The 72,089-nt window shown below is 43.4% G+C and overlaps 1 protein-coding gene across 2 annotated transcripts; it reads left to right on the forward strand.

Moving 5' to 3' along the window:
• The first annotated feature begins 2,820 nt into the window (after window positions 1–2,820).
• LOC148039925 (UDP glycosyltransferase 9-like) lies at window positions 2,821–34,296 on the forward strand. 2 transcript variants are annotated; one of them, XM_087695274.1, is made up of 2 exons: window positions 2,821–3,466; window positions 33,056–34,296. In XM_087695274.1, the coding sequence occupies exons 1-2, from the start codon at window positions 2,944–2,946 to the stop codon at window positions 33,976–33,978; spliced, it is 1,446 nt and encodes a 481-aa protein (XP_087551400.1). In that variant the 5' UTR covers window positions 2,821–2,943; the 3' UTR covers window positions 33,979–34,296. The 2 variants fall into 2 exon arrangements, with proteins under 2 accessions (XP_087551400.1, XP_087551403.1); XM_087695277.1 differs by having other exon boundaries at window positions 33,065–34,296.
• The last annotated feature ends 37,793 nt before the right edge of the window (window positions 34,297–72,089 follow it).

The following is a 72,089-nucleotide window of genomic DNA, read 5'->3' on the forward strand; positions in this document are numbered from 1 at the left end:
TTTCTTAGATTCTGTTCGCTGTGCCGTGTAATTTTTACACCCTAAAGGTACTAAGCCAAGGTAGATTTTAGAGAATGGATTGGTAAGAGGTATATCATATGAAGAAGATACATCACTATAGTTTTGATCACATTAGTTCCATCAAAACATGAATATCACTCATATGTTTATAGTCACATTCACTATAGTTTGCAAGAATTTCATGTATAATGTAGTTATCCAGTTCATTATAGCTTGATAGTATTTTTGTAAATATATCTGTGTGAAATCGAATGTCTATGGTCATTTAGAAAAATTTGGTTTCACATGTATATTTTCACATTTGATAAAGAGAGATTATAACAAAGGACAACTCGCATGACAACTCACAATTGAGTAATAATTACTCGGGGAAGTTACTATATGTAAAATAATTATGCATCATTGTACACTATAGAAGTATTGTTCTCATTGAAATTATACATTGACTTATGTTTTTAATGGAATCCTTCAACCTATCAAAGGGATCAAGCAATTGTGATGCTAGGGGTTGAACTCCCTTTAAGTATTATTGTGTGGGTGGGTGTGTGTGTGTGTGTGTGTGTGTGTGTGTGTAGAGAGAGAGAGAGAGAGTAGATTTAGGTATTTGAGGTGGCTCAAACCCCTTTCATAAAGGAATAGAAGAAAAATATTCTCAATATACAAGTTTTGGACTCCACAATGTGGATAAAAGTCTATTATTCATATTTATTAGTGCATGAGGCTCATTAAGGATCTTACATTCTCTAAAGTATACATTTGTATATCGAATAACTTTCAAGGGCTATAGTAACTATCTTCTAGGTTAATTTTAAAGATGAAAGTCTATACTATCTTTTTAAAGATTAAATGTTATAGTTATTACGAGGTTATGTTTAAATTTCAAAGAACTAAGCATTATGTTGCTATGATTTGATGGTTCCAAAAGGTTAGAAAATAAAAACAACAAAAATAGAAAACATGCACATGATTTGGTTGACTTGTGTGAAATCTTTTTGCACATTGAATGCTACGTAGCAAGGCATAGCTTTCAAGTAGATAGGAGTTCCAAAAGATCATTGAATGATCAAGAGGAATTATTGTTTATCTAGAGACATGATCCTTCGCTACTTGAATAGACACATAGTAAATACCCAAAGTCACGGGGGATTCACTAGTAGTAATAAGGAGACGTCACTTGCGTGCAAGAAAAATATGAAAATACTCCTTATCTACCCCCTATTTATGCGACCTTACCTTATAAAATGTACATTCCTTCCCTTAAATAACCCCCCTCCCTTACACTCATGTGGTACCATACGGTAAACCCTAGTGGATCCCCCGGGACCCAAAGTAAAGACTCATTGTGCATGTGAGGAATGCATCCTCAATAATAAGAGCTTAAATGTTATGAGACAAATGATTTATATGTGAATGTAATAGTAGAGAAATATATCAATGGACCATAAGAATTAGTAAGCAACAAATTTAAACAGTCTTAAGCATGTTTTAACCATTACAAATTGTGCAAACCATAAAAATGTATCGTAGTAATACTAAATATTCCCTACAAAATCCCCCATAAGAGTTCAATTGCACCAAGGCTATTGCGAGTGCAATATGAGTGTTCTAGAGGTTCTTGCTAGAGGGCCTTGCCATAACATGGTTCAACCACAATCTTAAGATGGATCTACAATTGGATTTTGTGATAGATGTTATACATTTGCATTTAATTTGAGAAACATAGTACCACCATTTGTTACAAGTGGAGGCATCCTTTACACATCCAATCACTGACCTTAATCCTACAGGCACATTGATAGCACATCATTTTTCTGATATGAAGAGGGGTGGTTTGAATATGTCCCAAAGCTTGCTCATGCATTTTGATATGACTTGAGATCTTCCAAATATGCATTGTGTTATTCATGAGAAAAATGCAAAGAGAGAGAGAGAGAGAGAGAGAGTTGGGGGGAAAGCAAGTTGTGTTGTTTATATAATACAAACAAGAAGTCATTTAGGGTTTAGGGTTCATAGGGAAGGCGTTTAGAGAGAGAGGAGATAGATAGAGGGAGGAAGGTAGGGGGGGTTGCATATCCTTGCTTTATAGGTGCCCTAATAATTGCTTACCTAAGTCCTAGCATGAAGTGGTAGTCTCTTTAAAAATAACAAGATAGTTATTCAAAGTGCTTCAATTTGATGGACATCCACCCATCTAGGGGTCTTCAACCCATCCTACAAATGTCTAAATAATATGGAACTTTTCACTGGACTAGCAACTTGGAAAATTGCCAATCTATATGGATGCATACGGATTTGGGTTAAATGTCTACGTATGGGCAATAACAAGGAATGTGCATCCAAAACCGAAAGCAATTTGGAGCATATAATATCATATAACTAGAAAATGGTACATTACGTGTAGTTGCATTAGATGTGTGTGTCATGTTATTTACTTCATATCACAGTATCGCATAAAGTAGTACAAACGTCAGTATAAGACATAAGCTTAGCGCTTTCAATCGTAAATGTGCAGTGGCTTTGGTTATATGTTTATATCTATAGTCAGCATAATTTTATGATGATTGTCAATAGATTGGCAAGGTTGAAATTTGCTATGCTAGTGGTAATGGCAAGGCCCAAAAGAAAGTGTTCCATGAAAGGTAGGTTGCGTGGCAAATCCTAACGCTTACTCGGTCTTCTAATGAAAAGATGGGCCCGGAGAGCGGAGTTATCGCGTCACTATTTCTCCGTCAACGAAAATGAACAAGACTCAATATCCATCTGTCCTTCCTAAAAATACGTCTGGAGCGTCCATAGAGACACGAGACCTACCGTCTACGAGCTTCCTGAAGGCTGACCTCTCTCTCTCTCTCTCTCTCTCTCTCTCTCTCTCTCTCGCTCGCTCGCGGACTGTGGTCTGCCAGAACGCTAATCCCAGTGAGCATGGCGGATGATCATGAAAGCAAGCCATTTCACGTCTTGATGGTGGCGATGCCGGTACAGGGGCACATAAATCCCATGTTGAATTTGGCCTCTCGCCTGCTTACGCAGCACGCTGCGTGCACCATCACCTTTGTCACCGCGGAGTCCGCCATGGGCGCTGTGGTAAGGGACAGCAGCCTGGCTTGCAAGACCCGCGTCCTCTTTCGCTCCATCCCAGACGCTGCCGGGGTCCCTGCACCGCATCCTGGCATGTCTCTGTGGGACATCACCAAGATCATCTCCGGCCTGAGCCGTCACGCAGCGCTAATCGAGCGCATGGTCCTCGACAGCTGCCGCGCCCAGCGGCTACCTCCAACGTCCAGATGTGTTCCCAAGATCTCATTCGTCGTCGCTGATTCCAGTCTCTATTGGATGCGCAGCCTCAGCCGCAAGCTTGGCCTCCCTTGTGCCATCCTCTGGATCGGCAGCGCTGCCACACTCAGCATTGGCTTTCTCGCTAAAGCAGGAAAGGTCCATCCTTGGTGTGAGTTCTCTCTCTCTCTCTCTCTCTCTCTCTCTCTCTCTCAAATTATGTGATGCAAATGTTTGCAGGTCAATCTCTTAAGAGTGCTTGCCATCGTATTGTAAAGTTATCTCGATCTCTTATAAGAGTTTAATTTTCTCTTACCACATAAACCTCCTCACGTGTTCGCATCACAAAACTACGTAGAACAAGCATAGCCCCATCAAAACCTCTAAATGCCTCTAGAGCCAAGTGGATTGTATCCCAAAGTGTTTTAAGCGTGTGGGTATGTACATGTGTGGATGGGTACATGGATACATCCCTTCTAGATATCTTTCAAATTTCATGTTTTCTCAAAAATAAGAAGAAATGAGAAGTAGCCTAGTCAAAATCATCAATGAGTCCAATAATTAACATGCACTGTCAAAATAGTTACATGCACAATAGTTACATGGTGTGCATGTTGTCCGATTGTTACATGATGTGCATGTTGTCCAATTGTTAGTGCACATCTTACATGATGTGCATCTCACAATGTGATTTGCTAACCATCTATATAGTACTTCACAAGTGACTAAGAGGAAAGTTAAGCAAACACTAGTGGGGGTCACTTGTGAATTACTAACCAATATTTATACTACACCTAAAAAGTGACAAGGAGCCATGTTCAACCAACACTAATGGGGATAGCAAAGTATCTATGTGTTGGCTATAATAAAAGCAAGTTCTTAAGAATGTATGCTAGATTTTGGAGATTGGTTGCTTACTTTTGTTGACAACATATACCGATCATTTATTTGTTACATCTTTACTTCCCCTAGTAAACCTATGTTCCTCACAAGCCCTTTAGTAGATGTTGTGAGGGTTTTGACAAAATCTACTTCCCCCCATTCTCAACATAAGTGGGAGTTGAGTTACTTCATTCTCACTACCATTAGTCCCCCTCAATACACCATAGCTCCAAGCTATCCTTGTTGCACAATTTGAGCATCTACATGCATGCTCATTGTAGAGCTAAACTAAGAAGAGCCAATTCTCCCTTCCCTTATTTCATTCTCCATAACTCAAACATGAAATCAAGGGGAGTATATGGGGTGGAGAACTCAATGAGAACGAGCACATAATAATTAGTTATTTTGATGCAAACACCAATGAACACAATATTAGTAAGTTTGGAAATCTCCCAATTCTCATTTTTTGAATACTAAAAAGGTGGCACTCGAATAACATGCCCATAAGTTTCTCAAAATCATATGATGTGGCATATTATTAAAAGAGCTTAGTGTTCAATTTATGACAAATCCAAAGATTTGACCATGTGTCCCAAACTTATGGGAAATTCCCATATTCCCCAATATGGTGTTAATGTGGACATGTCTTGAATGGTCAATAGTGTTTATTAAAGTGCCATTTGCCATTTGTTGTTCAATGCTATTTTGAGGTGTATTGCCACCCATCTCTTCAACTTTAGCATCAAAGGCACAAAAAAGGCAACATTTTTTCCCTCTTACTACCATTACCAAATTCACATCGCTTTAGTGTCATCATGTTAGGTGCTATGTCAACCAGGATGTCAACCATCAACTAAATGCAACATAGTGATTGCTATTATTATGTGTGCAATTTGAGATAGAAAGCCTTTGGTTGAGAATGCACATGATTGTGACTAGATCATAGACTTTATCACAATGGAACATGAACATTCACCATACACTTGGTTTATACTTTGAAATTCTTTAACTTTGAGGACTAAGCAATATATGGGGTAAACTCTTATGCTTCCTCAATCATCAGTTTCAACCATAGCACATTTGTTTTTTGGTGTGTGTCTCATCTCATGGTAAATACAAAACCTCAAGGTGAATTTGAGTTTAAATTGTCGTATTTACAACATTTTAGTGAATGCCTTATATGCTACGTTTTAATGTCTAAAGTAGAATATGACTTGCTAGATATTGTAAACATGTTTTTGAGCATATAACTTTTAGAGTAAATTTTTAATCAGTAAATTAAATGCATAAATGTATGAACACTTACCTTTTATGAAATGATTGTAAATAAGATGCCTACATAGAAATTAAGGAGAGTTTCTCTTTGATAAAAAAACTAATCATTTCTAAGTACCATGAGCACTTTAACTACGCATGTTGTGGTTACAACTCTTAGATGTTGACTTAGTAGTAGCAAGAAGGTAGATATTTGTGGATCTCATGTATGCATGCATTCTTTTCATTATAACACAATTTGTTTTGGTGTGAACTAAGCCTCCTACTATGGAATACCATATTGGGGAATATAGGAGTTTCCCATAAGTTTGGGACACGTGGCCAAATATTTGGATTTTCTATAACTTGAGCACGATAACTCCAAATCGAGTGCTCTATAGCTCAATAGATTCTATTTTTCAAGCGCTTTCTAATGATAGGTCACATCATATGGTTTTGAGAAACTTATGGGTATGTTATCCGGGTGCCAACTTTTTAGTATTCAAAAAATGGGAATTGGGAGATTCCCAAACTCACTAATATTGTGTTATGGATACTATAGCTATCCATATTATGTTTTTTGCTCCTAAGTATTGAGTTCATGCCAACAAGAAGTTAGATAGGTGTGGATATAATCATGTGAAAAAGTCCATGTGTTAGATCCCAACTCTTTAGGCACTTCCATATGATATAGAAATGTGTGTGTGTGTGTGTGTGTGTGTGTGTGTGTGTGTGTGTGTGTGTGCGGTCACTTACTAGGTAGTTGGTAGATTGAATGCATAATAACTCACACATCTTATGATCAATTCCTAATTTTGATCATAATCTATTAAACAATATAGAAAGAAGACTTTTGTGGTTAGAGAGAGAGAGAGAGAGAGGGAGAGAGGTATTTAATCAGTTAGATGCATGTTGACCTAGAGATTTTGAACTCAATACCCACATGAATGGTCATTCGTTAGTAGGAATATTAGAAATGAAATTTGAGAGAGAGAGAGAGAGAGAGAGAGAGAGAGAGAGAGTCAATTCCTACAGTTGGATCAATGTTAGGATTTGATGTGCACCTTCGATCTTTACTAGACATGGATTTCCCAAGCTTATCCACCCCTAGAAGTGGACAAATTTGGCAATGCCAATATATGGATGATTCCCTTGTATTTTTTGGGTCCCAAAATTTTTCTTCAAGGTTTGAAACTTTACATGTGTGGAAATCAAATATAACAAGTGGATAACATAGAGAAAACTTAGAGTCTATATCATTCATGGGCCATTAGATCATGAAGGAATAAAGAAAAGGACAAATGCATGAAGTGTTATCCATAATTATCCACCTTAAGTCGTTATATAAATGCAAAAAAAGTAATACCAAAAAAGTCAAGTTGTACTTGCATAAGGCATTAAGGCACTACATTGACCAAGGAAAAAATAAATGACTTCTATGTTGTCCTAATAGTGATTCAACTCTCTTGTCCTTTATGCTTTTCCAAGGCTCAAAGTTTGTCTATCTTTGTGATATTGAAGCCAATAGAATCATGGCAATTGAGATGCCTTGTTTGGTGGAGGAGACCTTTTCACCATGAACCATTCACGCACTCCATCTACATCTCATAACCCATTTGGTGGATAAGATGTCTATACGTAGCATAGTGCATGCTTAATGGATATTCTTAAGTATTTTATGAGGACCTTGAAGGATTTTATGAGACAACATCCAAGGTCAAAAGGTAGCATGTGTGAAGATTGGTTGGTGTAGAAATCAATTGTCCACATCTCTAAATGTCTTGTCCAAGTGGATTCCTCCCTCCCATGAATGTGGTGCTTTGAGAGAGTTGATGAAAAACATGGATGATTGGTGTGGGTCTAATCCAAGATATCTATGAGCTCAATTATCAAACCTTCTTTGTATATGTCATGGACATTAAGTGCACTCTTGGATTATAACTATCCTTATATGTGATAAGCCAAATTATGTTATTGTGTGAGAACATGTCTCTTCAAAATTGTTGTGACTCCACAAAGATTGGGGGTACAATGACCATTAAATGAGTGAGGATGGGCTTAGGGTAAAAGGGCCATTAGAGTGACATCAAAATTTATTGTCATTGGAAATGCAATGAGACCACCATGTCCACAAACATGTGAGACGATTCTACTTTTTCATACATAGAGATGCTCAAAAACTCCTATTGGCTTGAATCATGGTCATTTGCAAGGAGAGACTTCCTAAAATTTTTGGGTGACATTTAGGGACTAAAAGAGGATAGAAACATAGATTGAAATACATTAAAAAAGTAGATTTTAGTTTTCAAATTTCCAACCAATTAAATTTGTGGAAGTTGAGAGAGTGCAAGTTTTTTAGGGGGGTTACCTATACCGTCATTGGGGGTTGTAAACTTAGTGGGCCCCTTACCCTACTCTCACTCTAGTGTTTTAGGCATGGGCAAGAACGAACCTAAAAGAGTAGAGGCTTTGACTCCAAGTTGGATTAACTTGATCTCCAGTGGAGCTACTTGTCTTTGCTATACATGTGGGGTGTCAAAAATTACTTGAGGTTCACCTTGTCATATTCGACAGGTGATCGACGTGCACAACAATTGACCCAAATGTGTTGGTAATATTAATCAACACCTCTTAGAAATATTGGGGGCAAATACTAACACTTAAATTGTAAAATGATGAACCCTGATGCACGAAAATGGACCTAGTCTGAGGAGCTACCATTATTCCAAAACACAAGGCAATGCAATCTATCAATTTCATAATAAATTTAAGCTTAAATTATGTTTATATATATATATATATATATATTTGCACATTCGTCAAACCCCCCCCCCCCCAAAAAAAATGGCTAGCGATTGCAAAAAGACAAAGACAAGTGCAAGGTTTTTATCCAAACCAATGTTCATAGAAAACCGTCCTGTAGTGTATTTTTCCCATATGCTAGATTCTCAAAAAACTAATTGCAATTAAAGTTCGTCTTGATGAAAATCAACATTTTATTTTAAAGGCATTTTAGTTATAAAGCCGACAATTTCCCTCCCAAAAACCGAGTTAAGCCTATTCCTTTTTTCCATTGGATGGGAAAAAAGTTTTTCCCGATCACTGATCCAAACCGGTACGGAGCCATAAATTAAGTGTACATACTATGATTAAGTGTACATATTAATTCTTGCTCATGTATGTCCATAGTATGTCCATTAATATGTACACTTAATCATAGTATGTCCATAGTATGTCCATAAATCTGAACCATAAATAGTCAACACACATTGTCCAATAGTAGATGTGCATTGCATAGTGTAATTTACTAACCATATATATGCCACTTGACAAGTGACTAAAATCAATGTTCATGAGTGGTGGTCACTTTGCAAGTTACCAGCCATTTATATGACACCTAACATGTCACTAAGAGCTATGCTCAACCAACACAAATGGGGGAAGTAAAGTGACAACGAGGTGCTAGGGTTTCTTCTTATTGCACCATGTGCTCGTAAACATATGTTTGTTGTCTAAAATAAAATCAAGTTTTCAAGACTATGTATCATGGACATACTATGATTAAGTGTACATATTAATTCTTGCTCATGTCATATGAATCCACATCCCATGGGAACGCACCTTTAATAGGACATCCTCGAGCCCATATGAATCCATCCTTGCCATGTCATCATAAACCTTCTATAAGATATGCAAGTTTTCACCTACATCATCGATGATGTCATCATGGAACATTCTAGAAGATCTTTAGCCGCCCTCCAATACATATAAAAGGAGGGGCTCGCCATAGAGCTCCTTAGTCTTGCCAATGCTAGTCTTGGGAGCTCAAGGAGTCAAAACCTCCAAGCAAGTAATTTTGAGTTCTAGTTTCAGTTCTTATCTAGTAATAGTATTTAGTCTTGTCTTGTCTTCCATTATACTCCTGTTGTCTTGTCACCTTGTAATATTGTAGTATGAGATCTTGTATTGTATCTTGTTCATCCCCATTTAGGGAGATCTTGAAATTCTAATATCTTGTATCCATACCTACAGTCCCAGGTTGTGGGATCCTTCATATCCTATCGAGTCATGTTGTCTATACCTGCGGTCTCGAGTTGTGAAACTTTCCATATCTTATTAAGTTATCAATGCACCTTATGCCTCTACTTGGGATTATCTTGTAATCAAAATTCTTCTAACAAATCTTGCATCTAGTCTAGTCTCTTGAGCACAATCTAATGCTCCCATAATAGTTTAGCAAAACCACTTTCTAGCCCTATTGAGTACAATGGAGGCGACCCTTGAAATAATCGAGCTCCTCAGTCTTGCCGATGCCAGTCTTGGGAGCTCAATGAGTCAAGACCTCCAAGTAAGTAACTTCACATTCTAGTTCTAGTTCTTGACTAGTCGTGGCATCTAGTCTTGTCTTGTCTTCCATTATACTCCTATTGTCTTGTCACCTTGTAATCTCGTAGTATGAGATATTGTCTAGTACTGTCTTGTATCTTGTTCATTCCCATCGATGGAGACCTTGTAATTCTGATATCTTGTGTTAACCCCAACACAAAGAAAGCAAAAGGAAGTGGAAAAGGCGCAGGGCAAAGGCGGAAAAAAGGAAGCCCGACTGAAGAAAGAAAAGGAGGAAAAGCCAAAAGCGCAAGGGCAACCTTAAAAGTCCAAGGCAAAGGCAAAAGGGGAAAGGCGCATTTTAAAATGAAAAGGTGCACCCTGAAATCTTGTAAAAGAGCGCCGGGCTCTCACCCGTGCAATTTGTAAATGAAGACGGGCGGTGGAAAGGAAGCTAGGAAGATAGAAGGATAATGGGAAAAAGGGCCTAGGCTATGGCCGGCCATGTAAAAAGGGAAAAAGGGGATGACCGCCCAAAAGGGATTTAGGGTTTTGTATATAAAGTTGAAAAGTGAATGAGAAGCTCATTCTTGTGTATGGCCAAAAGTAGCTCTCCTCTTCTTCTTCTTCTTCTTGTTCTTGCTTGCTTGAGCTTGTGCTTGAGAGAGGGAGTGTGAGAGTGTGAGGGAGTGAGTGTGTGAGGGTGAGGGACCGAGGAGGAGAAGCTCTCCATCTTCTCCTCTCTTCTTCTCTTCTATTCTCTTCTCTTGTCTTGCTCGCGGCAATGGAGCTTGGAGTGTGGAGCTTGAGGATGGAGCTTGCTTGAAGCTTGCACTTGGATCGTGGAGCTACCGGAGTGCGTGGGAGAGGAGGTAACTCGAACGGCACGGAGGTAAGCTCACTACACCCGTAGATATGGATGGCGCGTCGGCTATGTGAGAGGTAGCCATTAGTGCTCGGCTTGGAACGCTTGAATCAATAAGCGGTCCGTGGGTCTTGGCGGTTGAGTGAAAGCTCCCACATTTTGGTTCCGTTGTCGGGACCAACGGATTCAAGCCTTGAGCGCTTGCGCGCTTGGAATCGAGCATCAAAGTAAGGGGTTTCCCCCGAACCGGTGCTTGAGGTAGATAGGTAGGAAGCGAGGGGGTTGAAGATGGTATTCGATCTCCTTGGCAAGTAGGTTTTTTTCTTTCTGTGATTTATGCTGTGGAATGGAGTAGTATAGGTATTTATTTTGTGATTTGGATGCATTTAGGGTAGGAAAAAACAAAGAAAAAGAAGAAAAAAAGGAAACAAACAGTAGGGTCCCCTGTTGCTGTATAACAGGCTAAAAGAGGGAAATAGGGGCACAGATCCTTGGAGTGCCGTTCGATTCGAGCACCATAGTGGTTCCAGGCATGTCTGGCATTTCCTTATAGTGTCTTGCACCTATCTGGAAGGCGTTGGCCGATTCGGTGTAGTAGACGTCAATCTAGAGGCATCGCGTGCAACTCGCGGGCCATCGGCCGCGTCGTCAGACTTGGCCGTCCGAGTCCCAGAATCGGACCAGTTTGGAATCGGAGCACCGTCCGATCGGACGTGCCACGTGGCACTCGGACCAACCCGTCCGATTTTGAGAATCGGACTCTCGGAGGACTCGGACTCGGACGCTCGTCCGATCGGACCATCCTGTCCGATCGGACCACTCGGACCAACCGGTCCGACTCGGACACTTGGACACTCGGACGAGTCCATAATCGGACCACTGACAATCGGACCAGTCTGGTCCGATTCCCAGAATCGGACCAGCCAGAATCGAACCACCCTGTCCGATCCGATTCCCAGAATCGGACCACTTGAAAATCGGACCACTTTTTGGTCCGATCAGACGTGACCAAAATCGGACCACTGGGCCGATCGGACCAACCCATAATCGGACGTCCGATTCTGATAATCGGACTCCTGAAAATCGGACATCTGAGAATCGAACAAAAACTGTCAAAATCGGACACGTGTCTAGAACACAACTTTTGATATATCTAAACCCCGAGATTGACCCTTAAGGCTGCGTAGAGCTGAAGGCACATCACAGATCCATAACCGGGCTTAAGTTTAGAGCACGTAGTTCAAAATTTGGCTATAAACGGTCCTCCAAATCGCATATGGCGTCTACCGTAACGGCCCTGCGGGCTGGGGGGGACTACCCCCCCTGGACCCCCGCAGAGGGGGCTCTGCCCCCTCCTCACCTCCCCCGAGTAGGTTGGAGAGAAAACGCGCGCCGTGACAGGCCTCCCAAATTGGACCCTAGTGAAGTAATGGCTCTACACAATCATGGATTCTCACATGCAAAAGAGCAGCCAAAAGCCCATACCCGAACAGAGACAAACAGAGACCCTAGAACCTCAACGGGCCAATCTAGCCATCACGGGCAAAGAGGCCACATCACTAGAACACAAAGACATTGTGTTCATACCGTGTCTAGTCAGAGCAAAATGCAACTTCAGCAAGCTACAAATGCGAATATGACTAGACATAACACTCTTGACGAGAGATGCACCTTGAATAGCACTGCACTGACGATCCAAGACAGCAGTGGAGAATCCACATCTGGTCGTGCAGTCGAGAACTCAAGGGCAGCTGTCAGAAGGCTTAAATTTACAAGCCAGGACCCGGAAGATGAAGACATAGTACCACCTGCTTATCTTAGGGTCAAACTCACCGCAAAAAGAGAGCATACTATTGATGCTCTAATTGATGAAGGAGCAGATTTTAATATCTTGACCTATGAATCATGGACCCAACTAGGCCAACCAGAGCTCACACCGACTAGTGCAACTCTTAGCCCTTATGGGGGACACCCGCAAGCACTCATAGGGAAGTGCAAAATCCTTGCAACAATTGAAACAGAAAGCTTGCCTATCCTATTTCATGTTCCTCCAAAAAGTGCGATCTGTAGGAAAGAAACCCTCCTTGGAAGACCCTTCAAAAGGGCGACCAAGTGTGAGGCTGACTATGTAGCACAGAGGATACACCTGACACTACCGGGTGTGAGGATAGTCACGACCTTTAGCAAGGGTGACCTCATCGAACCTCAAGGAAAAGGCAAGGAAGGTGATGACATAACAGTCACGCCTACAAACGAGGGCAAGGACTTGTTGGAAGAGTTGATACAAGCACAGGTCGAACAACGAGGACCAGTGAGTGAGGCCATGCCTGAAACAAAAAGGTCAAGAGACAATGCCAAGGACGGGCTTTGGACTTACAAATATCGAAGAAGACCCCAAAAGAAGCCCAAGCCTTATAGACGGAGGCGTCGATGGAGGGCCAGCACAATGCCACGATGGATATCCAAGGCGTTGCTTCGGGCTCAAGGGTATTACGCAGGCAACCGATGGATTTGGGTGCCAAAACCCCTTGCTAAACCTCCCTGGTCGACTAAAGGCCAGAGTGCATCAAGAGCAAAAAAGCGTAGGAGGAGATCTAAGCGAAAAATCAGGTCTCGAGTCAACAACGGTGGAGTGACCGAGCCCCTCATGGCCGAAATCAAGAAGCCAAACGGGACCAATCGGAGGGTAGATCCTCGGCCTAGCGTGCTTGACAAGCAGATGCCAGATGTAATCGTTGAAGATACGCAGAAGCCGCTAGTGCCCAGGGAGCTTTTGATTCCCCAAGAGGATAGCAAGCATCATAGGCACAACATTGCTCATGGCAAGGTTAAATGCTCAACAAAGCAAATAGCAAAATCATCTAACAGCCATGAGCAAATCTCCAAGCCAGTGTCAAAGCCACTTAGGAGTCCGAAGTCTCCTACACCCACTTCCCCTACACGGACACAGGAAGCACAACACTCGTCAGATGCGGCTATTCAATCCCAATCTCAACCTACATCAAGGCTTCCAAATGTCCAAGAGGCAGGACACGACACCGTCTATGGCTCTCGGCCCAAGGGTATGCCTATGCAACCTAAGGTGGCTAGCTCAACCAATACTATTCAGCCTACACAAGGGAATGCTCTAAGAGCAACGACCAATTCTAATGGCCCTAAGGACTTGACACCGCAACCCAGCAAGGGTAGCCAGCCCGCTAAACCAGCTACCCCGACTTCCAATCAGGGATCACACCAGTCACAGCCCTTGGCCGTGACAATGCCCCTTGTGGAACATGTCCTTAGAAGTTCACCTATGGAAGAAGTGTCACAACCAACTTCCTCAAAAACTCCAGCACTTTCGGAGGGCCTAAAGCCTAGGACGGAGGAGTCAAACGCAAGGGAGTTGGTTGAAAAGCTAGACTCTTCGAAAAGGGCAGCAGTTGCGCCCTCACAATCGGGCAAGGCTATTCAGCAAACCGCGGCTATGTCCCATAAGGACACACTAGAGAAGGGAAATGCTGAGGCCCGACCAAGCACATCAACGGTCGATATAGCCCAGGGTCCTGAGTCATCGAGAGAGGCACCTTCATCGACCAAGAAAAAGAGGAGAAAGCAGAGAAGACAACAACAGATGCAGGTGGTTGTGGACTCCAAGAACATTGAGACGAAGGGCACTGGAGAGCTGATGAATGAAGCATCGAGTCCACCCACCAATGAACTCATTGATGCCTCTCCGAATAGTGGTGAAACCCCAGACACATTCGTGTGTTCTGTGAAACCAAAGCAGCCGTTGCCATCAACAGTTGCTTGCAACACTCTATCCACTGACAATAGAACTCACATTGATCAATCAAGAGTGGATACAACGCCGTCACAACAGGGTGACAAATCTATACCAGTCACATCCGAGAAGAACCATGACGAAATAACAACAAAACCTCAGGAGAAACGTGAGAACCCCAAGAGCACAAGGAATCCTAGCGTTGACCAATCTTGCTCATCGAGGCCTGAGCCCCCAGCCATGCTAAAGCCTAAGGAAACTCTTAGAACTTTGCATGAGATAGCAACCGAGCAAGCCCTCATTGAACATAGAAGTGTCACAGAATGCTTAACTGAGTTGGAGGCTAAGCTCAAAGTGGTCGCGCGAGTCTACGTCCTTGCGGACATGGGCACAATCCCCAAAGAGCAGCTCGGAGATTACTTGATCTTTCCTCTAACATGGGAAGAACAAGAACATCTTGATGGGCACTACGACAGATTCCTGCATGAACGCATGCGACTCATCCCTGACGAGGAGGCTGACGAACTGCGCTTATCCGTCACGTTCAATGAAGTGCTCTGTTGACCGAATCTTGTAGACATAGAGCTACTAAAGCGACTGTCAGCAGGCCAGAGTCAATTTGAGCGGCATTGGTGTGAAAGCCGCGTCGTAATGGCCGAACTAGGGGCTCAGATCATGACGGTCTCAGAAGAGCGGTTGGCCAAATGGCGGTCTCAAAGAGACCCAACCTACGTTGCACCAACTTCCCTTCGAGTGCTCACTGACATTCGGGGTATGGACTTAGCTAGAACTAGCCAAGAGAACGCTCTGTCTGATAAGGTTCTCACTGAGGAGGAGTTACATATTTCCAGTAGACTCGGACAAGGTTCCATGCTACTCGATGTGGCAAAATATCTATCGGTATTGAGTAAGCTGCCATGAATACTAGATGCGTGTGCCACACTCCAGTACAATCCTGAGTTCTACAATTGGTTTCTATCCTTGTGAGGTGACATGGATTCGTATATGTATAAATGTATATATAAACAATGATTTTTGTGTTACCCTGTATAGATACTATCAACACACACAAGCAATGATAGTCAAGCGCAGGGAGAAGAGTTGGTTCTAACAGGCTAACCTCCTCAAGTCCTCTTCTCATCACACATTTAAAAGCCGTGTGACCACTCCCACCTCCAAGTGAAAGGCATGCAACTGCAACCCATATTGCCACCATAGGAGGCCTTGGCCAACAACTCTGATGGTGTAGACAGGGTGTAGTCCCTTTCTATACACCTTCTTCCCTTTTTGGTCTATCCTTCCGAGGATGTGCCCTATCCCATTCCATGACAACCAATCCACACAACTTAGCATAAGCCAATATTGGCTAATGGCTGGAGGCAAAACAAACATCATCATGGGGGCCATCCCGTTATGACAAAACACTGCATGCCTCACCCCTCCCCTTCTTGTCACATGCGCTTGATAAACCACACTAAAATCCCCTCCATGCAAACAGTTGTATCCTATGTCCAGGTCTGACCCTGGGATTGCATCTTGCAGGCTTCCCTTTGTGGCGGAACGCATGGAGAATCATGGAGAGCTAGCATGCAAAGACGCTCTTCGCAAAAGACGGGAGCATGTGGCAAGCGCCCCTCCACCGGAGCACTATGTGCCCACTCTTAAAAGGTATGCCAAGAAACGCGGCCCCAAGCGGCACCGCCCCGGACGAAGGCCGAAGAATTTGCAGGTTAGGGGAGCGGACGCTCAGGGAGGCACACAAAAGGTGGCAATGCCAGTTGTACAGACCCCCAACGCACGCTCAGGTACCAGGTGCTCACGAAGTGACAAGGCGGCCAGGGATAGGGTAGAATTTAATGAATTGTTTAAAGACATTCTGGAAACGGTCGCGGCCCGGGACTACACCATTTATGTCCCAGTCGACATGTTCCCTGCCCAGCCTCACAGGAGCCCTGCACTAGCACCACCCTGGTCACCTAGCCAACCGGACTCACCCCGCCTGGTACCTATCGACTAAGCCCCTATGATGTACAAGTAACTTGGCAAGTCATCATGCCAGAACTTTTTGTTTTTGATGAGTAAAGGGGCAAGATCCCCACTTGTACACACTTCCTTCACCTACCGGTAATCTATGCGACCTTAACAAGTAATGGGATAGGCATCATAGCATTCAGAAAAAATTATGTCTTAACATGATTGCATTGATCCGATGTACTTAACGCAAGTGAGCATATACTCTCACAAAGTGACAAGTGGATGCAGAATGACACAGGTCAAGGGCTAGAAGTGTTTAATATCCAAGTCACCACAAGACCACCAACCCCACAAAGAACCATTATGGAGGAAGTGACAGGATACCAAAAAACAAAAGCCATGACGGAAACGCCACTGGATGGGAACCCAAGGATACCTTTGCAGAAAAAGCACATATTGCAATTGAGCATGGCCAAGGCATAATCATCGATTACCTCCTCCTAGACGGCCAACTCTATCTTCAGGCAGGAGCCACACTCTCAACAAGGGCGAACGTCTCTTCATCATCCAAGAGTCAATTCGCAAGATGCTCTACCCTTGTCCATGGACAACTCACTCCAAGTGCTACCTCAATTGTTCGATGTCTCACATGTTACAAAGAGGTTTGCAAAATCTCAAGTGTATCTCTTCATCTCAATAACAGTTCCTCTAGCATCAAGGCTGGTGACACAATCATCTTTGTAATATCCATTCTTCATAGCCTTTGGATCCCAACATTTCTCAAATCCAAATGAAAGGCTAACAGCCTCAACGTATGGCATTGATTGAATTCGTTTTTCCCACCAAAAAAAAAAAAAAAGAGAGGAAAAAAGGAAAAGAAAGAAAAAAAAAGAGAAAGAAGAAGAAAGAAAGAAAGAAAGAAAAAGATAAAAGAAAAAGAAAAAGAAAAAGAAAAGAAAAAAAGCACACACAATCACAGCACCGCACCTAGGGGTCCTCAAATTAGATACGTCCAGTGACCTTGGTTGGCTGGCTCCGTCCCTAATCCCCTAGCCCTTTGTACATCCCCCACAATTGTTCAGGGCACATCAAGGGCAAGACATACCTCGGGAGCTCACCTCGCCTATGGTTAGACTTGTCACCCTGAACCACTTGCACAATTCTCTCGCACTCATCTCAATGCCATTACCATCAATAGTGGTAAGCAAGGTATGAAAGACACCGGACAAGTACAACATACTTTTCTACGAGTAGCCACTAGCTACCAAAAGCTAAGACATCAAGGAGCTCAATTATGCTACATGGCCTTGACAAGACCATAATGATGTCTCAAGCAATATTCAAGTGTACTTTTCCCATCTTCATCGCCAAAATTTTTCCATCAACTTAGCCCCTTGCTACACTAACCCATTGCTATACAAGGAACCAGGTCGACAGTCTTCTAACTAAGTATAACCTAAATACTCACGAGTACTCACAGACTAATTGCACCAATGCATATACACGGTTTGGGTCCTCAAGTGCAGGACAATACTCCAAGATTACTTAGAGTTCGACCTGTCTCCCAAACTAATCAAAATATGTCTTGTGCATGATAAGAAGACTAGCACTACCCCTTAGGAAGAGACCACAGGAGAGGTTTTCAATTGCAGGTGTTGAAGACTCCAACGCAAGTGTCGTTTGCTCTTCATCAACACTCGACTCTGAATGCTTGTCCCTTACCATCCGACAAGCCCGCAAGGAATCGTCATGCGCACAATCCCCAACAAACCAACACTTGTGCTGGCCATCAATGCAATTCCCAACACAGCATAGCCCTACCACCAACTCCAACAACCTTCCACCTGCCACCTTGGCCACCAACAGGCCCCCAGGACGACCTTCTCCCACACCACCACCAACACTTCTCCACGGAAATCACAGGCGTCCTTGTCACCCACGTCTTTGGTGCATGCTACAGCCTGCTACCTACGACGGTGAGTGCCATGGGACTGGCACTCGTCTAGGAGGGGGTTAATGTTAACCCCAACACGAAGAAAGCAAAAGGAAGTGGAAAAGGAGCAGGGCAAAGGTGGAAAAAAGGAAGCCCAACTGAAGAAAGAAAAGGAGGAAAAGCCAAAAGCGCAAGGGCAACCTTAAAAGTCCAAGGCAAAGGCAAAAGGGGAAAGGCGCATTTTAAAATGAAAAGGCGCACCCTAAAATCTTGTAAAAGAGCGCCGGGCGGGCTCTCACCCGTGCAATTTGTAAATGAAGACGGGCGGTGGAAAGGAAGCTAGGAAGATAGAAGGATAATGGGAAAAAGGGCCTAGGCTATGGCCGGCCATGTAAAAAGGGAAAAAGGGGATGACCGCCCAAAAGGGATTTAGGGTTTTGTATATAAAGTTGAAAAGTGAATGAGAAGCTCATTCTTGTGTGTGGCCAAAAGTAGCTCTCCTCTTCTTCTTCTTCTTCTTGTTCTTGCTTGCTTGAGCGTGTGCTTGAGAGAGGGAGTGTGAGAGTGTGAGGGAGTGAGTGTGTGAGGGTGAGGGACCGAGGAGGAGAAGCTCTCCATCTTCTCCTCTCTTCTTCTCTTCTCTTCTCTTCTCTTGTCTTGCTCGCGGCAATGGAGCTTGGAGTGTGGAGCTTGAGGATGGAGCTTGCTTGAAGCTTGCACTTGGATCGTGGAGCTACCGGAGTGCGCGGGAGAGGAGGTAACTCGAACAGCACGGAGGTAAGCTCACTACACCCGTAGATATGGATGGCGCGTCGGCTATGTGAGAGGTAGCCATTAGTGCTCGGCTTGGAACGCTTGAATCAATAAGCGGTCCGTGGGTCTTGACGGTTGAGTGAAAGCTCCCACATCTTGTATCCATACCTACAGTCTTAGGTTGTGGGATCCTTCATATCGAATCGAGTCATGTTGTCTATACCTACAATCGTGGGTTGTGAAAATTTTCATATATTGTTAAGTTGGCATTGTACCTTGTGTCCCTACGTGGGATTATCTTGTAATCAAAATTCTTACAACAAATCTTGCATCTAGTGTAGTCTCTTGAGCACAATCAAATGCTCCCATAACAATTTGGCAAGACCACTTTCTAGCCCTACTAAGCACCATGGAGGCTATCCTTGAAAGAATCATGGCCTCCCTTCAAAACCTCCAAAAAAAAATTGAAGACTTGAATAAACGACAAGCGCAACTTCAAATAGAACATCCTATACATCTAGGCCTTGTGCATTAAGAGATGCAAGACCAGATCCGAGACTTGTAGAACAATAGAGAAAGTGATAAGATGATTCCACGTGTTTATCAATCCCCAACAAGAGAACCCAAGATTAGTATACTAGAGAAGTTCAATGGTCATATTTGAAGTTTAGGGGATTCTTGCAACAAGTAAAGCTCTATATCTGCATGCAACTGAACAGGTATCGAGATGACACTTCCAAGGTGGGATTCATTGGGACTTTGCTTTGTGATCAAGCTTGATCATGGTTTGCACTAATCTTAGAAAAGAATATGCTAGTACTTCATAACTATGAGGCATTTCTTTGCACTTTCAAATTTGGAGATGCAAACATTGATCGAGTAACAAAAACAAAACTTCAGAAGCTACGACAAGGTAACCACCCTATCTTTGATCCTACATCTAGATTTAGGCAACTAATCTATGACCTCACTTGACATGAGGAGTATTTTATCAGCCAATTCACATGGGGTCTTCAAGATGACATCAAGGACCTCATGCTCACTATGCCTGAGGCAAAAACACTCAACGATTATACCGTGTAAGCCATCGAATGTGATAATAGATTGTTTGAGAGGAAGTAAGAAAGGCGAGAAGAATTAAGGTCTCACCAATGGAACCCAACCCAATCAAAGACCCAATCATAGAATAAACTAAGCATGAACCGATACAAATAGATAATATCAAATTCCATCCCTTGACCCCACAAAAAAGTAAAAACAAAGAGAGAATCATCAATGTCTATATTGTGGAAACCCTGGACACATCACCCTAAATTGCCCAAATAAGAGGGCAATGTTGAGATATCGAGCTCCACTCGTGATATGCCAGGGTGACCGTTTTGCATTTATGTCACCGACTTGTTAGCTACAGATGAGGTTGGTACACCGCCCATGAATAATAGCTAGATGACAGCTATCCTTATCTACTCTAGTTCATGGCTCAGTTAGTATGCCACCTTAGTTAGTTGAGTTTGGTTTGAGACTCATATATAGGGTTCTTCTATTTCTCTGTAAGAGTGTTCTTTTAGGCTTACACAACTAAGAAGAGAAAAACTGTTTTCAACCTCCACCTGTGTGTGTATTCCCCCATTGTGCAAGTAAGAAAGCTACAAGTGAGACTTCTTTCTTCTCTCCCACAATCTTGACATGGTATCAGAGCCTGGTTCATGGTAAGGAGCTCAAGAAAGCAAACCAAGTTCGTGGTGTTCTAGTAAGAGGACTAGTGTTGCTTTCATTTTTCGAGTTTGGGAGCAAGTCTCTGCAGGTAGCACAACTGGAAAGTGCAAGAGTGCATTGTCTCAGATTGAGATGCCCTTCGCGGTGTAGCAAGAGGCCATTTCCGGGCCTATTTTGGAGGCGGAAGTTTTCCGCACACACTCAGGAAAATGCCATGTTTTTTGCTGTGCGACCATTGTTCTACAGGTCGATGAAAAGTTACCGTAAAAATTGCATCGTATGCCTATGCGCAGAGGCATTGGGAGTTACAGAATCATCATTGTTGCCTGTTGATGCAAAATCGTCACTAGGAAGTGACTGTGTGGTCAAATACCACTTTCATCAGTTTTGTAGATTTGCCCTTGTGAGGATGAAGCTATGTTTTTTACAGTGGCAGAATTCTTTACAGTGTTCTGTAATAGCGTCTGATTCTCTTTCATAGATTGTCACTGAAAAGCTTGACAAGAACAACTTCCAAGCATGGAAGTTTAGAATGATGAATTTCCTTATGGAAAAAGGATATTGGGAATTCATTGCAGGAAATGAAGAAGAACCAGTTCTTCCTGATGTTCCCAATCAACAGCAAATGCAGGCATTTAAAGGATGGCATGAGAGAGCCAGAAAAGTTATGTAGTGGCTGTCTATCAGTATTTCAGACTCTATGATTGTGCATATTCAAGATGCAAGTACGCCAAAGGAGGCATGGGATACTTTGTCAAAAATGTATAGCACAAATACGCAAGCCAGGAAAATGCAGCTCAAGTAAGAGTTACACAATGTGCAAAGAGAAAGTATGGGCATCAATGACTACCACATGAAGGTGAAGAAGATTGCAGATGCACTCGCTTCCATTGGGTCGCCAGTGGAAGATGATGATTTAGTTTCTGTGACCTTGAATGGTCTAGGAAAGGATTATGCACAGTTCCGAACATCCATTTCCGTCCGTGAAAGATTTCCTGATTTTGAGGAGTTGATTTCTCTTCTAATTTCTGAGGAACAGAGAAATGGTGGTGCATCTTCTTCAAGAGGAACTTCAAAAGAAGCTGTCTTCTACTCAAATGTTGGAAGAGGTAGAGGTAGAGGTAGAGGAGGCCGATCTGGAGGCCATGGTAGAAATCAGAATATGCAACAAACTCAAGAAAACCAGTCCTATGGAGGAGGACGTGGTAACTCTAGAGGCAGGGGGAGCCAAAGAGGTCGTGGTGGATGGCAAAGAGGCCAAAATGCAAATAGCAATGTTGAATGCTACTACTGTGGTAAAATGGGTCATATGGCTAAAGACTACTATAAAGTAAAATGGGTCATATGGCTAAAGACTGCTATAAAAAGTAAAATGAAATCATGAATGGAAAATTGCAACAAGGAAATTATGCATCTTCTAGTAGACAGGGTGATGACAGAAATGAGCATTTGTTTATGGTGCAGCACATGACCAATTCTGTGACAAGTGCAGAAGAAAGCAACGATGTGTGGTATGTTGACTCAGGTGCATCAAACCACATGACAGGTCATGCAGAATGGATGCAAGATGCAAGGAAAATGGAAAAACCAGGATTTGTGGAGACTAGTGATGATACTGCACATCCTATTGTGCAGATTGGAAAAATTCATTTGTCTATGAAGGATGGGAAAAAGAAATACCTGTTGGATGTATTTCATGTCCCGAATATCACCAAGAACTTGGTTTCTGTTGGTCAAATGGTTGAGCAGGGCTTGCAGGTCAGATTTAATCCTCATGGATGCTTTGTTGAGGATATGAAAAAAAAAGGTCGCTTGATAGCAAAAGGAAAGAAGAAGGATAGAATGTTTACGTTGGATGTAGACATGCCTGAATTGAGTGCAACAATGTTTGCACATGGGACCGGTGTAGTTACATATATTGATATTTGGCATAAATGCATTGGTCATGTTAATGTACAATGACTTAAATCAATGCAAGCCCAAAATATTGTTGCAGGATTACCTAAATTCAAGGTTGCAGAAATGCATAAGGTATGTGAAGCCTTTCAATTTGGAAAACAAGCAAGGAAACCATTTCCTAGACATGTTCAAGAGAGTAAGAAGCCATTGGAATTAATCCACTCTGATGTGTGGACTACTAAAGCTGCATCTATTGGAGGCTGTCATTATTTTGTCACTTTTATTGATGACTATAGCAGAAAAGTTTGGGTGTATTTTATGAAAAAGAAAAGTGAAGTTTTTGGGTATTTCAAAACTCTTAAAGCTATGGTTGAAAAAGAAACAAGCATGCAAATAAAATGCCTAAGATCAGATGGAGGGGGAGAGTACCTCTCAAATGAGTTTGCAAGGTTCTTGCAGGAGCATGGCATAAAGCAACAATATTCATGTAGAATGGAATTGCAGAAAGAAAAACCAGGCATATTGGAGAGGTATCTCGTGCCACGCTCAATGAAAAAGACCTGCCAGATTTTTACTGGGTTGAGGCAGTTGCTACAGCAGTCTACATAATGAACATGACTCCCACTGCAGCAATACATGGCATGACTCCAGAGGAGAGGTATACTGGTAGAAAACCAGATATTTCTCATTTGAAAATTTTTGGTTGCATTGCCTATATTCATGTGCCAGATGAGTTGAGATCCAAGTTGAATCCAAAAACTGAGAAGTGTATCTTTATTGGTTACTCTCTGCACAGCAGAAGCAGAAAGGGTATAGATGCTATAACCCTTCTACTCATAAGTTTACAGTGAGCAGAGATGTTGTTTTTGATGAGATGAGTAGCTGGTATAAACCAGTAAATGTGATTGATAATGTAGATACACAAAATGGTAATGCTGCACAGAATTCACAGCAGGAGTCACAAGATATTAGTGGACCTAGAGTGTCCTCTAGCAGCGGTTCACATTCTTCGCCATGGACAGGCAGATTGAGATCAGGAGAATCTCCTCAAAGCAATGCAAATAGTGGTATGTAGGTATCACGAAAAGGAAAAGAGAAGGTAGATCATCCCATGTTTGATGTGAATGCAAGTCACTCTTATGTGGATGGTGAATCCAATGGCTCAGAACAGAGCATTGATGATGAGTTGGGTATTCCTTCTGTTGTTACACTTGGAGTAAGGAAGACCAGGGATGTTTTGAGAGCACCTGGAAGTGAGCCTACTTTGTGCAGGTCTACCAGAGCTAGGTATCCTGTGGATAGGTTGAAATGTGATGGATTTACAGCCATTCACTATTCTTATATAGTCAAAGTGATACAGGAACCAGAACCCACTTCTTTTGAGCAAGCCATGGGAAAAGAAAAATGGGAGAAAGCCATGGATGAAGAAATGGATGCCTTGGAAGCAAATGCTACATGGGAATTGGTACCTTTGCCTAAAGATAAGAATGCAATTGGTTGTAAGTGGGTTTATAAGGTGAAGCACAATGCAGATGGTTCTGTGAACAGATACAAGGCAAGATTAGTAGTCAAGGGGTATGCACAAACATATGGCATTGATTATGAAGAAATATTCAATCCGGTTGCAAGGATGGCAACCGTAAGAGCAGTCATTGCTATGGCTGCATCAAAGGGATGGTCTTTACATCAGATGGATGTAAAGAATGCCTTCTTGCATGGTGATTTGCAAGAAGAGGTCTATATGGAGCAGCCACCAGGTTATGTGCATGCTATTCATCCTGAGTTTGTTTGCAGGTTGAAGAAAACCTTATATGGCTTGAAGCAAGCACCTAGAGCATGGTCTGACAAGATAGGACAGTATCTTGTCACTATTGGATTTCAGATTTCCAAGGCAGATTTCTCACTTTATGTGAGAAAAACAGAGAAAGGTATTATGCTGCTTGTCATTTATGTTGATGATTTGATTATCACATGTGATAGTGATGAAGATATCCTTCATGTGAAAATGCTATTGAAGTAGAAGTTTGAGATGAAGGATTTGGGAGAGCTGCGTTATTTCTTGGGCATTGAGGTGATTAGATCACCAAGTGGGATACGGCTCTTGCAGAGGCAGTATGGATTGGACATGCTGTCCAAATATGGGATGACAGGCTGTAAGCCTATTTCAGTTCCTTTGAAGCAGAATGTGAAGCTGAGCGCAGATGCAGGTGAGCTTCTCGAAGACCCTATTATGTACAGACGCATAGTAGGAAGTTTGATTTATATGACTATTACCAGGCCAGATTTGAGCTATGCTGTTGGATTGGTAAGTCAGTTTATGCAGGCTCCAAGGAAACCGCATTTGGATGCGGCTAAACACATAATCAGGTATGTGAAGTCCACATTGCAGTATGGACTATTTTATGAGACTGGGGTTCAGATATAGTTGCATGGATACACTAATGCTGATTGGGCTGGTAGTATTTCTGATAGACGATCTACTAGTGGATATGTGTTCTCTTTTGGTAGTGCTGCAGTCACTTGGAGCAGCAAGAAACAACCTACAGTTGCCTTGTCGAGCACAGAGGCTGAGTACAGGGGTACAGCAATGGCTGCATGTGAGGTAGCTTGGTTGCATAAGCTACTTTATGATATGCATCAGCTTACAGATGGGCCAGTTGTCATTTATTGTGACAACATGAGCAATATACACTTGGAAAATAACCCAGTCTATCATGCTAGAACAAAGCACATTGAGGTGCATTATCACTATGTGCGGGAGAGGGCTTAACTAGGTCTTATTGATCTAGTTTATGTTAGCACAGAGGATCAGATAGCTGACATATTCATGAAGGCATTGGGTGCAGAGAAGCTGCACAAGTTCAGAGACCTAGTTGGTGTGCAGGAATTGGGATTGAGCTCAAGGGGGAGTGTTGAGATATCGAGCTCTACTCGTGATATGTCAGGGTGACCATTGTGCATTTATGTCACCGACTTGTTAGTTGCAGATGAGGTTGGTACACCGCCCATGAATAATAGCTAGATGGCAGCTATCCTTATCTACTCTAGTTCGTGGCTCAGTTAGTATGCCACCTTACTTAATTGAGTTTGGTTTGAGACTCATATATAGGGTTCTTCTATTTCTCTGTACGAGTGTTCTTTTTGGCTTACACAACTAAGAAGAGGAAAACTGTTTTCAGCCTCCACCTGTGTGTGTATTCCCCCATTGTGCAAGTAAGAAAGCTACAAGTGAGACTCCTTCCTTCTCTCCCACAATCTTGACAGGAAAGAATCCCAAGAGTTCTTGCAACCACCCTCGAGCATGAAAATGAGGATGTCGGGTTGTGAATGAGACCGTACAACCAAACCTTGATATAAGATAGGGTCTCTTAATTCCAGCCACACCCATGGAAACTTTCCTTGTCATAGTAGAGATGATCCTACCAAGAAAGACCCTTTCCCTCAAAGCCTTGGTCGACTCTCGAGCCTCCATATGTTTCATTGATGATGACTTTGTGAATAGATACCAAATTCTAGTACTCCAAAAGATCGATCGTGCACCAATTGAAGCTATGGATGGAAGACCTCTAGCATTTGGAGATATTACCAAGAAAATTTGACCACTCATGGTGATTCTTAGCTATCACAAATCTCGTATATGTTTTAATGTCATATCTAGTCTTACGAATCCAATCATCCTTGGGATGCCTTGGCTAAAGAAACACAATTTAGAAATTAATTGGGTTAAGCAAAAGATTACACGTCATGAAATTAAGGAAAGTTGTATATCTAGGAGCCAAATCCTTTATGCACACAGCAAGGCAAGAACCGACCTACATGATATATCATATACCAGCTCAAAAACCTAGTAAGGAGTCAGTCAAGTTACCAAGCCAGTATCAAGAATTCCAAGATGTCTTTGAAAAAAGGAATGCAGATCTCTTACCCGAGCATATACTATATGATTGTGCTATAGAACTCCATGAGGGGGCTCAACCACCTTTTGGACCAATCTACGGGCTATCCCTTGATGAACTAGCTAAATGACACAAGAATATTGATAAGAACTTAGCTAAGGGGTTCATTAGGCACTCGAAGTCTCCTGTTGGAGCCCTAATTCTATTCCTAAAGAAGAAAGACGGGTCACATCGAATGTGTGGATTATCGAGGACTCAACAAGATAATAGTCAAGAATTGATACCCTTTGCCATTAATACCAAAGCTCTTGGAAAACCATGGAAAAGCCAAGATCTTCACAAAGATTGATCTACGAGGAGCTTACAATCTTGTACATATTAGAGAAGTAGACGAATGGAAGATAGCCTTCCACACAAGGTATGGTCACTTTGAGTATATTTTTATGCCATTCCGTCTCACCAATGCTTTGAGAAGTAGACGAATGGAAGATAGCCTTCCACACAAGGTATGGTCACTTTGAGTATATTTTTATGCCATTCTGTCTCACCAATGCTTTTGCAGTGTTTCAACACATGATAAATGATATCTTTTGAGAGCATCTAGATGATTTTGTAGTTATGTACTTGGATGATATCTTGATATTCTCAAAAGATCTAAAGGATCTTGAGCACCAAATAAAATTAGTTTTGGAAAAGCTTAGAGAAAAAGGATTATATGCAAAACTTGAGAAGTGTTTTTTCCATTAAAAAAAAGTGGAATTCTTGGGGTACAATGTCTCCTAGAGAGGAATCTCCATGGACTCCAAGAAGATCGAGACTAGAAAACTCCCACTTTTGTTCGCGATGTTGAATGTTTCCTTGGCTTTGCCAACTTCTACAGGATATTTATCAAGGACTACTCAAAGATAGTCACACCACTCACTAGACTCATAGAAAACCAAGGACTACTCAAAGATAGTCACACCACTCACTAGACTCATAGAAAACTCAAAGTTCTCATGGACCCTAGACACCAAGAAGGCCTTCCAGACTCCGAAGACCGCTTTCACCACCACCACTGTCCCAATTCTAGTCCATCCAGATCCTACCAAGCGATTTTTCTTGGAGATTGATGCATTAGACTATGCCTTACGAGCCATTATGTCCTAGCATGGAGATGATGGTTATATGCATCCAATGGCATTCCACTTGAGGAAGTTCTCCCCTCTAGAGATAAACTATGAGATCCATGACAAAGAAATTTTTGTCATTGTAGATGCCTTTGATACTTGGTGTCATCATCTAGAGGGCACAACCCATAAAGTTATCATCTATACAGATCACCAAAATCTAGAATATTTTATGATAACCTACATCCTCAATCGAAGACAATCATGATGGAGTAACTTCTTATCTAGGTTTGAATTTGTTGATCACCTATTTCCTAAGACACCAACAATGCCAATTAGATGCTTTATCAAGAAGATCCTATCTAGCACCTAAGAAGGGAGAAAAAGCTTTTGATTAGCAACGAGCAATACTACTCAAGCTAGAGCACCTCCAACTAGCAGCCATCTCCAGTTGTCACCAAGACGACCCTACCTTGATCTAGTTAATCCATGAAGCCACGCTGCATGATAATTTGGCCAACATTGTCAAGAGAAAGGATCTACTTTATATCCCTCCAAGAAAACCAAGACTCTGGGTACTCCAACAATGCCATGACACCCCAGTAGCAGGAACACTTTGGGGTTAATATGACCTTAGAGCTTATTTCAAGAGATTTTTGGTGGCCCCAAATGTGAAAGAAGTTAAGAAATGTATAAAATCATGTGATACCTGCAACATGGCAGAGGTATCTCATCACAAAACACATGGCCTACTGCAACCTTTGCCCATTCCAGTGTGACCCTGGTCTTCTCTGTCCATGGATTTCATAACAAATCTTTCCAAATGAGACAAATATCTATTCTTGTTGTTGTAGATAGGTTCACAAAAATGGTGCATTTTATCCCTACCACCAATACCATAACAGGCGTAGCTATCGCTAGACTCTTCCTCATATACATTTTCAGATTACATGGACTCCCTGACGACATCATCGATGATCAGGGTCCCCAATTCATATCTAGTTTTTGGAAGTGCCTTTGCAACCTCCTTGGAGTCCAAGTTAAGTTATCCACAACCAATCATCCACAGATTGATGGTAAAAAAAAATAGATAAATCAAGTCTTGGAACAATATCTCCTCTACACCATCAGCTATACTATCAGAATGATTGGTTGTAGCTCATACCCTTTGCATAGTTTTTTAATGATAATAGTATCCATATATCTACCAAGAAAACTCCTTTCTTTGAAAACCATGGCCAATATCCAAGGATGGATGTATATCTCTCCAATCAAGTAAAGAACCCTGTCACACGAGATAAAGCTCAACACCTAGTAGATATACACCAAAAACTCAAGCAATGAATCCAAAAGGCTTAAAATCAGTACAAGCACTATGCGGACTAGCATCATCTAGCATCCAACATACAAAGTCGGTGATAAAGTATGGTTACTCATGAATAACCTCTAGATAACAAGACTCTCCACCAAGCTAGACCACTAGATATTTGGGCCCTTCACTATCGTAGCCTAGATTAACCCAGTTGCTTATCAACTCCAACTCCCTAGCACCATCAAGATCCGCCTAGTCTTTCATGTTTCCTTTTTGGAGCTAATACCATAGCTCACCACACTGAGGGGGGAGAGATCGAATCCCCCACTTCTTGTCTAGATTGAAGATAATGAATAATTTGAGATCGAGCATGTCTTAAACTCGAGGATCTCCTGAGGTCGATTGGAGGACCTTGTTCACTGGAAAGGATATGACATCAATGATCACACTCCAAGAAGCACCTCTCAAAGTTAAAGAATTTGACAAGAGAAACCGAATGAAAGTTGGACGAAACCACCAAGCCGCTCCTCATGGAACTCGTCGATAGAGGAGGGGGTGATGTCACGGACATGGCATGATCAAGTGTACTGATTAATTCTTGCTCAAGCTGTATGAATCCACACCCCATGTGAATGCACCCTTAACAATACATCCTCTAGCCAACCATGTGAACCTTCACTTTTTCTTGCCTTGTCATCATAGAACCTTCTAGAAGATATGGCATGTCATCGCCTGTATAATTGATGATGTCATCATAGTCGATTATGTCATCATGGAACATTCTAGAAGAGCTTTAGCTGCCTTCCAACACCTATAAAAGAAGGGGCTAGCCATAGAGCTCCTTAGTCTTTCCAATGCCAATCTTGGGAGCTCAAGGAGTCAAGACTTCCAAGAAGTAACTTCAAGTTGTAGTTCTAATTCTTGTCTAGTCATTCTATCTTGTCTTGTCTTGTCTTCCATTATACTCTTATTGTCTTGTCACATTGTAATCTTATAGTACGAGATCTTGTCTAGTACTATCTTGTATCTTGTTCATCCTCATTTGAGGGAGATCTTGTAATTCTGATATCTTGTATTCATACCTACAGTCCCGGGTTGTGGGATCCTTCATATCCTACGGAGTCATGTTGTCTATACCTACGGTCCCTGGTTGTGAGATTTTCCGTATCTTGTTAAGTTATCATTGCACCTTGTGCCCCTACATGGGATTATCTTGTAATCAAAATTTGTGTTAACAAATATTGCATCTAGTCTAGTGTCTTGAGCACAATCTAGTGCTTCCATAACACTATGCATGTTGGCTTCCAAAGTCTACTTGTTGGCTTTTGTTGACAACTATACCTCTTATTTACTTGTTATGTCTCTACTTTCCCAACTAAACCTATATTTTTTTTCACAAACTCTTGTAGGTGTTGTATAAGGAGTTTGGAAAATCCTACTCTCTGTTACCCTCTCTTAGTATGAGCAAGTGGCGTTTGAGTGATCCTTCCCACTACCACTACTATCCTCAATGCACCACACCTTCAAACTCTCTTAGTTGCATAATATGATGCAAGCATCTATGTGCCCATTACCCACCTTGAAATATCCTAATAAGACTTTATTCTCTCCACCCTTCTATCATTCTCCAACATGTAGCCATGAAATGAAGGGGAGGCATGTAGGGTGGAGAAGTCAATTTGTGCAGCAATGGCTTGCACACAAGAAGTCTTTGTTTTTCTGCAAACACTTAGGTGGACATGTGTTGAATGGTCAAAAATGTTCATTAAACTACCATTCACCATATTTTTCAATTGTATATTTATTTTTGTTGTGACCCATCTCTTCAACTTTAGCATCTAAGTCACCAAAGAAGAGGCAACATATTTTTCTTTATTCTTAGGAACATCACCAAATTCACATTGCTTTAGTGTCATCATCACTAGTTTCTATGCCATATTTATGCCATCAAATAATGCAACGTAGTGATCACTATTATTATGTGTGCAATTAGTCATTTAAAATAGAAAGCCTTTGGTTGAGCATGTGCATAAGTGTGGGTGAATCATAGACTGCATTGACCAAACATGAATATCAACATGCACTTGTTTCATAAAATTGAATTCTTCAACTTTGAGCATTAAGTAATTAGTTATAACAAGGGTACATTTGAGTTTGGATGGGTATTTGAGCTTATGGAGAAAAGAAAAACCCAGGGTGAATTTCAATTTAAGTTGATGTATTTATAGTATTTTAGTTAGATGTACAAATAAAATAAAACTTTCTTTTGATAAAATGAATGTAAATGAAATGCCGACATGGAAATTTAGAAAAGTTTCTCATTATATGGACTAGTCACTTCCAAGTATTATGGACACTTGAATTAGGCACATGAAATGTTGGTGTGAATTAAGCTTTGTACAATGGATACTCTGTTATGATTATTGTGTTTGCGACTCTCAGGTGTTGATTTAATGCTAGTAAGAAGCTAGACATGTGTGGATATAGTCAAGTAAATACGTCAATGACTTGGGTCCTCACTTTTAGATACTTGGATGTTAAGTGATGCCCAAATGATGTACAAATGAGAGAGAGAGAGAGAGAGAGAGAGAGAGAGAGAGAGAGAGAGAGAGAGAGAGAGAGAGAGAGAGAGAGAGAGATCACTTGGTATATAGTCAGTGAATTGAAGACATGGTAACCTATAGATCTTGTGCTCAATTCCTTTGTTAGAATGGTCATCTATTGGTATATTGTAGGAATAATAAAAGGAGATATTTAAGAGAGAGAGAGAGAGAGAGAGAGAGAGAGAGAGAGAGAGAGAGAGAGAGAGAGAGAGAGAGTGTGTGTGTGTGTGTGTGTGTGTGCATGTGTGAACGTTTGAAATAGTGTCACTAGACATACACCTTAGATTTTTGAGACATTGGTTCTTGGGGGGGGGGGGGGGGGGGGGGGGGTCACTCATGAATATATGTATATATCACGTGAGTTCAAAATAAGGGGTTTTAAAAATACCAGTTTTATATATTTTTGACATACACAAAGGTGTCATATTAAGGGATTACTTACAGATTGAATAAAAAAGGGTTGTATTTTATTCAAGAAAATTTCACAAATAAGGATATTTATAGATAGGCCTTGAATATATGTGATATATATATATATATATATATATATATATATATAGTGAACCCCCTGAGCATTGGTTTCTTAAGCCTACATATCCCCTGGGAATGAAATCTTTTGGTATTGCTAATACATCAACGGTTTCCTTGCATTTTTTTAATCTGAAAATTTTAGTCAAGGTTTCAAACTTGACATGTGCTCAAACCAAACATAACTAGTGAAGCAAATAGATAGAAAAGTAGAGTCTATATCAGTCATAGGATGTGGCTCATTATGCCATCCAAGGAAAGTAAAAATGATAAAATCATGAAGCATTATAAAGAATGTGAAAAACTATGTATAAAGGCAAGGTTAAAAGGGAAGATAAAAAATGTCAACCATACTTGCATAAAGCATTAGAATGCTTCATCACCCAAGAAATGGAAAGGACAGATCTTATGTTATCTTGGCGATTCAACCCTCTAATCCTTTTTACTTTTCTAAGCCTCAAAGCATATATATCTCCAAAGCGTTTTTGGTGGTTTGTATATCTTTCTAATAGTCAAGGTGCCAAGAAACATCAATCAATTGAATATATTAAATGTAAGTTGATTTCAAAACCTATCCTTCACCTCATCATTTTTGTGAAGCCTCTTTGCATGCAACTAAGCAGAGGTGAAACCAACAAAGCTATCCACATCTTTAAGTCCATGGCTGAAGATAGTCTTCTTACTCTTCATTGTTAGAAAAATCCATGAACAATTGCTAAGAAAATGCATATTCCTTCCCTTAAAACAACTCCTCATCCTGGTTATGAAAGATCTATTAGGTTTGTGTAAAGCCTTTGGATGGGCGAATTGAATGGCTCTCAAATCCTAAACTTGGGACTACGAATGGTCTATGAATTAGTATAGTAAGAAATGAGATCTTTGATTTGAGAGAGAGAGAGAGAGAGAGAGAGAGAGAGAGATTGATTGATTATCCTACTGTTCCATAAGCATTGCCAGCAAAGGAGCTAGAGAAGTTCGCCCAAGAGCTACATCTAGAGAAAGAGCACATCCTTGGCGAGTTTCAAGTCGAGATATTTGCACGGTTGTGGCTCTTCGTAAAGATCTACTGGGGTATCGAAGACGCATCACACATTCTGGTGAACAGCTTTTCAGAGATGGAAAGCTCAGCAATATGGTCTGCATTGGCAACGAGCGCTAGTAATATCCTGTACATCGGGCCATACCTTCATGATCAGTGGGGCGATAAGGCCCCTATATTGCTGAGAGGGAGCCTCAAGGAAGAAGACGAAGGGTGCATGGAGTGGCTCGACAGGCAAGAACGTCAAGGGCATCAAACGGTATTGTTCATGTGCTTTGGGAGCACAAGCCAATACTCGGAGGAGCAAATGGAAGACCTAGCGAGAGGGGTGGAGGCTAGTGGGTGCCGATTTTTGTGGGTGGTAAGCGGGAAGATGCCGGCGTTCATGGGTGATTTTAGGGAGCGGACGAAGGGGCGGGGGCTGGTCATAGCATGGGCGCCGCAGGTGAAGGTGCTGGCCCACCCAGCTGTGGGCGCCTTCGCCACGCACTGCGGCTGGAGCTCCGTGTGTGAGGCCATCGTGGCGGGCGTCCCCATGCTCTGCCTCCCCTTCTTCGCCGACCACCTCCTCATCGCGCGCCTCATCGAGTGCCATTGGCGCGCCGGGGTCGGCCTCGTGCAGCAGTACGCGCACGGGGGTGGTCGCCTCTGTCGCTTCCACGTGCAGGCTGCCATCCATCGCCTCATGCACCTCGAATACGACAACATCCGAGCCCATGTGGAACATCTCAAGACTGCAGCACTCCAATCCCTCCGGCCCAATGGCTCCTCCCACAATGCTTTTGTTTCCTTTGTCAACGATATGATCGAGATTGCCAACGATGATGTTTAGTGCCCCCCATTGGAAAATCCAGCAATTTGGAATTGTATATTTGTAAACACTTACATCATTTTCAAACTTTATTTGCATTGTGCTAGAATCCTTCCAATTTTAGGTCTAATTGGAAATTCTCAAAGCTAAGTAACTTTGTAATACGTTGAGATGCAAGTGGTCCACAATCATGTGCCAATAATTAATGGATGCCTCCCATTGATCTCCACAATCATGTGCCAAGAATTAATGGATGCCCCCACTTGATTGCTTGTTCACACAACCATTGTAATTATGGTGTCCTCATTTGCTACTTACATGGAGCCCTTCTTTATGCTACACTTCTGTACCTCAAGGGATGTTATCTTTGAGGTATTGTAACCTAGTAATCAAAGTTTCTTTGCTTTGCTGTGAGAAAAAGGAGAAGTCCACCAGAAGTAAAATGCAACCCATCCCAATTTAATGGTAGTTTTGCACATAGCCACATGAAACTATGATACAAATTTTAATATCGTGAAGTCCCAAAACAATGTGCCCTCCATTGTTGTTCTAGCAGCCCCTCATGATCACTCCTTTTAAATGCATCGTTTATGAAATGTTCTAATCCAAAAAATATCAAAGTGCCCCAAAATTTCTAATGTAGCGGCAAATTTACACAAAACATGCATAATTTTAGCCAATTCAAGCTATGCTATACATTTTTATATATTAATATAAGTTTAATATGAGTGAGCCAATTAAGCCATATAAATTGTTATAATTTATTAGATTTTGTAAAGTCCCAAAACAATGCATCCTTGATTGTCATTCTAATAGCCCCTTATTGTTACTCTTTTGCAAACCCTTCTTTAATAACCTTTCTTGAATATGAAAAAGATAAAAGTGCCCCAAAATCTTTTATTGGAGTGCAATATGGTACTTGTGGTTTACATAATTGAAAAAATATTATATAACACACCTAATGTAAAACAAATTGAGCGGGCTAATAATGTCACCTTCTTCTCCCTTTTATCCCAACCAAGCTTGAAAGTTGGATATCTAAAAGTAATTAAGAAGGAAAAAATCATGATGGCTCTACTTTACCTATATAGATACTTATTGTTGTGTGAGATTTTAGAATTTTGTTTAAAACTTTGACCTTTTTTTGCGACTCAATCTTTAGAAGAACTTTCTATTGACAAGCTTTTAAGGCTATAATGCTTTCTAAAGGTGCTAAATTTCACTCTTGGAAGTAACAAGGGTATAGTCTCTATCATGCTAAATACATTAGATTTCATACATTTGGATTTGAAACTCTTAAAGACTTTCTATCCTTGGACTATTGAGTTAGGAGGGCCTCTTTAGCCTATTGACATAAACTGAATGGGATTGTGAAAAGAATTATAAATAGAATAGACCAAACCTAGAAAAAATGACATTGTTCCATGTGTTTTATAACTACTTATTATGCTCCTCCAAGTAGAAGCTATATTTCTATCAAATTTGTGCGCAAATCGGATGCTGGATACATACGTAACGAGCGACGAAAGGTCCCCAAGAACAAAGAACTCTACTAAAACTCATAAAAGCAAGAAGAGAGTTTACAAGACACGAGGCAAAAAGACAAATTGGGTACAATCTCCCTCTATGCCTTGTGTGAGCGCTTCACAAGGCATGTATTTATAAATTTATTTATCTCAAAGCTAAAAAATAGCCCAATTTTACAATTGGCATGCTTTGGCTTTTGTGTTTTCTTTTGTCCAAATAAAGAATAAAGCGGCTGGGTAGCCTAAAAGCCGGACTGTGTCCAAATACAATGTCCGATAATGAAATATTTAAACCATGCACCCATGCGCATACAAAATAATAAATATTTTTCAAGTACTTCAATAAATAAGTGCGCCTAAATAAATATTAGCGCCGCGCCTTTAATGATAAGATACATGCCCATAAAAAATGATAATTTCTTCTAGGTAATTAGAATACACACTATCGCCTCCCAGTACTTCCCAATGCCACCAATGCCTGCTCTACACATCAACTGAAGTATTCACAATTATTAAAAAATAATAAAATTAAACCAAAAAAAGTGAATACCTAGCAGCCTTTAGCTACAAAATAAATAAATAGGTTGAAACTCTATCCTAATCTTAATTTAATACTAGTGTACTCTAAACTCATAAGTGTCCATTAAGTTAAATATATATTTTACGGAATCACCTGCTATGGAATCACCCACCTACACATTAAATTAATATGACACTCGAAAATGACAGCTGTCCCCGTCAACTTCTCACACAAGGAATCCACCTTGTGTATGAGCTCCAACAAATAAATATAGTTTTACGAAATCCACCGCAAAACCTCACGGAATCCACCGTGGAATAAAAAAACTCACGGAATCCATTGTGGCACTACAAGGACATAGGAGTATAGCGACGGCCATTTCCGACACACATTAGCGACATAAATAGCGATGGTACTCAGGCGAAAAAAAGTGGACCAAAACTCGAGCGTAGCATTTTGCACGAAAGAGTGAAAAAGGGAGCGAAAGGGAGAGCGAACTGCATCTTACATTTGAGAGGGAGAAGGAGAGAAAGAGAGAGAAGGAGAGCTTCTCATTGCCACCGCCACCATTTGCGAAGAAGAGGAGGAAGTGCACGGAGGGCGAAGAGGAGCCACCGTCGCGAAGAGGAGTCGCCGAATCCATCCTCGGGCCTTTGCGGTGAGTGCATTGCTCCTTCTTGGTTTGTTTTTATTTTTTCTCCTTTTCTTTTGCTTATTTTTGTTAAAAATGATGTGTACTAAGAGAGAAAGAGAGGAAATGAGAGAGGAAGAGGAAGAGAGAAAAAGAAAGAAGGAATGAGAGAGAGAAAAAAAACATGAAACATAATAAAGAAAGAGAGAAAGAGAGAGAGGGAGGGAGAGAGGAGAATGAATGGACAAAAAACAAAGAGAGGGTAATATCTTGTTCTTTAATTTCTTCTTCTCTTGTTTATAGTAGTAGTAGTAGTAGGAGAGAGAGAGAGAGAGAGAGAGAGAGAGAAAGAGAGAGAGATGTTTTGTTAAAGGAAATGAGAGAGGGAGAGGAAGAGAGAAAAAGAAAAAAGGAACGAGAGAGAGAGGGAATAAACATGAAACATAATAAAGAAAGCGAGAAAGAGAGAGAGAGGGAGGGAGAGAGGAGAATGAATGGATTAAAAAAAAAAGAGGGTAAGATCTTGTTCTTTAACTTCTTCTTTTCTTGTTTGTAGTAGTAGTAGTGGTGGTGGTGGTGGTAGTAGTGGTGGTGGTAATAGCAGTGGTAGTGGTAGTAGTAGGAGAGAGAGAGAAAGAGAGAGAGAGAGAGAGAAAGAGAGAGAGGCTTTGTTAAAGATGCACCTTTGGTGTGTTCGAGAAGGCGAGTACTAGTAGTAGTAGTGGTAGTAGTAGAGAGAGAGAGAGAGAGGTTTTTTTAAAGGTGCACTTTTGGTGTGTTTGAGAAGGAGAGTAGTAGTAGTAGTGATAGTAGTAGGAGAGAGAGAGAGGTTTTGTTTAGGGTGCATCTTGGTGCGCAGATCGGATGCCGTATGCTTGCGTAGTGAATGCCGGAAGGTCCCCAAGAACAAAAGAACTCTACTTTTTGCACAAAACTCAAGGTAAAAAGCATACATGACATGAACAAGAGATCAATTGGGTGCAATCTTCCCCCATGCCTTGTGTGAGTGCTCCACGAAGCATGTATTTTATGTATTAATCATCTTCAAGCTCAAATAATAGCCCAAATTACAAAATAGCATGCTTTTGGCTTTTGAGTTTGCTTTAGCACAAAATAGAAATAAAGCTAATGGGCGGGCACCCAAAGAGTCAAGCGTACCCAATACAATGTCCAAATACAAATATCATAATTGTGCGCCCATGCGCATACAAAATAATGAATAAATATCCAACACCTCAATAAATAGGCGCGACAAAATATAGGCGCCATGCCTAAAGTATGCGCCCATCAAAATATAAGTGATAAATCGAATACTCGCTATCCTCCAATGCTTTCCTCCGCCACTGCTGCTATCTCTACACATCAACTGAACCATTCACAATCGTTAGTAAAATAATACAATTAAACCGACAAAAGTGAATACCTAGCAGTCTTCAGCTACATAAATAAATCAACTGGTTAGAAATCAATCCTAACCTTAATTTATTACGAGTGCGCACTCTAAACTCATAAATGTTTATTAATTTAATATGCATTTTTTAGAATCCCCCGCTATGGAATCACCCATGTACACACTAAATTAATGAAACACCCAAAAAGAATAGGTGTCCCCATCAACTTCTCGCACAAAGAATCCACTTTGTGTATGAGCCCCGGTCATCAAAGTTTACGGAATCCACCGTAGAACCTCACGGAATCCACCGTGGCACGGAATCCACCGTGAAATATGCCTCCTGGCATCACATCTTGGGTGTGTTCGACGCTTCGGGAAGGCGAATAGTAGTAGTAGTAGTAGTAATAGTAGAGAGAGAGAGAGAGAGAGAGAGAGAGAGAGATGTTTTGTTAAAGGTGCACACAAAGAAAAAAAGGTGGCGAGGTTCGGTGTGCAATACCACGGGACGGAAAACGTTCCGACATAGGGTAGCTACTCCTCGTCCCCATGCATAGCATATTAGACTTTACATACTATATGCCCTATCCGTAGGTGGGTGGAGACTTTACATACGTTAATTTTGTTGAGTTACAAGAGAAGAAATCCCTTCTCAAAAAATTTAAGAAAGAAAAAAAGAATAATAACAAAAATAAAATGTTTGTGGTAACATAGATTAAATGGAAAACGATGAACGCCGTGATGTTCAAGATCGCGAGGTGTATCTTAATCAGTGTGTCCCATGTCATTGCTCTTAATGTAAGCTGGCAATTAGAAGAAAATGTCGATTGTCTATAGAATACGTACGACATTTCGACGAGTATCAATCAGAGATCATTGATTAAGCAATCTCAAATTTTGAGCAAATGGTAAGAAAAGTGTATATCAATCATGCATTGTATTCACAAAATAATTGAATACCATATACAAAAACATTAGATGTGACCGAAAATTTTATTATAGGGAGGTGATGTCTCATCCTAAGGAGGAGTGCACCCTTTGCGACCAATTAGAAGAGTTCGTGGGCGTGCGATGGATGGAGTGCTTGAGCCAATCCACCACTTGGAAGGTACTACCCAATCTATATCGTTAATATCAGAGAAGACAGGTAGCCTTCTAGACTTTTCTACAATCTTGGAGCTCGAGATGGAGGCAATGATTGATGCATTGATGCCCACGGATGTCGAGACATCTGATCCTCTTAGAGAGGAAGCATCCATACCATTATATGATGGGTGTTGAGTATCTCGCCTGAAGACACTGCTTGCACTTCTAAGTACGCAAGCAAAATAAGAGTGGAGTGATGTGAGTGTGACCAAGTTGTTCAGGTACCTTGCACATACGCTTCATTGATTTCTTTTCGACCCTCATAAAAAACAATTGTGCTTTTTCAAGGCATTTTATGAATTATTTTCAAGTTACTGAAGTATCATATATTACCACTTGCAAATACCATGCCTGAGTCTTATGATGCGCGACATGTTTTACGAAAGCTTGGCATGGACTATAATAGCATCCATGCATGTATGAACAATTGTATACTGTTTTGAGGAGAATACGAGACTATGGAGACATGCCCAAAGTGTGGTGCTTATAGGTATCGATAGGACTTGCAAGGGCAAACCAGCCCTCAAAAAGTTCTTAGATACTTTCTGCTTATCCTCCGTATAAATCACATGTTTCATACGTCTAACATGGCGAGTTTGACAATGTGGCATACGTAGAATAGGTCCACAGATGGAGTTCAACTAACATTAGTGGATTCACGTACATGGAGCCACATTGACTCTACCTTTCCAGGCTTTGTCCGAGAGCCAATGAATCTTCAGATCAGCCTTGCTATGGATGGCATGAACCCATTCGATCTGCGCTCAACTTCTTATAGTGTGTGGCCTATAGTCCTTGTCAACTACAACATCCCTCCATGGCTTTCTACGAAGAAAAGACACCTCATCCTTAGCTTGCACTATAAGGATATCAGGCCATAGCGACGCCAATTAGCGACGATAAATAGCGGCGTCGTTATTTGCGTCGCAAATGTGACACTAATAGCGACACAAATAGCGATGCCCCATAGAGAAAAAACAACGCCGGCCGAAACCCGAGCGCATTTCATTTCGTGCATTCGTGAAAGTTTTTGAGAGGGAGAGCGAGAGAGAGAGAGATCATTTTGCTTAGAGGGAGAGAAAGAGAGGAAGAAGGCTTCTCACCACCACCGCCATTGCCGCCATCGTTCGCGAAGAAGAGGAGGAGCCGCCGTCATGAAGAGGAGCCACCGTCATGAAGAGGAGGAGCCCACACACTCTCTCTCTTTTACTTATTTAGGGTTTAATTTGTGTATATTGAGAGAGGGAGAGGAAATGAGAGAGAAAGAGAGGGAGAGGGAGAGGGAGGGGGAGGAAATGAGAGAGGCAGAGGGAGGGAGAGAAAGAGAAAGAGAGGGAGAGGGAGGGAGACTGCATTCTCTCTCTCTTTTAATTTTTTTTATATAATTTGTGTATATTGAGAGAGGGAGAGGAAATGAGAGAGAAAGAGAGGGAGAGGGAGAGGGATAGGGAGAGGGAGGGGGAGGAAATGAGAGAGGGAGAGGGAGGGAGGGAGAGAGAGAGAGAAAATAAGAGAGAAAGAGAGGGAGAGGAAGGGGGAGGGGGAGGAAATGAGAGAGGGAGAGGGAGGGAAAAAGAGAGAAAGAGAGGGAAAGAGAGGGAGAGGGAGAGGGGGAGGAAATGGAAAAGGAAGAGGGAGGGAGAGAGAAAGAGAGGGGGAGGGAGAGAAAATGAGAGGGAGAGGGAGACATTAAACATAATAGGAAAGTGAGAGAGGGAGAGGGAGGAAAACATTAAACATAATAGGGAAATGAGAGAGGGAGAGGGAGGGAGAGGGAGGAAAACATTAAACATAATAGGAAAATGAGAGAGGGAGAGGGAGGGAGAAGAAATGAGAGAGGGAGAGGAGAGAGAAAAAATGAGAGAATGAGAGGAGAGAGAAAAAGAGAGAAAAGATGTTAAACATAATAGGAAAAGAGAGAAAGAGAGGGTGTGGGTGAGGGTGAGGGTGAGGGTGAGGGAGGGAGAGGAAATGAGAGAGGGAGAGGAAGAGAGAAAAGGAAGTGAGAGAGGGAGAGGAGAGAGAAAAAGAAATGAGAGAGAGAGAGGGGAGAGAGAAAAAGAGAGAAAAATCATGAAACCTAATAGGGAAAGAGAGAAAGAGAGGGCCAGGGTGAGGGAGGGAGAGGAAATGAAGAGGGAGAGAAAGATAGAAAAGAAAATGAGAGGGAGAGGAGAGAGAAAAAGAGAGAAAAATCATTAAGCCTAATAAGGAAAGAGAGAAAGAGAGGGTGAGGGTGAGGGAGGGAGAGGAAATGAGAGAGGGAGAGAAAGAGAGAAAAGTAAATAGAACCTTACAATAAGCTCATCCTAGGCTCATAGGGGTTAGACCGATCCTCAACAAACCTAAGGGATATATGGTTAGAGAGCCCTAGCATACTTGTGCCTCCTAGCATAATGTTCTTCCTGCAAAGAGACCTATCATACATGGGGCTTGTCCTAGCCTCCACCACGCAAATATACAACGAAGGCAATCAGCCTATCAATATGAAAAACATTCATTTTTTATAACGTAAATCCAAAAATAACTTTAGATATTCCATAAAAATCAATCTCTTCTTAATAAGACAAAAACAAAAAACTAAAATAGCATCATTCATATGCTTCGCAAAACCAAAACAATATCACCACAAGATCTCTTAGGAAACTCATCTTCAACTATCAATTTTAATTAATAAATATAATATAAAATCACTTGCAAGGAAGGACACTCTTTTGTCATTAACCCTCTTTCTTCCTTAGAATAGTCTTAGGAACAAATTTCTACTCTAACAAGCATATATTTGAGCATAATAACTATTTTAAGGTTTATTCCACAAGTAGTAGTAGTATATATGCAACCATCAAGCTAGAGATCATGCTTTGGTATCTGTGGAGATCCCAATCTCATGCTCTCATAGAGATTGTAGTGTGCAATAGTGTGGAGAGAAGGTGGGTGGGTTGTAAATGGTAAAGGAGAATTCTATTGATGATGGAGAGAAGATGAGGTGAATCGCCAATCCTATTCTTAGTGAGTGCAACTACCCATAGTATGGCATCCATGACCGATTGAAATCAATAAGACTTTGAAATCCTACCTCGAGTATTATAACTATTATTTTGCGGTGGATTTTCTTGCCATAATTCAATGTCAATTTGTGCTTGTGTTTTCCACGATGTGTTTACTATGGGTGTCAAATGCTCTAGTCGGATCTCTCTCTCTCTCTTTCTTCTCTCTCTTCTCTCAACTCTTGTCTCTCTCTTCATCTCTATATAAGTAGTCGTAGTCGTAGTCGTGATCATAGTTGTGGTCGTGGTCGTAGTCGTAGTCGTAGTCATGGTCGTAGTCATGGTCGTCGTTGTCGTGGTCGTGGTTGTGATCATAGTTGTCGTAGTCGTGGTTGTGGTCGTGGTCGTGGTCATGGTCGTGGTCGTGGTCGTGGTCGTGGTCATGGTCGTGGTCGTGGTCGTAGTCATAGTCGTAGTCGTGGTCGTGGTCATGGTCGTGGTCGTGGTCGTGGTCATGGTCATGGTCATGGTCGTAGTCATGGTCGTGGTCATCGTGGTCGTGGTTGTGGGAGCTCTTCGAGCTCTACCCCGAGACCTACGGACCACTTATTACTCAAGTGTTTCGAATTGAGCAACCATGGCTACCTCTTACATAGTCGTCGCGCAATGCCTACCTTGTGGGTGTAGTGAGCTTATCTTGATGCTCGATCGAGTACCCTCCTCTCTCTTGCACCCCTGCAGCTCCACGATCCTTGAGGCAAGCTCAAGCAACCTCAATCCCTCTCCCATGAGCTTCATCCTCCATAGCCACGTTCGAGACAAGAGGAGAGAAGAGAGGAGGAGAAGATGAAGAGAGAAGATGGAGAGCTTCTTCTATAAGATCCCTCGCCCTCACACGATCACTCCCTCACTCCCTCACACGCTCTCAGTCCCTCTCTCAAGCACAAGCAAGGAGGCAAGAAGGTAAGAAACAAGAGGAGAAGAAGAAGACACTCTCTGCCACACACGAGGATGCTCTTCTCATTCATTTTTTAACTTTATATACATGCCCTAATTTCCATGGGCGGTCATCCCCCTTTTTTACATGGCCGGCCCTCGGCCTAGGCCCCTTTTCTCATTGTTCGTCTATCCTCCTAGCTTCCTTTCCACCGCCTGTCTGCATTTACAAATTGCACAGGTGAGAGCCCGGCCCTCTTTTACAATATTTTAGGGTGCGCCTTTTCCATTTTAAAATGCGTCTTTCCCCTTCGGCATTTGCCTTGGACGTTTAAGGTTGCCCTTGCGCTTTTGGTTTTTTTTCCTCTTCTTCCTTCAGTCGGGCTACCTTTTTTTTTCTGCCTTTGCCCTGCGTCTTTTCCGCTTCCTTTTGCTTTCTTCGTGTTGGGGTTAACATTACCCCCTCCTAGACGAGTGCCAGTCCCATGGCACTGTGGTGGGAAGTAGTGGGATAGATGATGCTATTGCTAGGTGTACCAAGTGGGTAGAGGACACTGAGGCTTGTGAATGAGAGGTGATGGGGTGTGATGACGATGACCAAGAGAGATTCCAGCGTGTTTTAGTTTTCCTGACGAGTCTCGGCGTCTTTCTCACTATTCTGGCGCCCTTATGGAGCCGGTCGTCATTTGAGTATCCGAAACGCTTGAAACAAGAAGCAGTCCCTTAGGAGGATGGTATTGGAGGGATTTATTCTGCAGAAACCCCCCGAACGTTGTTTGCCTGGAAAAGCCGTGGCCTAGGCTGGAAAACCCTTGTCTGGAAGTAGAGCACCTTCAGTTTTGAGTTGAAAGTCTTCTGGCTTGTGGTGCTAATAAGCGATCCGTAGATCTTGAGGCAGTGGGCATGGATCATCGGACGGTAAGGTTCCACTGGATCTATGCCAATGGCAGCCCATCAGTAGGCTGACAATTGTCAACATGAAATCTATTGAGCCATTGAAACCTTCGCAGCAAAGCTCCTGAAGTTGTAATAATGGGGTCATATCCGATTTCTAGAAAAATTCCTTGTCATTGGAGGATGTAGTAGACGATCACCTTCAGCCAAGCAGCCCGTTCTTGAAACACGAACATAACCTGCAAGAAAAGTGGTGCACCCTAGGGGGAGTGTCTATCTCATTGTGTAGTGCATGGCGCCCGTGCCAATGGAACTAGGAGATGGGTCTAACCTTGGGCAAGCCCTTGGTAATGTCCCACACTTGAGGACCCAGTTTGTGTGGCTTTTGAGGTGCGGTGCGGAACTCAGGGTGATAGGTCCAAAAGTCATGCCCTTGATGTGCCCTAAGTGTGAAGTGGGGGAGGGGCTAGAGAGGACTCTATATGCAGTGAGTATGGTGCACCACAATAGGGAATGAAGACAGTAAGCACTTTTTTTTTTGAATGAGAGAGGGTACATTGGGCAATGTATGGGGAACCTATTTAGTCATGGGGCGGTCGCAGGCCTCGTGATAAAAATGTGCCACTTTGTAAGTATTCCTTAATACCGGCCCTAGCTCTTAGAGGAGTGGTGGACAAAAAGGGGTGATTACACCTTGCAAAACGAGTGTCACTCATATTTTCTAATAGCTCTAAGCAGAAAGCTGGGAGGAGAGTAGCGCGCATCATCAACCTCGTCATGGCTCTACTATCTATTCCTAGGTTAAGATCGAAAAAGAGTGGAGGGAGATGGGCTTCCTCTGCTACAGGTTTCTGGAGCAGCAGGAATTTGAGAAGTCGGAGGTAATTACAAGTAGTTAAGAATGCGGGATGGGGGCAGGAAGAGAAATCTACAAGGAAACGATTTATGGAGGGAAGCAGATCTTCTACCCTAAATACTAAGCACTCCTCCGAGCTTCTAGCATTTACATTATAGATTCTCGGGAAGTCAAAATCCCCATACAAATCTCTGTTGTAATCCACTCCATGCCTACGGGGGTAGGGCATGTAGATGGGATCATTGCGCTCTTCGGGGAGGGAGCTACAAAATGCGGTCCATGCGTCAAAATTGGTGTCCCAAATCCTCCTCCGCCATTTCGGATGTGCCTCGTAGCCTTGGACGGATTTGGGAACCAGACCGACCTTGTCTTCCCAGTATTCTCGTGGCTCTTGTCTCCACCTGGTTATTATCATGCTTCTCTCTTCCATCCATCTGTTTGCGAGTTTGTTAGCCAGATCTTTGATCTTGGCTACGACTCCTAGAGGTAGGGCCCGGTCCAAGGAGCGTGGAAAAGAGAATGAAAGCTCGAATGGCCTTCTATGTAGCTCTATCTGGCGCCATATGATCAACTCCTGGGGCCAATCTACAGGATGCGTATCATTTCGCAGTGGCATGGGCTCCTCAAGAAGTTGTCGTGGAAGTATGCACGCTTAGTGTTGGGCCTCCTCTGCTAGCTCCTGCCTCCTTCTCCTTGCTGCAATTATGTGTTCAGGTAGCTCGGCATCGGCAGGTTCCTCCTGTGGGATCTCTGGTTGAGGCGGACTCGACATCCTTGGTGGCTCTTTGTCCTCATCTTGCTCGAAGTCCGGGCCCTCTTCGACATTTCGCTCTACCACAGGAGGAACGACTGGTGGTGGTGGCGGTGGCTGCTCTTGCTCCTGAAAACCCAACTCCTTGAGCTCCGCAGTGGAAAGGGCTGTACAGCGCAGGTAGTAGAATTGTTTCTCTTTAGTTATTCCTGTACTTGTTGGAAGCTCCCGCTCTTGAAGGCTGTATCGTAGCGCCCAGGTGCTTAGCTCCAACTTTCTTTTTACCTGTTCCACTGTATCATCGCCCTCGGCTTGCGTCACGTGGAGCACCGTGCTGAGAAAGGCCTGTCGCTGGGTCTTAGTGGTTATCTCTGCAGCCTCAACCCTAGCCTCAGCCAACATTCTTTCACGCTCTGCCACCGCAAGCCGTTTTGTTAAATCCCTCACCCTGTCAAAGTTCTTTCTTTCCCACTCCATGGCTCTCTCCTCCATCTTTTGCCTTTGCTCCTCTTGCTGGCCCGCCAGGGTGGATACCACCTGTTGCTGCTCATTTGATAAGAACCATAACTGGTTTCTTTCTTTTAGTTTTTGAGCTAGCTGTTCTTTAGCGATCCCTCTTGCTTGATCAACAATGCTGAGCCTGTGGTGCGCTTCGGTCAGGATTTCTGATTTCTCTTGGACCAACTGTTCTAGGCCCTGGATCTCAGCGTGGAGCAGCCTCTTCTGATTAAAGGTCATGGCCATGAGGGCTTTCACATATTCGTCGGAGGTCTCCAGCGCATCTTGCAATCTCTGTACTTCATCCTATAGTCATTTTGCTTCAGCTCCTGAGACCACCGACCCTTCATTTTTCAGGAATTCGATTTCCCTGATTAGCCTGTCCTGTTCTTCTTGATTGTGCCATGACTAGGGCTCCGCTGCATGCTCTTGTGGAACAGTGGCCTCGCCTTCCTGAGCCTCCCGGTAGAGCTTTTCCACTTGGGCCATCCTTTGCTGGAGATCACTGTATTGCTGTATCAAAAGTTTTATGTTCCTTTGTTCCACCACCAGGCTCTGCTCCTCATCCTCCAGCCTTTGCCTAAGGCGGCTTTCATTGGTTTGGGCTTGCTTCGTTTTCTCTTCTAGCTGGTCTTGCATGGTCTTTATCTCTCTCCGTCTGTCAGCTTCCTACCTTGAGACCTCTAGCCTGAGGGCCACTGACGTCTCCTTTTCTTTCTCTAAGTCCAGCAGGGCCACCTTCTTTTCTTTTTTTGCCGTGTCCAGTTGAGTCAGTAACTCGGCCACATATGCGTCATAGTCTGCGGCGGCAGGTATGGGAGTATTGGGCGTGGTGGTCGATGCCTTTAGCCTCAGTCATTTGGGGCCTTGCCGAGACTCTGCATCTGCGGCAGTGGGCCTTTTCAATCGAGTTTCAAGGACAATTTCGGCCACCCTGCTCATGAGCATCTGCATCATGGTCATGAGCTGTGCCGCGTCGAGAGGAGGTGTGGGGTGTGCAGCGGTGGTGGTCATGATTTCAGCTGTTGTTGGCACAAAGCAGGGAGGGAGTGGATGTAGGAGGGACTTGCCCTTGCCTACGACCACCGGTACTGCTTCCACACTTGCGCTGGCTTTCGTTTTATGGCCAGGGCTTGCGGGCTCGAGTTCTCTGCCCCCATGGGTCTCTTCCACCGACCTTCGGGTGGCTTCCGCCAGTTCAGCCAGTTCCTTGAGTTGCTGCTCCTCGGCTTCTTCCTCTGCCCTCCTTTTCCTGTCCTCTTCCACCTTCTTCGACCCCTCTCCTATTCTGGTGAGCTCCTCCTCCTCCTTCCTCCTCCTTTCTTCCTCGGCCCTTCGAGACTCTTTCTTAGCTTTTTTTATGTCAGCCCATTCTTCCTTACTTAATTTCTCTTTTTTCTCATTCTGTCTCCTATCACTTTTGCTTTGTTCTGCGGGTTTGGTTGCTCGTGGAGGCGGCACTTCCTGCTGTTCTTTGTCGCTTACGGTTCCTTCGCTCGATTCCCCTCTGCTGTGGTGAGCTGAGCTTTGATGCGCCGCTTCCTCCTCCATGATGCCCTCATTCTTTATTGCTTCGTCTATGATGGCTGTCAGGATGCCCCCGTATCTGATTGTAGCCGCTTTCGAAGCAGGTTTCTTCCTTGCGGAGCGCGCTGTTGAGGCAGGGGACTCTCCTTCTGCTGGTGCTTCCGTCGGGGTGAGGAGGGTAGCTGAACTTTGAATGGTTTTCTGTGCGAATCCATTCCAATCTATTTCTTCAGGGGTTCCTACTACTATGCTTTCCAACAGTGGGACCCCGATCCTGTTCATCAGCGCATTGTAATGCTGGCCCGAGAAGAGGGTATAGATCATTTTTGCTTGTAGTTTCACCACTGGGTCCGGGATGTCAGCCAAGCTGATTCCATCCACAGTATGCACCGCTTCTTTCTTGACCCCCAGCATGGTGTAAATGTCTTGCCTCGTCCTTCTCTCTTTCTTTGACTCAAGCCCCAAGGCCTTTTCTATGATCGTTGCATTGAGGGGCACTTCGATTCTTCTTTCTTGCTCCCCTGTCCTTACTGTGACGGTGCCACAGTTCCTGCTTTTGTCAAAATTCCTCAGGAAATCCGCGCACATACTGTAATCCACCGCCTGCCCCACCTTTTCCACGTACTTGTGGAGATGACATCTGTCCACTAAGTCTTTGATCGCAAGTTCCTCCATGATGGCTTCGTCCAGATTCAGTGTGTGCTTGAAGGTGAAATGACTGAATCTGTGCGTCGCGACGGTGATGTCGAATTTGGTCATTTCCTCTTCTGAAAATGGTAGTTTGCCTCCTTTGTCCTGTCCTGCCATGGCGGTGACCTGTCAACACACCATGCCAACAATTAATCCCCAACAATTGGCGCATTTCTAATTAGAACTAAGTTTGAGAGAAAAATAGATGGGCTTAAAGTGGGCACACTTTCTTAGAGGCTTGACCATTGCTATTTTTTTATTCTGCAATATTCTTCCATAGAAACTTTCTTAATTATAACAATCTGCTAGCTAGATAACATAACTTTTCATCTTTGCTCTGCTCTTGGTCACCTTGCTCCCCCCTCTGTCAGGAATCTTTCAAAGAATCCTTCCTAGGATTAGCACAGGAAGGGCGAGGTAAGTAGTTGTTCACGTGGGTGACTTACCTAGCCAATAGCCAATGATAGAAGTTTGGATTGTATTCGAGTTGGGCATGACAATCCAGAGTGGATGGTTGGATGGAGACTTGGGAAATGTAGGTCAAAACATCGTGGAAGAGATCTCCGGTACTGAAGCGACTAGCAACATGTAATTCCTCTTGGGTGAGGAATTGGTCAATGTAGGGGTGGGCGAGCACATGGTCCAAATGCTGATCACGGGTGATGGCCAAGACCCTAAACAAGATGGGTGCCATGTACGTGGGGTCATATTTGATAGTTTTGATTACCCTGCGTTGCTCAGCATTGGTCATTATGCGACAACCTTTTTTTCCCCATTGGATCCTTAGCGTAAACCACTGTTGCAAGAATGTGGAAGGCGAGCTTGCCATCTGCATGAGCTCTTGCAGCTCCTGTTCAGGAGCAGAAGGTGGAGGCTTATGGTAAGAAGTGATAAGTCTTCTGAGTGCAGCCTAATCCTTCGAGATTTCTTCGTTTGCTATCAGCTTGGCAGTAATTTTGGGAACTTTAGTGGTCATAAGTTCGTATTCCTGCCAAGTGCATGGTAACGCTTGAACATCCGAAGCAAGCGTTTCATCAAGAAGACCTAGGTCTAGCCTCTCATAGCTTCTAGCAAATGTAGTGAAAGTTTCATCTAACATTTTAATGCAAGTTATTAAATCATCCCCAGAAGTTGTGGCAAGGTCCTTAGCCAAAGAGAGGAAAGGTCATATTACGTAGGAGGGTTTAAGACCCTCTGGTGGTGCTGGTGCAACTGGACTAGATAGTAGTGGCTACCTCATCGGTGTCACGGGTCAGGCCTCGCAATGGAAAACACTTTGAGATGCTATAGGAAGATCTAGAGACATGGGGGCTGTATTTGGTTCTGAGTGGGCAGTCATCGTGGTTTGTAAGTTCTTAGGATTAGGTAGGTTTAAGGCCTGGGGCATTTGCTTTGGTCGATAGATGAGCTGAGGCTTGCTAGCCGTCGCTGGCCCTGGCCCGTTAACTGTGTTCTGGGTGCCATGTGTGCAAACCCCTCTCATTAGGGTGAGGTTGTTTGTAGATGAGGTTCTTAGCTGGCCCTTTTTAGGCACCCAAATCCAGTGATTGCCCTCGTGGTATCCTTGTGCCCGCAAGAGGTCTTTGGGAATCCAGCGTGGCGTGGTTGTGCGTCTACAGTGATAGCGCCTAGACTGCCTCTTGGGTCGGGACGGTTGATGATTTGGACGTTTAGGATCACACTTGGGTGGTTTACCCGGATGTGGTTTGTGCAGTTTCAGCACCCATAGAGACTTGGACTCTTTGGCCTTGGGAGCGCTCTTGGTGGGCGTGAGTCTGGGGTTGAGAATTTGGCACGTGGCCATAGTTTCCCTTTGCTTAGACTCGAGCTGAAACGTGGTCGTAGGGGTTTCTATTGGCGGCTTCGTAAAAGTGGGGGAGTCAGGGAAGCCCTTGCTGAAAGTCGTCACTATGCGCACATTGCCGATGGCAAGATGTATGTGATTTAGGTTGTAATCCACATTACAGTTGGTTTGTTTCTTGAAAGTGCGACCTAATAGTGATACATTACCAGCGTCTTTAGTGTCAGGCAACACATGGAAGAAGGCCGGTAAACTTTCAGACTCGATGGAAACGGCCACCTTGCATTTCCCTAGGAGTGGGTAAGCGGTACCCCCAAACGGGGTGAGTTGGGCGTTAGTGGGTTGTAGTTGCGGTTGACCAATGCGTGTCCAATGGTCATGTGTTAGGATGTTGCAGTCAGCACCTTCATCAATCAAGGCGTCAAAAGAATATACTGCTCCTGCTACAACTATGATCCGCAGGTATGCCGGTGCCACAACTTCTTCGTCCTGATCTCTCAGGTCAGTTATAGTAGCCATGCGGACGTTCAGTGGGGGTTCTAGCATGGGCGGCTTGTGCAATGGATGTGAAGGAGGATATTACTTCTTAATGCGGCTGCCATTAAAAAAGCCTTTTCCCTCACCGTCGAGTGTCTCCAACTCAACATTTTCGGTCCTACCGATTACGCATACCCTGAAAGGCCCTAGCCCCCAAAACTTCATCTTCTGTTTATGCCCTTTTACTGAGTATAGCAGAACAAGGTCCCCTTGTTCGAAGTCTCGCTGCGTGACATGCTTATCAATCCACATCTTTCGTCGTGCCTTTTCACAAATTAGAGAATGAGTGGTGAGGAGTCGGGTCTCCGTTAAGCGCTCAAGTTCTACTAAGCGGTTGGTCAAGCCTCTCTTCCCTCCCAATGTTCCTGGACTGCTAGCCTCAAACTAGGGATGAAGAATTCTACGGGCAGAATGGCTTCAGTTCCGTAAGTCAGCCTAAAGGGCGTCTGTCCTATAGCTGTTTTATAAGCTGTGCGATAGGCCCACAAGGCCGCCATTAGCTTGTAATCCCAGTCACTTCTCGAAGTAGACACAACTTTGGTAAGCACGTTGACCAGGATTTTGTTCGTGGATTCGGCTTGGCCATTAGCCTGAGGGTAATAAATTATTAGGAAAGTAGAGAGCGAGTGGGCAATCACTTCATTAATGAAGTGTGTGCCTTGGTCGCTTACTAGTTCGATTGGACAACCAAACCGTGAAATGACCTACTCCCACAAGAACTTTGCAGTAGTCCTAGCATTGTTCTTCCTCGTGGCTCGTGCCTCTGTCCATTTTGTTAAATAGTCAGTTGCCACTATGATGTATCGAGCTTGGGAATATTGTGCTGCAAGACTGACATGCCCAACAAAATCGATGCCCCATTTTTCAAAGGGTTGTCGGGCTATGACAGGGGTCATCTCCATCTTGTCCTTTTGCACAGGCACTTTGGTCCTTTGGCACTCATCACAGTGCTTTACAAATTTAGCTGCATCGCGGAATAGGGTGGGCCACCATAGCTGGGATTGTAGCACCTTTCGGGCTGTTGTGTCCCTACTAAAATGCCCGTCAGCGATTCCGCCGTGTGCTTCGTTTAATGCGTCATGCATCTCGTGCTCACACACACATCTGCGCAATAAACCGTCTTGTCCCATCCTGTAGAGTTGGCCAGCTATCAGTTGGTAGGGCTGAATTTTCAGGATAAGTCTCTTCAGCCTGGCCTTCTCAATGGGTCACTCTGGTAGTCCATTTTCTAGCACTTGCACTATGTCATCGGTCCAATATGGCGTCAGATCCGCTCTAAACAATTCTCGTTCACTAGACAAGTTAAAAAGATGGACATCCGAAAAATCATCAGGCACGCCTTGTCCAGCGGCTTCTCTTGTGGGTATGCAGGACATGTGGTCAGCCATGTAGTGCTGCTTCCCTTTGCGTACAACCACAGAGAAGTCAAACTCCAGTAAAAGGAGTAACCATCTAGCTATGCGTCCCGTAGCGCAATTGTTGTTTACAAGATACAGTAGGGCTTGATGGTCAACGAAGAAGACAAAGGGAGTGGCCAAGAGGTAATGCCTAAATTTCTTTATCGCAAATACCATGGCCAACCCCTCCCTTTCTGTGGTGGAATAGTTCATCTCGATTTCTGTGAGCTGCCTGCTGGAAAAACTCACCGGGTAATCCAAGTTATGCTCACCAGGCTGGCATAGCATGGCTCCAATAGCAAACTTAGAGGCGTCTACGTGCACATGGAATGTTACGTTCCAATCTGGGGCTCGCAAGATTGGTGCAGTCGTAAGAGCCTTTTTCAATTCTTCATATGCGCGCTGGCATTCCTCCACTCAAACATTATCAATAGCTTGTACAAAGTTCTAGCTATTAATGCATAATTTAGCACGAATTGTCGATAGTATCTAGTGTGTCCCAAGAAGCACTGAACTCCCTTGTAGTTGTCGGGTGGCGGTAGGTCAACAATGACTCTGACTTTGGAGAAGTCAGTGGCAATGCCGTTCCTTGACACTACGTGCCCCAAGATGCATCCGTGTTTTACCCAGAACTAGCACTTTGAGGGGTTTAGCGAGAGGTGGTACAGCCTACACCTTTCATAGACAGCTCGCAATTTCTTCAAGTGCTCGTCCCAACTAGAGTGTAAACATAGGTCATCTATGAACACTTCCAGTTCGTGCCTAAGCATGTCTTTAAAGATGGTGCACATTAGGCGCTGGAAAGTTGCAGGTGCATTCATTAGCCCAAAAGGCATGATAATGTAGGCGAATACGCCCCATTCCGTGGCAAAGGCAGTTTTGTGCCTGTCGTCGGGGTGCACTTGCACCTGATTGTAACCTGAGAAGCCATCCAGAAAATTGTAGGCTTCCTTCCCTGCTACCCTCTCTAGCATGTGCTCGGTATAAGCTAAAGGATAATTATCCCTCTTCGTAGAGGCATTCACTTTTTTGTAGTTTATGCACACTCGGATCTTTCCATTTTTCTTCATGACAATCACGATAGGTGACACCCAGTCCGTGTGCTCGATCTCATATATGAAACGTGCCCTCATGAGTTTGTCAATCTCCTCCTTCACTGCATAAGCATGTTTAGGATTCATGGGGTAAGGTCGTTGTTTTGTTGGTACTGCATCTGGAATCATTGGGATGTTATGAGTCACGACCCTAGGGTCGACTCCCTTAAGTTTATCCAATATCTAGGCAAACACATCGATGTACTCTTGCAGGAGCGCAACAAGTTTGGTCTCTTCCTCTTCCACTGAGTCATCTGTGACGAATACCGGTCTTGGTTTTTTGCCTTTCCCAGCCAAGTTAACCTCTTTGACTTTGGCAGGTCCCTTTATCGGTTCACTAGTCTGACCTTGTCTTTTTACACCTAGCACGACCACCACTCTGTCACCCTTTTTAAATTTTGTAAACCGTTTGGGTAGATCCTGTGGTTTCCTATGCCTTTCCACTTCCAAGCCCCTTGCTTGCTTCCTAGCCTCCTCTTTCAGCCTCCTGCGCCTCAGGTGGACTGGCAAGTCTCCCTTGGTGCGTTTGACCTCAGAGGGTTGCGGTATCTCGGGATCACTCTCAGTACTAACTTTCGACTTTGAGTTGAACTCGCATCCTTCACTTGAGGAAGGTGTTTCCCCAGGGGGTCTTAGTTCCGTAGGTGAATCCGTCTTGAGCACTGGGATTACCCACCGTTGTGCCACTCCAGCTTGCTTGTAATCTACGGCTTCTATTCGTTCCAGCCAGGATCTGTCACACTCCATTAGTATGACTCCTTTTTTGTTTCGACTGAGTTCTTCTTTCCTAGGCCTTAAGTCTGCCCTGATTTGCTCTATCGCTTTTTCCTCCGTGTCGTACTCTATCGTGTCTACCTCTTCTTCACTCTCTTCTCCCGAAGAGCGACAGTCCTCATACTCCTCATCGTCCTGGTCCTGTTCTTTTGACTGCTCATCATCCCCTAAGCTTCCCTGTTCACTCTCCTTGTCGTCAGTAACTAAAGCCCAGTTATATAACAAGTTCAAGTCATGGACTTTGCTCCATTTCCATTCTGGTTTAGCTAAAAGGTCACGTAGAGGCTTTAAGTTAGCGGCCAAATTGCCGGTCAATTTATTGGTCAGATACTCTACGATCTCCTGAAGCTCTAGTTTGTTGTTGGGGATGCGAGACGAGGCTGGTTTGCCTGGGTTGCGTGAGCTTCCTACCATCATGCAAAGCGGCACAACTAGCTCCTCAGTTGGCACGGTGGCGGTTTTAGCAGCCTACTGATGTGGTCCTTCCTCATTCAAGAATGGTAGGTCAATGGTTGCCAGCACTTGCATCCAATCCCTCTCATCCTCAGGGCAAGGAATATATCTAGCAAGTGATCCATAGGGCTTGGTCAGTTGAGTATTGCCTTTTAGCATGGTTGAGATGGCTGCCAGGTCAACAGATGTCGTCGTCCAAGTGTCCATCTCTACCCTCACTGCACTAGTTCTGTTCCCTAGGAAAATCAATCCATTGCCCCAATCCTCTATGACTCGTGCATTCCTCATCCAAGGTCGGCCTAATAGTATGTCGTAATCCACTCCCTTCATGACAATGAAGTTTATCGAGAATTGCACACCGGGCAATCTTTACCAGCCAATTCTTTAAGACCCCAAATGGTCTTACCTTCATTCCATTTGCGAGCGTGACATTGAATCTAGCGGTCTCTACGGGAGGGTTTCCCCATGCCTCTAGGACCGCATGGTTTAGCACACTAACATCGGAGCTTGTGTCTACAATTCCCTTCCGAGCATGTCTCCTAAGGCTAGGATGGGCAAAACTGCGTGCATTTTAGTGCCCTCCCAAAAAGCATTGATGTGCAAAGACTTAGGATCTGCATGTAGAGTTAGACTTGGGATCCGTGTAATTGCATCGTGATCTTGCAGATCAGTGCCCACAAGTTCCGCGTGTCCCTCGATCGAGTCTTTTAACTCCTGCCACAAGGAGTGATTTTGCCTAAGCAGATCCTCCAGGCTTAGAGTTACTGGGGTGGACAACAAAGTTGTGAGGAGGCTATTGGACCCTTGCCTTCCTCTGAAGCTGGCAGTTCTAGGCCATGCATCTTGTCTGCCCTGGTAAGCTTCCCCCCGGCCTTGCTCTGCTGAGCCGCTTTTAGTGGTGCAGGCATGTTTCCAACCAGTGGTTTTGAGGGTGAGACTGGTGTGCTAACATTGGAGAAGTCGTCCATGGGGTCTTCCAATATGGGTTCAGCATCTTCAAGGTGCTTTTGGGCATCCTTGACCCACTCCTTGACCTTGGCTATAGCTTCGAGTTGCCATTTGGGATGGGGATATTCCCCTACCTTGGCACTCCCTAGCTCTGCTGTCTTAGGAGCCGAGGTCTCTGCCTCTGCGTCTGTGACCCTCTTTCCCGTTACCAGCGTAGTCGTTTCCTCGGTTTTAAGGGTTATCTTCACATCAGTTCTCTTTTTCCGTCTCCTCCGGCTTTTCTTCCCTATTGAGGTTGCATCAAGGTTACTTGGCCCTGGTAAGGAGATGCCTGCTTGTTTCATTTGAGCTCGCGTCATAGCATGTAGTGGGATGGGCATATCCTCACTACCGAAAGTCTCAACTCCAAAGAGCCCCAAAGGCACCGATGGCATGTTGATAGCGCTTGTTGATGGCTTCCACCTAGGACAATCAGGAAACAGATGTGTGATTCCACACTCTGTGCATCAGAGATCTGCTTTGTCCTTGTTAGCTTGTTCTCGCTCTGGGCAGCGTGATGAAATGTGGCCTAGGTGGCCGCAAGTCCAGCATGTGACCGGATCCTGGCTTGGGCCTCCAAAGCCTCTGCCTCGTCCTTTTCCTAAGGCCATCACCAGTACTGGCCGATAGTCCATCAGGATTGGGTTGCCCTCCTCGTCATAGGATACGTAAGGATTGACATGTGCCTCTTCCTCATTGGGCTCCTCCACAAAGTGAACAGGAGCATTGCTAGGTGGGTGAGTCACAAAAGGCTCTGGTGGCCTAGGTATGCCAGTTGGGTTCATCTCCAGCCTAGGCACGACAGGTCTTGGGTCAGTTGGTGCTGGAAGAGCTAACTGGGTTCCCCCGCCAAAGAAATTAGGTGGCCTATTGCCTAAGTATGGAGGGTTATACTGCTGCATATACGGGAGTCTCCTCGGCATTCTACAGTGCGTTTCCTCATGTCTGAATCTACCTCAATTTGAGCACGGCCGAGATCTAGGATCTTGGCACTCCACTGGGAGGTGATTACCACCGCAGTACACACATTGTACATGCGATCTCACAGGCTTTCTAATGAGCTCTTGCAATCACGCAATCTCCAGTCTCATCTCAGCCATCCCTTGGTCGTGGTCTATACTCTTTCCCTTGTCCTGTGTGCTAGTAGTTACTTTTTCCCCTAAGATGGCTGATCTCTCAGGGTCCCTCGGGCTCACACTATCTCGGTTGGAAATCCTCATGCTGCGTTCCCTGAGTTGATCATCTATGCGTATTGCCTCCTCGAAGACTCGAGCTAGTACGTCTCGTTTGTAAGGTGGAGTTATTGGCCAAAGCCTTGTAGAGCTCCTCGCTTCGAATCCCGTTCATGAACACTGTAGCCACTGCTCTCTCGGTGGGTTGCTCATTGGCAGGGATTCTCTTATAGAGACTGCGCACCTGGGTAACATAATCCCTAACGTCCTCCTTCTCCCTTTGACAGATATTCATCAACCTAACGATGAGGCTGTCCGAGTACCCTGCCTCCGAAAACCTCTTGATGAAGAGGCCCTTAAGACGAGTGAAGTTTGTACGTTCTGTGTCATCCAGACTAGAGTACCACGTCCTCCCCTTGTCGCCTAAGCATAGGCCGAAAGCTTGAGCTCGCTGTGCATAGGCCAAAAGCTTGAGCTCGCTGTGCAAGGTCAGTAAGGCTGTTCGCCTCACACACTTGCTCGAACTGCTCCATGAAGCTGTACGGGTCACTGCTAGGTTCGTATCGAGCTAGTTGTTTTGCTACTATGGGGATTCTAGCCTGCCCTTTAGCTCCTTGCATGACTCCCAATCCTGATAGTAGCGCGGTTGCTAGGGTAGTAGCACTTTGCTCCACGGATGTATTGTCCATGAGTCGCTTTGCTACCAGTTCACTCAACGTCATGCTAGCCTCTGCTACCCGTTCCCTCTCTACATTCGGTCCAGACTTGGCTACCCCCGCTAAGTCTAGTACTTGTCTAGCCTCGTACATATCCACGTCCTGCTGCAGCCTTCTAGCCCTCTACTCATGGTTGTAGCCAATTATGCCTTCCAATGCTCTCTTGATAGCTCTTCTCTCTTCTTCCAGGTTAGCCAGTACTTCCTCTACAGGTCTACCTTGGATCTCAGTCTTGGTGAGTAGATCATAGTCGTGTACCAGTTCCTGGACCGAAGTTGGAAATTCTCCTAAATCTAATTGGTCTTTTCCTTGATCGCCTCTTGATCCCAACATTGTTTCTGCCTCCAGCTCCACAAGGTTGTCGATGAATCCAATCAGCTCCTGTAGATTCCACTCCTCTATCTTGTTGCTTCCCTTGTCTTTGCGTTTTCTCCAGGTACTACTAGTAGGGCGTTTAGGCACCTGTCTAAGTCTTGGGGTCTCCTCCTACTAGTCGGTTCCTCAATGTTATTAGGTATCCAAATGTGTTCCTTGTTATTTGAAAGCAGCGTTGATCCTTACTCACACGTTGTGCTTAGTGCTTTCGTGGTGCTCGGTGCGAAAACAGGCTTTTCTCTTTTCTTGCTGTGTAGGTTTGGTGGAGCACAAAAGTGAGATGCCAATGCACAAAGAGTTTAATGCAAACTCCACCTTGTTTCTACCCACGTTCTGAGCCTGATTTGAGTTTTCAACTCGGTTCCCAGCTATTCTATGGTCCTTCTGCACCCCGAGTTCGATAAATCTCTGAGGTTCTAATGGCCCAATTGGGTTCTGGGGGTGCTCAGGGTTGCATCCTAGGGTCAAGTCTGTGGTCAGGTCAGCAAAAGATCCTTATCTTTGTGTTCGGGCACGATGGTCCGATTCTGGGAATCGGACCGAGATGGTCCAACTCTAAGGGTCGGACGGTCCGATTCTCTAACAATCGGACCAGTATGGTTCGACTCTAGTAATCGGACGAGGGTTGGTCCGATTCTGGACTGGTCCGAGTCGGACAGGGGTGGGTCTGATTTCTTCGATCGAACATGGTATCTGCTCGGACAGGCTGGTCCGAGTGGTTTGATCGGGCCGGATGGTCCGATTGGGAAGTTGAGTGTCCGGTTATAAGGGGTAGTCCGAGTGCCACGTGGCACATCCAACCGGGATGGTCCGAATCACTCTCAGTCGGACGATCCAACTCCAGAACTCGGGTGGTCCGATTTTGGCAATCGGACCACTGTGGGTTGGTCCGACTACGTCGGCGGTGGGCGTGATTCCGGGCATTTGAATCCTCCTTACTGTCTGTTGGACTCAATCATCACAAAACATCCCATAACCGATCAGAGCGCTACTGGAACTCACTGGACTCACCTGAAGTAGCACGAATCGAATGCCCTAGGATCAGGGTTGCATTTCCTCGTCCTGTGAACCAAAAACTCTCTCTCTCTCTCACAAACAAAGCCAACTAAGAAAATGAGGTCTGTCCTGGCCTCCCAGGCCTCTTAAGGCTCTTTCCCAGTACTGCAACACCTTACAGCCAGTTCCCTGTCCTTGTTTCACCCAGAAGCTTGAGTCTTGTCCCCTGTTTTCCTGTTTCCAGCAGCAGCCAGAACCTCCGTTTCCTCTGGTTTTACCCTAATCTATCCTCAATCTAGTGCAGCCAATATGAAAAACAGAAATGCAGAACAGTAGTCCTAATCTAATGCTTCCAACAAACCCAAATACTTACATGTTCCTTAGATTAAAACCTCCTAAGTCTCCTAGTTATCTTGAGCATTGGTTCAGGCTGCAAACCCTACTTCCATGCTCAATCTGATGCGCGCGGCGCTCAAAGCTCAATTCCGCTGGTCCTGGAAATGGAACCAAAATGTGGGAGCTCTTTGAGCTCTACCCCGAGACCTACGGACCACTTATTACCCAAGTGTTTCAAACTGAGCAGCCATGGCTACCTCTCACATAGCCATCGCGCAATGCCTACCTTGTGGGTGTAGTGAGCTTACCTTGATGCTCGATCGAGTACCTTCCTCTCTCTTGCACCCTGCAGCTCCACAATCCTTGAGGCAAGCTCAAGCAACCTCAATCCCTCTCCCGTGAGCTTCATCCTCCATAGCCACATTCGAGACAAGAGGAGAGAAGAGAGGAGGAGAAGATGAAGAGAGAAGATGGAGAGCTTCTTCTCCAAGATCCCTCACCCTCACACGATCACTCCCTCACATGCTCTCAGTCCCTCTCTTAAGCACAAGCAAGGAGGCAAGAAGGTAAGAAACAAGAGGAGAAGAAGAAGACACTGTCTGCCACACACGAGGATGCTCTTCTCATTCATTTTTTAACTTTATATACATGCCCTTATTTCCATGGGCGGTCATCCCCCTTTTTTTACATGGTCCGCCCTTGGCCTAGGCCCCTTTTCTCATTGTCCATCTATCCCCCTAGCTTTCTTTCCACCGCCTATCTGCACTTACAAATTGCATGGGTGAGAGCCCGGCGCTCTTTTACAATATTTCAGGGTGCGCCTTTTCCATTTTAAAATGCGCCTTCCCCCTTCGGCATTTGCCTTGGACGTTTAAGATTGCCCTTGCACTTTTGGTCTTTTTTCCTCTTCTTCCTTTAGTCGGGCTACCTTTTTTTTTTCCGCCTTTGCCCTGCGTCTTTTCCGCTTCCTTTTGCTTTCTTCGTGTTGGGGTTAACAGTGGTCGTGGGTCGTGGTCGTGGTCGTGGCCATGGTCGTAGTCGTAGTCATAATCATGGTCGTGGTCATGGTTGTGGTCGTGGTTGTGGTCGTGGTCGTGGTCATGGTCATGGTCATGGTCGTGATCGTAGTCATCATCATGGTCATGGTGGTCGTGGTCGTGATCGTAGTCGTGGTTGTAGTCGTAGTCGTGGTCGTGGTCGTAGTCGTAACATAGAAAAAGAGAGAGAGATGGAAGGAGAGGATAACAATTTAAGAAAGAACAAAAAAGAGAGAGATGGAAGGAGAGGAGAACAATTTAAGAAAGAAAAAAATAATGATAACAAAAAAAAAATATTTGTCATAACATAGACAAAATGGAAAACGATGAAGGTCCTGTTGTTCAAGATCCCGAGGCGTATCTTAATCAGCATGTCCCATGTCCTTGCTCTCAATGCAAGCTAGTAATCGTCGATTGTCTATAGAACACGTACGATGATTTGGCAAGTTTCAATTTGAGATCATTGATCAGGCGATTGCGGATTTTCAGCAAACGGTAAGAAAAGTTAATATCAATCATGCATTGTACTCGCAAGCTAATTGAATACCATATACAATAAGATTGGGTCTGGCTGGCAAATTTTCTATCCAGGGAGGTGACGTCTCGTCCCAAGGAGGAGTGCACCCTTTGCGGCCAATTAGAAGAGTTCGTGGGTGTGCGATGGATGGAGTGCATGAGCCAATCCACCATTTGCAAGGCAATCTATACTGTCAATGCCAGAGGAGACATACAACCTTCCAGACCTACCTACAATCTTGGAGCCTGAGATAGAGGCAATGATCGATGCATTGATTCCCATGGATGTCGAGACTTTTGATCCACTTAGAGAGAAAGCATCCATACCATTATATGATGGGTGCCGAGTATCTTTCCTGAAGACACTGCTTGCATTCTTAAGTGTGCAAGCAAAATACGGGTGGAGCGATGCGAGTGTGACCGAGTTGTTGAGGTACCTTGTACATACGCTTCGTTGATTTTTTTTCAGCACTATTATTAAAAACATTTGTGCTTTTTCAAGGTGTTTTATGATTTTTTTCAAGTTATTGAAATATCATATATTACCACTTGCAAATACCATGCGCGAGTCTCGTGATGATGCACGACATGTTTTATGAAAGCTTGGCATGGACTGCAACAACATCCATGCATGTATAAACGATTGCATATTGTTTTGAGGAGAATACGAGACTATCGAGACATGTCCAAAGTGTAGTGCTCACAGATATCGACAAGACTTACAAGGGCAAACCATCCCTCAAAAAGTTCTCAAACACTTTCCGCTTATCCCTCCTATAAACCACATGTTTCGTACTTTCGGCATGGCGAGCTTGACAACGTGGCATGCTAGAATAGGTCCACGGATGGAGTTCAACGAATATCAACAGATTCATGCGCATGGAGCCACATTGACTCTACCTTTCCAGGCTTTGCCCGAGAGCCAAGGAATCTTCGGCTCGGTCTTACAATGGATGGTGTGAACCCATTCGGTCTGCACTCAACTTCTTATAGTGTGTGGCCTAATAGTCCTTGTCAACTACAATATCCCTCTATGGCTTTCTACGAAGAAAGGACATCTCATCCTTAGCTTACTCATCCCCGACCGCTACAAAGTCAAAAATATGGACGTATATCTTCGTCCATTAGTTGATGAGCTTAAGATTTTGTGGGAGAAGGGGGTCATCGTGCAAGATATTAGCAAGCACAATGGTCGACAGTCTGCCAATATTCGAGTCATTCTCATGTGGACGATGCATGAATTTTTGGGATTGGGAGAGTGCTCAGGTAAATAGGCCTCCATTCTCGTTGGTAATATCTATATTTTATCTCATTCAAGCTTGTGTTCACTAGGTCCTGGTGTTGGAATAGGTCTGGTTACCTCAAGTTATCATGCATGTCCATTGTGCGGGCCACAGTTAGACTCCCGAAGGTCACGAACCATGAAGAAGATGGTATATCAAGGACACACCGCTTTCTTGCCGGAGGATCGTGAACTCAGGGAAGGTTTTCTTGGATGACCTCCAACACGTATGAATGCGGAAACCTGGTACGAGCTGAAAATGGTCCACATGGATTCACATCCAAATGGAATGCGGCGGTTCTCAGTTTTCTACGAGTTGCCATATTGGACCCACTTACAGGTCAACCACTTGTTGGATCCCATGAATATTTTCAAAAATGTGGGCAGCTTGCTATGGGACCACATCACAGGAAAGAGAGACACTATAGGGGCACGAATGGATTTGAAGGAGGTAGATAAGATGGAGGCGCTTTGGCCGCAGTCGAGTGCTGATGGTCGCGTGCAGCTACCTCGTGCTGTCGGAGGGGTTTTTGTCGAAAGGTCGAATCCACCAGGGATCAGAAGTAGAAGGAAGTAGAGATAGGAGATGGAAGAGAAGATAGAGAATACCCAAGTGGTAAACACAACAAAAAAAAACCATAATGAATTGAAACAATATGTATTGAAAGAACCTGGAATCTTTTCTCTACTCAGAAGCAATCTCCAGGCATTAGTTCTCCTGGAGCTCCTTCGTAGACCAAAAACGTGGATCAGAAAAATCAGCTCTTTCTCTCCTGTCCGAAACCCAAATCTGATGGCTTCGTTGGCTCCGAAAGGGGGGTAAAAACCTAGGACGCCTGGTCACGGATCTCCCAGATCACTCCTTTTTCTTCTTTCAGTTCAATCTGCATTTTTCAGCCTATTTACAGCGATTGCGACGTGCGCGATCTTGTCAATCTGTCCTTCTTGTGAAAATTCCCTAACTAGCTGAAAAAGCAACTAGCTTTTTTGCATGCCATCCTAATCTAGAAGCTTTTTCTAACTTTTTCAGATTTTTACAATAAATAAAATAAAAAACGGACTAAAATTATCCAAAAAACTAGTATTTTCGGATAATCCATGCAACTCACACTAGTACTAATGGCTCAGATCACATTGACTCTCTAGATCAATAGAGAAGCCGGATGATGATGCATTCCATACTTTTTCACACTATGTCCTCATAACATCACGACATCCACCCCCTCTGAACTTGCACATCCTCCGATATGTGCCAAAATCCTAGTTGTCAACGGATTCTGAGTCCTCCTCATCCTCTGCAACCATATCCTTTACTTCTTCATCTTCCATATCCTCCTGACTAGCCCCTGTATCATGGCCCCTATTTTCTTCCAATTCTGGCAACTCATAGGTAGTAGATTCCTACTTTTTGAATAATTTAATTCTTTTCCTTGCTACCGAAATTTTTATGGTTGTCCCATCCAGCTCATTTAATGCATAAGTAGCATTATCAAACACCTGTCTTACCACATAGGGTCCAAACCATCTTTTGGAAACTTTACGCATGGCACTATGCTAGTTATCTAAACTTCTATCATAAACCAATACCCAATCCCCATCTTGTATGGTTCTTGGTCTCAGTCTATGTCTTTTGTCAAACCGTTTCTTGTTTTGTATCCTTGCTGCCCTTAACTTTGTAGTTGCTGCCTCTATATCTTCTGGCTTTCTTTCCAACTGTCTAAGGTGTAAGGCCAACAACTCCTCTCGATGCAACTCCTCCTCCCAAGGTAACACACTCCATGTGACAGTCATCTCTTCTATCAGCATGATAGGTTTTTGACCATACATCAATTCTACAGGCATATATCCTGTAATAGCACTATGAGTTGTTCTGTCAGCCCACAAAGCATAAGGGAGTAATCGTGGCCACTCTTTTATCTTCTCTCCACATGATTTTTCTCGGGGGGGGGGGGGGGGGGGGGGGGGGGGAGGGTCACTCATGAATATATGTATATATAACGTGAGTTCAAAATAAGGGGTTTTTAAAACACCATTTTTATACATTTTTTACATACAGAAGGGTGTCATATAAAGGGGTTACTTACAGATTGAATAGAAAAGGGTTGTGTTTTATTGAAGAAAAACCGAAATATTAGGATATTTATAAATAGGCCATGAACGCACGTTATATAGAGAATATATATGTAGTGAACCCCCCGAGTGCTTTTGCCAATGCCTTCACAATAGATGGATGACCTCTTTCACTTTTGCCATTTCCTAGGGTTATAGGCTGAAGTTAAAGCAAGCTTTATCCCCAACCGTGCAAAGAAATCATGAGCTTCATCTGCATCCAACTCACCTCTATCTGCTGTAATTTTTCCCACACAGCCATATTGACAAAAGATCTCTTCTAAGAGAAAAGTATATACGGCATTTGTCGTCTTAGTATGTAGAGCTCTCCCTTCCACTTGATTAGTCAAGTCTTCATGAGCAAGCACAAGATACCTCATTTGCCAAAGACATGTAGGCATTGTGACCAAATCCACCACCCACTTAAAATGAAGAGACAATGGATATGTGGGTTGCAATCCATCCCGATGTCTCATAGTTGAATACATTTGACATGTCGTACATGTTTCCACAAAGTGAGCAACATCCTTATACATACCCTGCCACCAATATCTTTCTTTGATCTTTGTAAAAGTACCCCAAACACCTCTATGACTAGCCCACAAACTTTCATGAAATTCTTGCATTACTTTTACTTGTGAAGCTCTATCACCCAAAACTCGCAATGGCATACCCTATTTCTTTTTAGCATGTTTTCATAAGTATCCATCTTTTAAGAAAAATCCATAGGCTTTCCTCTTTATCTTATTAAACTCCTCATCTGACCATTCATCTCTCTTTGTTAATGTACTGAGATATTGACCAATTCTCAGCCATTCTCCTGCATATTTGTCTTCCAAAAACACTTCTACACAAGATGCAAAACATCTAAAGTGTCTTCTCTTTGTTGTCCAAGCTTTTGTTAATGCTCTAGCAACACTTTGCATTACTAAATTCACTCTTGCAACATCATTTTCAGCCATAAGAAAGTCATCTTCTTCCTCCTCATCCATCATCCCATCTTCATTCTCATAGCGTGCTCAAGATAACATGTCTGCCACTGGGTTATCTCTTCTTGCAATATGCTGAAATTCAGGGTTCAAAGATTTGATGTATGCAATCCACTGGAGCATAGCAATATCCGGGGTAGCACAACTAGTAATCATACCCAATACTGGCAAACAATCAGTCTCAATGACTACATGAGTATCCATAAAATACTCCTTATCACATTTAAGAGCTGTCACAATTCTCCATAATTCTCTTTTTACTTGTGGATATCTTCTCTGTCGTTCAGTCAATACTTTTGCACCAAAGCGTATTGCATACATTTCCCCTTCCTCATCATCTTGCCCAATTTCCCATCCAATCCCGATTGGGCTTGTATCAGCAGTAATAATGATAGGCTTCCCATGTGAATAGTCAGCCTTTCTCAACGTAGGAGCAGATTTTAAGAGTTACTTCAATTTCTTCATTGCTTTCTGATGCTTCCTTTCCCAATGAAATTTTTGACCTTTTCGTAGAAGCTGATAAAGAATATCGGCTACATGTGCAAAGTGAGGAATCCATATCAAATAGAACACACATGCACCCAAGAATCTACATACCTCTGATACATTCGTGCATACATCTCGCATTCTATCAATCCCATCTATTTTTACTGGTGATGGCCTTCACCCATAAGGCCCACACATATGCCCAACAATCAAAACCTCCTCAACTCCAAAGACAGACTTTTGTCTAGAAAGAGTTAAATGCACCTCTTCTAGACGTGTCAAAATCCTCTCACAATCCACAATATGATCTGCAACAAATTGTCTACATCCATGAGCATCCATCTCTTCATTCTTTTCATCCACTACACACCCTTTGATTGGAACATCATCCAAGAAGGGCATAGTCAATTGTGGTATAAAATCCCTGAGTACCCTATTCATAGCATTTGTCATGTGTGCCATTGAGTTTGTTGCACCCTGTGGGAGAGTACACATCCGTACTAACCCCAAAGGAGTCTTCATGGTTGTGATATCCCTACTTTCAATTGCAAGCTGAAACTAATCATACCTCGAGTAAAGATCACCCAAAGAATAGATCACTCTGCCTGCAAAAGCCTCTGCAAATTCATTAACCATCGGACTTGCACCCACATTTCTTATGGTCACTTTATTGACTGGTTGCATGTCTTGAATAAATCTCAAATCCCCATTCTTTTTGGGCACAGTAAACCAACGATTTGAGTATGGGGCTGAAGAAGGCTCCAAGATCTTCATGTGAATCTTTTCATTTAGCAAATCCATCAGCTTTGGCAAGTAAGCTTTAGGCAGTGGAATAGGCCTCAAGTTCCATGGTACATGTGGCACGGTAAATATGACCATAGGAGAGACAACATTTGGATCCACACAACCTATTTTACTTGGTTGAAATGCAAATGCCTTCCCATGTCTAGCCAACATCTGCGTAAAACACTTTCTCTCAGCAGGTAAAAGAAACCCTTCTGCACCAACTTTCAATTCCTATAATATTTCAGATGTAAACTGATGACCTATATCTTTAGGATCTCGTAAGCTTGGCTGCCTCGACTTTAAAGCACTTTTGGAACCCGTCGACTGCTTGCTGCTTAAAATCGACTCGATTGCCTATTCCACCTTCAATGGAGTTTATTTTTTCCTTGAACTTTGGATTTTTTGGCTAATTTTAAGCACTTCTCAGAGTCACAAATCACCGCTCATTGGCGACCATGGGATAGAGCAACTCAGCTCGAGGAATCCCACGAACTGATCTGCACATAAACACAACCACAAAGAGCATCAAGCTGATACAGAATATACTCAACAAAACACATCACAATTGTCACCCTACCCCCTGTCAAAACCAAGGCATGAAATCCACGAGTAGGCCTAGCATACATTGACAGAAAGTTGAAAGCTAGTCACTAACCAACTGTTCCAACACAACCAAGCTAAAAAGAACTATCAAAGAGGTCATCCAAAGTGGTGGTCTGAACTACCATCCTAACTAAGGACAACTCAACTAGGAGCTCCTCCTAGGTGAGGACTCCTATAGCCTGATCAAGAAATATTATCTTTTAGCACATTCTCCTTTTAGTCATTTATTTTCCATACTTGGGTGTGTAAAAAAGAGGGAGCTGAGTAGAGTGAGCCAAGGAGAACAGGGCATCGGCCTCCAGACCTGTCTCGGTACCCAAGAACCTACAAAGCCCTCGCAAGGCAATAGTTAATCCTTTTCTAATGCTCACTTTTATTTTTGCCACAACCTTCCTTATTTGTATTTTTCTAGCTAGATGCCACCCCTAGGAAGACAAGGCATTGGCCCCGTGTCTTGACTCATCCCCAGGAACCTACTCGGCCTTCACAAGGCGATGAACAACTACTCAAGGGATTTTCTTTCTTTCCTTTTCTATTTTAATATGGGATTAGAACCCCTTTTTACACACCTTTGTATATTGTTATTCTTCAGCTATTCGGGATTTTGCTTCTTTGTATCATCATTTTGTTTGGTAGGCTTTTCTAGCAGCCTCACAACTAACAAAAACTCCTAGAATGGCCGCCTAGCAGGTCAGTAGAATAGGGTCACTAGAACTCCCATCTAAAACAGGTCTTTCAGTGCTTGACAATGCCTTTGCAGGAGGCAATGAAGACTCAGACCATTGCCCATAGACATACATAACCTAAATCTGGGACTTAATGCCTTGATTGCCGGTCCCCAACAAACAAAAAGAAAGTAACCCGCGTACATACACATATATCATTAATTGCTTAAAGGAAAAATACTTGTGAAGGGGATGAAACCACTTGGAATGGCCACAAGAAGCTCCTTCGCGGCAAAGGCTCCCTCCAGTGACATCGTCAACCTATATGATGCAATCACTAAAATAGAAAACCATTAAACGTACCTGTGCCAAACAGACATATTGCCCTCTTGGCCTAAAGAAATAGCACAGTTTACCGCAAACTAATTGGCCCTCTTGGCTTAAGGAAATGTCATTGCAAAACTGACTGGCCCTCTTGGCCTAATGAAATCAAACATTAAAACCTTAAAGCAACTGGCCCTCTTGGCCTAAAAAAAAGTGAAGTAAATCAGCTCATATACATCCCCCCCCCTTGAAAGAAGGCAGATATGAGAAAATACGCTCCATTCCAAGGGGAAAAATAGGGCTCTAAGCCCTAAACTAAATGCATCAAGTTGTGACCCATCGCTTCTGCATATATAGCAAGAGGCATACGCATAACATGTCATCTAATCAACCTATGGGTCCAAGATAATAGTGGTAGATGGGTCTCGGCCACTCTTCGCATTACCCATATTAACCATCACCTGCCATATAATGTGTGATCTGATAAAATTCCCGACAAGCGACCAAGTCCTGTCTTATTATCAATGGCAACATCCAAACTAGGACCACAATTGAAGAAGAGTTCCTCTTCATAAGCAAAATTGGCTAATGAATCCGCAAAATGATTCCAAAAACATGGAATCAGTTGAAGAGATATGCTCTTAAATTCATCAAGTAGGGCCATAACAGTTCGATGATACATGCTAAGGATAGGATTCCAGACTATGTAGGTCCCATTTAATTGATTTAAGATCAGCTGGGAATCCTCTTTTACTAACAACTGCTGAGTACCACTTTCTTGGCAATGTTCAGTTCCATAATCAAGGCTTTATATTCTGCCATGTTGTGAGTGAATCCTACCCCGAGATAAACAGCTAATTTCATTGTAACTCTACATCGGGAATCTTGGATAACTACTCCAACAGTCGCTTTTTTATTAGGGTCCCTAGATGCCCCATCAAAGTATAATGTGTATGTCCACAATGGATTTACACAGCCAGTCATCACGAACTCCTCTATTCGTAATTATGATAGTCAAAATTCAACATACTTAGAGGATGAACTGACGACTCCATCCCACCTTCTTCATTAAACTCAATAGGAATGCTTGTCAGAATTTGTAAATAGTGATGGCAGAAAACTTTGATCTTCCACACAAAGGTTCCGTCTTCTTGCTCAACTACTTTGTATCCTTTGCTCCACCAGATAAGCTTCCCTTGATGATATCTTTATTCTAAATATGGGTGCTCCAAATAAGGAATTAATCGCCCCATCAACCAGTTTAAGCTCTCATGTAGGTCTTAGATCAACCCTAGCATGGATCTGCAATGCATTTATCGCATTAGCAAATTCAAAAATAATAAGGTTTAATATTATTAATATTAACCTTATTTTTAAATTCCACTCCTTGTAGATTAGCTAGTAAATCCATGGACTTATTTTTACCTATCCTAACTATATTGCAAGGCCCATCCATCTAGGTTCCAGCTTCCCTGGAAATAGCTCCCTACATGCATCATAATATAGAACTAACTACCCCTTATTAAATGTATATTTCTTCGCTTTTAGATCATGCAGCCACTTCATCCGACGTTTAGCTACCTCCTGGTGCAACAGAATCTGCAATTTGAGCTCATCCAAGTGGGCTAGAGTCGTAAAACGCTCGAATAGGCATCTTCGTTACCCACCCCACAGAATGATTGATTGCGAATCTTATGGTCGGCAACTCAATTTCTAAGGGCAAGACACACTCCTCCCCATAAACTAATTTGAATGGGGTGTGGCTAGTGGCTCGTTTAAATGTCGTGTTATATACCCATACCGCCACATACAAATTTATATCCCAGTCATGCTTCTTTTTGAAGACTATCTTGGACAGGATACCCACAAGCTGTTTATTGGTACTTTTAACTTGTCCATTTGCTTGCATGCTTGATTTTTCCAAGCTTCAGTCAGGCTTTTAATCACCTTGTTCAAGAAATAGATTCCACGATCCGATACTATTTTATTTGGAGGACCAAAACGACAGATAATCTGCTCAACTGGAAGTCTCTTTTGCATTGTCCTACCTCGTCACTCGTGCTTATGACCACTTTGTAAAGTAATCAGTTGCTACTATAATATATCTCTTTTGAGTAGTAGATGACGGGGCAATAGGACCCACAAATTCGATGCCCCACTTCTCAAATGGAAGGATATCCATAATAGGCATAAGTGCCCTATTCTCTCTATTGTCATGTCTTTGACATGTATCACATCTCTTAACATAATCAAATGAATCTTGGAAGATGAACGGCTACCAATATCCAGCTCTTAAATTCTTTTGTGCCGTCAATCGCCCAGCAAAGTGCCCCCCACAAGCGGAGTCATGGCACTCGTCCAAAATAAATGGAACCTTGTCAGGCATCACACATCGGTGATAAATATCATCAACCCCCTCTTGATATAGTGTTCCTACAATCAAGGAAAATTTCAATGCCCACTATTTAATTTTCCTCTTCTTAGATTTTAATAAAGTGGCTCCAGGCTCTCCTATAGATAAATAGTGTGTTATAGCAGCATACCAGGAGGGAATAGACGCCGAATCAATCTTAAACAATGTTTCCATGCCACTTCCTTCAGCTAAGACCTCTTTTGGATCTCCGAAATCCGCAAGACATTCTACAATGCCATATAGCTTCGGTGGCTTACTCTTAATCTTGTAATCATTTTCTTGCAAAGTGATTATCCACTTTGCTAAACGATCAGGCAACTGTAACTTGTTTAGCAACAATTGAAGCCCTTCCACCTTCGTATAAAAAACCATCTTCTCATAAAGAATGAAATGCCTGAACTTTTTGGTCGCAAATATAGGTATAGTTAATTTTTTATATGCCCAACTTCCAACTAGCAAAAGCTATCGGATGGTACCACTTTTCCTCCCAAACTTGGGCCAAACAGCAGATACTATACATGGCATGTATTTATGCAATTTGGCCTCATCACTGACGGCCTCACCATACATGGATAAGTTCATAAACTGGTTGGTATACTCCCTCATGGTGAGATTTCGCTGATCAAACTAATACCATTGCCTAGCCAAATGTTCTTTCTCTACTGGGGAGACAAAAACTTGGACCATATGCATCTTGAAATCTTTCCAATCATGAAAATGCTGGTTTTCTCTTTGAATAAATCTCCACCGTGTGTGGGCAAAATCATCCAAATGAAGGGAGACAAAAATAATCTTTGCCTTGTTGGTACAGGGATAAATGAGAAAATAAGCTTCCAATTTAGAGGTCCATTCCTCTAATTTGGCCGGGGATGAGGACTGCCCATTAAACTTAGCAAACACAATCTTGTCACACAACTCATTTGGGCCTTGCTGTCCATGCATGCCATGTGCTGCATACTGCCCATGTAGGTTGTGCTGCCCATACATGCCTTAATGTCCATACCCTGACTGTCTAAAATTTCCATGCGGGCCATGCTGCCCATGCCTTAAATGAGGACCAAATTGCACATTAGGACCTTGTTGTCCAAAATGACCAGGCTGCCCATGCATTAAATGCAAACCGGGATGAGCATTGGGGCCTTGCTACCCAAAACTACCATGTGCATGCTGCCCATTGCCATGTGTATGCTGCCAATTGCCATGTGCATGCTACCCATGTATACCTTGCATTCCATGCTGCCCAAAATTTGCATTAGGCCCTTGCTGGCCATTCCCATGAGTGTGCATATAGCTTCTGTTGAGAATCAGCAATCACACTCACTAAATAGCCTCTTTGTATGGAGCTTCAGGGTCAAGGACATGCAGGCTAACTTATCCCATATGCACAATGGTGCCTACTGCAGTTTTCCTACTTTCCTATAAAGCATTGTACTTGCTTCCTTTCTTAATGCAATGATAGTACTCTTTTCTTTTCAGTGAAGTGTCAATGTCATTGTCCACATACACAAGATTGTGTTTATGAGTCCAAGTCTCAATCTTGGAACCTAATTCACTTGTGTAACAAACAGTGTCTTTGTCTTCTCCATCATGAGTCCACACTTCTCTTGATTCCTCTCAACCTTAGTCTAGCTCAATGTTAGCTCATGACTTCATCTCCCAACTCTACTCTCACTGAAGCTTCCATGGCAGCCATAGCCAGCAGCACCCTGTCAGATTGAGCTACTTATATCTCACTCCACAGGTCAAATCTCTTGGACCTTCCTTCTGGAAAATTATTCCCCAACTCACAAAGCTTCCATTTATCCCATCAATCCAGGACATTGGACCATCTGGAGCTCAGCATTGTGAAAATCCTCAATCTCTGCTCTGTGTCTGCCATAGCCAGACAGAACCTACCTTACTTGGAGCTTCAATAACTCCTCAACCAGGCCA

Source organism: Lygodium microphyllum, chromosome 2 (genome assembly GCF_053477565.2).
Source record: "Lygodium microphyllum isolate KBCC chromosome 2, Lygodium_microphyllum_v1.1.10, whole genome shotgun sequence".
NCBI classification, from domain to species: domain Eukaryota; kingdom Viridiplantae; phylum Streptophyta; class Polypodiopsida; order Schizaeales; family Lygodiaceae; genus Lygodium; species Lygodium microphyllum.

Excerpts from the sequence above, each read along its gene's own strand:
- LOC148039925 (XM_087695274.1), top strand. The coding sequence starts at position 2,944 with ATGGCGGATGATCATGAAAGCAAGCCATTTCACGTCTTGATGGTGGCG. Across the intron at positions 3,467-33,055 it reads AGGAAAGGTCCATCCTTGGT|CATTGCCAGCAAAGGAGCTA; the intron begins GTGAGTTCTCTC and ends CTGTTCCATAAG.